This window comes from Pseudophryne corroboree, chromosome 11, assembly GCF_028390025.1.
Source record: "Pseudophryne corroboree isolate aPseCor3 chromosome 11, aPseCor3.hap2, whole genome shotgun sequence".
In the NCBI taxonomy this organism is placed as follows: domain Eukaryota; kingdom Metazoa; phylum Chordata; class Amphibia; order Anura; family Myobatrachidae; genus Pseudophryne; species Pseudophryne corroboree.
The window spans coordinates 312,560,993-312,633,081 of NC_086454.1; the positions used below are offsets into that span (position 1 = coordinate 312,560,993).

General features: G+C 47.3%; 1 protein-coding gene across 1 annotated transcript; it reads left to right on the forward strand.

Annotated features, from left to right (window-relative positions):
* Positions 1-13,637: 13,637 nt before the first annotated feature.
* On the forward strand, positions 13,638-18,822 carry RRAD (RRAD, Ras related glycolysis inhibitor and calcium channel regulator). Its single transcript, XM_063945632.1, has 5 exons — positions 13,638-13,753; positions 14,891-15,247; positions 15,952-16,025; positions 16,388-16,592; positions 18,018-18,822. The coding sequence occupies exons 2-5, from the start codon at positions 14,893-14,895 to the stop codon at positions 18,293-18,295; spliced, it is 912 nt and encodes a 303-aa protein (XP_063801702.1). The 5' UTR covers positions 13,638-13,753; positions 14,891-14,892; the 3' UTR covers positions 18,296-18,822.
* The last annotated feature ends 53,267 nt before the right edge of the window (positions 18,823-72,089 follow it).

Consider the following 72,089-nt stretch of genomic DNA (forward strand, 5'->3'; position numbering starts at 1 on the left):
AACGATGTGCTGCAGCTTATACCACAGCAGCACAGAGGAGCCAGGAGAGCACGGGTTACAGAGCATTTGCCCCTCACTTGCTGGTGTGTGGGTACTAGGGCTAATAGATACAATTACCCCATAGCACAGTCACATGTACATAGAACAATCACAAAGCTCTATCTCAGTCTCACTCAAACAGTTCAGTCAGAATTGAGAGAGCAGGAGTTAGGATTGCAGATGGGAGGAGTTGGGACTGTAGAAGGAGGAGTCCAGATTGAACAGTAAACCGCCCCCCCTAAAGAAAAGTCTAGATCCGTCCCTAATTGGTACTTTATCTCTCACAATTTTAATCTCTTGCAAAGCTTTGATAAATACCCCCATAGTCAAGGTTAGCTGAAGCCAAAGAACTCAATATAGGTCCCCCAGTAATTCATTTAAGAAGAGTAAAAACAAAACAATATCATGGATTTTCTAATAATAAAATTCCCAGTGCCCTTAAGCGCCATCCGCTGACTTCTTGCCTTAAATCCGCCTCTGACTAGAAAATAATTCTTGTTTAAATTTCCTATAGTAGACAGTATTGTATGGGCAATTTATCAGACAGTACTCCTGGAGTGCTGGCTAGGCTTAAACCTCATTTAAATGGAAATGTTACGATTCTGCCCTGGAAATTGCTGATCCTAATTACACCTCAGACGGCACTAGGCACACAGTTTGTCATCAGAGCTGTTCTCGACTCCGGTTATGGCTGACGTTGGGTTCTGTCAGGTTATTAAACTACAGGCTTTACCTTGACAGTGTCATTTTATGCTGCAAAGGGAAAAGTTGTCTTGAATAATGGCTGTCAAACGTGGAACATTTTCTGGAAATCACCTCAGCAGCTTCTATAACTCAGTGAAGCACATATAATGAAGGGCAGAAATGACCCCGATGTTCACGCTGCTGCGATATGTAGCGGATGTTTTCCTGTCAGGGTGGAATATATTATATATTGTATGTGCCAACAGAGGCTGTTATCAAGTCCAGTCGTCAATAAAGTGCCTAGAAGCAGCCATTTTGTTTGCTGAAACAATGTCCAGACCAGCAGTACCCTAAGAACTTTTGACATTGGGCGGGATGTACTAATGTACATCGCCGCCCATCGCGGCCCTGCGCCACGATGCTGATCACATATGTACTAACATATGCGATCAGCATTGCGGAGGACAGCTCTTCCGATAAGAGCTGTCCTCCGCGATGCACAGCGGCAGCCTGACTTCCGGGATTCGTCCCCAGAAGTCCGTCTGCGCATGCGCGGGGTGACGGGGGAGGCCGCAGGGCATGCTGGGAGGGACCCGATCGGATCCCTCACACAGCGCCGCGGAGAGAAGCCCATAGGATTCTATGGACTATCGCCAGCTAAAGCTGGCGTTCCCCGCCGCGGCGCTGTCCTGCCGGCCGGGGGTTAGTACATCAGGATAATGTGGTAATCAGGGAGTTTACCGCATTTTCCGCTTAGTACATCCCGCCCATTATGAGAGAAAATGCCTCATGCCACAGTGATGTAACCAGCTCCTTGTGACTCAAGTGACTGCATTAACCCAATTTTTGCCTACAATGGCACATATTGCTTGTATTGTCTGCCCTGCTGCTTATGTGGGTACAATGACTGCTGCTACGGAAATGTTTACAAACTTTGTGCATGTTCTCCAATGTTCTGTACTGTTAAGGTGCATACACACTTAGCAATATAGTAAACGATGTCGCTCATTTTCCCCCTACTAAGTGATATAGTTTACTATATGCATACAGCTGACGCCGAGCGATGCGTGGCCCCGCGGGTCATTACCGACCCTTGGTCTCGGCCGTGCATGCAGCGCAATTTGGACTCATTGTCCAAAGCTGCATTATTGGGGTCATTCCGAGCCGATCGCAGCGTGCTTTCACTCGCACAGCTATGACCGGGTCACTACTGCGCATGCGCGGGGGCCGTAATGCGCACGCGTGTCATTGCCGGGTAACGACGAAGGGAACGAAGAAAGAGATCGCCGGATAGACAGGCGGTGGGCGTTCCTGGGCAGCAACACAGCGTTCGGACCCGTTTTCTGAAAGTGGTAAGAAAAACGCAGGTACGTTTGAAGAAACGCAGGCGGGTTAAGGGCGGGTGTTTGACGTCAGAGCCAGGACCAAACAGGCTGAAAATATCGCAGCTGGTAAGTATGTCTAGACCTACAGAGCGCTTGTATAATATGTGAACGCACACCTGTAATAAAAGATTGTGTTATAAAGGGTATGTTTACAGCCCTTTTAGCTGATATTTTGAGTTCAGAAAGACCACATGAAAGCATGAAAAGGGTTCCAATTATAAGCCTTTGACGGATGAGCAGGTACTTATTGTTACTAACTTTCCCTAACTCATGTGCCTGTGTAGCGGTTGGCTGATGCTGGCCGCTTTGTGCTGTGAGCGGGTCCCCCACTGGCGGCTTCTCCCGAAGGTCAGCTGACGGCTGATGCTAGCCGTCTCCGGCTGGCGACTTCTCCTAGTCGATCGCGGCCGGTATTAGACTCCTGGATTTGCTGTGCTGTCTCCGGCTGGTTCCCCTGCTTCTCCCCGTGCAGTCAGATTCACTCCTCCGGCTCTGCGGTTGTTGTTTTTGGTAATTATACATATTATACAAGTGCTCTTATATTTTTATTGTTACCTGGCCACGGCATGATGTCACTGTGTGAAATATCGCAAGCAAAATTGCACAGTGTGTGTGCCCGCTGCCAGGACTCGGCCCGCTAGGGGAGACACTAGGCAATGTCACTCATCGAGCACATCGCCAGTGTGTACCCACCTTAAGGGGTACATTTACTAAGCAGTGATAAGAGCAGAGAAGTTAGGAAAGTGGAGAAGTTGCCCATGGCAACCAATCAGCACTGAAGTAACATCTATAATTTGCATACTATAAAATTATACAGAGCTGCTGATTGGTTGATGGGGAAATTTCTCCACTGGCTCACTTCTCCGTTCTTATCACTGCTTAGTAAATGTACCGATTAGTCACTTTTCATTGTTTTGACTGTTTGCTTCTGTTTATGTACTCAGTAAGGCGATGTGGAAGTTTGTGGTGACATATAAGGCGCCGATAACTTTATTGTGATTACATAAACATTTCTTAAGCTAGCTTATCACTAAAATAAAATGACACACACACTGAAATAAAGACACAGACACGGTAGCTGGAGTTAAAGGTCAGACGATATTTATTGATCGCTGACCAACTGTTTAAACTGTAATTGTAATTGAATTGGAACTAATTTAGATTGCAAAGTTAAATTTAGATTGGAGGATGGCAAAGGAAAAGTCGCTACCAGACACCAGCTCCAGTCCCTTGGATGAAATCCACCAACCAAGGAGGGGAGTACCCAAACCCCGCCTCCTTCCTGCATAACCCGCATTGTGCTGGCCTCACCACTCTTTTCTCTGGCAAACGTTCGGTTCCCGCAGGGGAACGTCTAAATGTCCAACCGCAAGAGAAGGACACACCTGCCGTCCTTCTAAAGAGGGTGCCCCACAATGACTACTTATGCCCGTTTGACCGCTGGTTGGTAGCGACTTCCCGCCAATCTGGCTGTCAATAGCCAACTAAAGAGACAAAACAAATCAAATTTAATCAGGGAGGGCGGGAGGGCATACAATAAATGGCAAGACGAAGTCCTGAGGCACATGACCCTGCCCTATGTACTATCCTGAGACCAACCCCTTAAAGCTTTACGGACAACTCTCTGATCCTATAGAAAAAAACCACCGGAAACATGATCTGCCTAGCAACTGCTTAGTCATAAACAACCAATCACCAAAAGTTGGGCTCTTATATGGCTTCAGGCTTATGCAGCCTTCAGCTAATCTAAAAAAAAGGATAATGATAATAATAAGAATAATTAAAAATAGCTTAATATCATTTATATAATTAAGTGCTCCATAGAATAATATGACTTTATTTATTTATTTATTTATTAACAGTTTCTTATATAGCGCAGCAAATTCCGTTGCGCTTTACAATTTGAAATAACAATAACAAACTGGGTGATAACAGTCATAGAGGTAGGAAGGCATTTTAGATAACTATCGAATATAACCACACCTGGGACATACATGTCTGTTAACCAGATGTTCTGTATATTCTGCATTTGGAGGATATACGCTATTTTTGCTTGCGTTTTACTGTATTTCTTATGAATAGTAATTTATGCCCATTTTGCATCCAAAGCTGCGTCCTCCTCCAAATTAGAGATGAGCACTTCGGGTTTGACTGGGTTATTTTTGGTAATTTTTCACTAGTTTGGATCAGAAAACGGTGCAAAACGTAATCTTTTGTGGACGTCTTGTATCTCCTGTAGAAAGATAACATTTTGTCTCGTTTCAAATCTGAACAAACAGAGTCAAATCCGAACCGCTCATTTCTTCTCCAAATATGTGTTGTATACAGAAACATTTACCCCAAATTCCCAAATAACTAGAGTTTTTAGTAAATCCTGCTGCATCTAGCTCTGTCTGTGCTGCAGGCTTCTGTCTTTTTAGATAACCAGCACCATAACATTACTAGTATATAGTATGTGACAGCATGCCGCTCTGACAAATGTGCCGTGACTATCGCTCAGTAGTCAACAGAGCTGACAGTTTTAATAAGGTTGGCTAAGAAATCCCGGCATTCAGTATACCAGCGGTCAGAATGCAGACAGCAACATCTAGACAGTGAAAACACGGTATCACCGTGAAATGTATCACTCCAAGGCTTGATAAACCTGGGCCAGTATATGGAAAAAGTGGACACTGTGGTAAAGTCCTAAGTAAAATCTTCCCTTAATGCCAAATTATGTCATCAATGCAATAACCAATCATAACACTTATGCAAATGACATTGTAAAAAAAAAGTCTTATCATTTAAATTAAAATATATTCTATGTGCACCTCTACATTTTGGCCTCTGAATGAGGGCCCTATCTTTCTTAGAATCACTGTAATCAATGACGTCTGCATTTTCTGACAATCCTAATTTGCACTTCTGCAACAGAGTGGCCTGAACCGTGCAGAATCTGACTAGATTGTCTGATAGGGTGTGTGTTCTGCACCCATCCTGGGGATTTATAATATTAATGTTTAACTAACTGTCATCCAGTATTTCCTTACAGATCAGTAATTTACTGCCGGTGTCCGCATCCTATAACGCGCTAGATGTGACTAAGTTATTGGCCTTAAATATTTACGTTTTATGTTTTTTTTCCAGTTGGGCCTTTTTCTTATGGTAACCTCAGACGCCACTGTCACCATAGTGTCAGACAAGCACCGGTGGGATTACGTTACCTCTATGTTGGAATCTATTAGTAATAATTGTTTGTAGAGACCTCAGGTTACATGAAACCAAAAACTGAGCTGTTCCTCTTGTGAGGGCCTTGTGAGACATATCGGGCGGCTTCCATGCACAGTACGAGCCTGGACCTCATAACAATGCCATCATAGCAACAAGGGGCCTATTTAACATATAGTATGTGGCACCAGTATGAAACCAATGAGTACAAGTTCCATATTTATATATTAGATATATATGTGAATAATTTGTATTAATAGCTATTAAATGATGACATCATACATTCCAATCAGCCCGGTTTTGTTGGGACAGTCCTGATTTTGGAAGACTATGCCGCAGTCCCCTGATTAGGACGTTCATGCCCAATCTGCAGAGCGTAGGGACCTGGTGCGCGGATGCAGGTGTCTCCATGGTTTGTGGCATACAAAATGTCATTCTTTCTGGAACACAAATGACCCCATTATGCTGCAGCTACTGCTCCGTACAGATCTGGACACTTACGATGTTGGGCGGAAATCCTAAGGCAAAACTATAGGTAAATCTGTGCTTAACTTTGCTGTAACAAGGAACAGCTAAAACGGAAGGCGCGGTTTGTGAAACGACCACTCCAACCACGTACCACTTGTAGACTGTCCCTTTCTGTAAATGAAACGCTTCGATTAGCCTAAGGTGCCATGGGCAACTTCTTCACTGGCTCACTTCTCCGCTCTTATCACTCCTTAGTAAATGTCCCCCTTAGACTAATCATGACAATGTTGTGGCACCTTTGTGTGTTCTAAGGTTATTGTTACGAAGTGCACCAGCACACCTCCTAACTTTCCCAAATTGTGGACCTGAAAAGGGGTGGGGCTTAACACAGATATGGGAAGGGCTTTACACAGATGTGGGCAGGGCTTTACACAGATGTGGGCAGGGCTTTAAGGCCAATACACAGTAGGAGAGATGTGTGCTGAGCGATCTATTAGTGACCGCTCAGCACACATCTCTCCCCCTGCTCAGCACAGCGCAATGTGTGCTGCGTGAAGAGGGGGGCTCACATTACACCCAGTGGGTGCAGGCCAATCTAGCACGGCGCTGTGGGTCATACACACAAGGTATCCGTGCTTCTAAACAATCTAGTCAGATTGCTTCGATTTTAAGAACGGTTCTCTCCGTGTGTACCCCCCTTTACACAGATATGGACAGGGCTTTACATAGATATGGGAAGGGCTTTATACAGATATGGGCAGGTTTTACACAGATGTGGGTGGGGCTTTACATAGGTGTGGGCGGGCTTTACACAGATATAGGCAGGGCTTTACACAGATATGAGCAGGGATTTACACAGATATGGGCAGGGCTTTACACAGATATGGGCAGGGCTTTACACAGATGTGGGCGGGCTTTACACAGATATGGGCAGGGCTTTACACAGATATAGGCAGGGCTTTACACAGATATGAGCAGGGCTTTACACAGATATGGGCAGGGCTTTACACTGATATGGGCAAGGCTTTACACAGATATGGGCATGCTTTACACAGACATGGGCGGGGCTTTACACAGATATGAGCCAGGCTTTACACAGATATGAGCCGGGCTTTACACAGATATGAGCAGGGCTTTACACAGATATGGGCAGGGCTTTACACAGATATGGGCAGGGTTTACACAGATATGGGCAGGGCTTTACACAGATATGAGCAAGGCTTTACACAGATATGGGCAGGTTTACACAGATATGAGCAGAGCTTTACACAGATATGGGCAGCGCTTTACACAGATATGGGCAGTGCGTTACACAGATATGGGCAGGCTTTGCACAGATATTAGCAGGGCTTTACACAGATATGGGCAGGTTTACACAGATATGGGCAGAGCTTTACACAGATATGGGCAGGTTTTACACAGATATGGGCAGGTTTACACAGATATGGGCAGAGCTTTACACAGATATGGGCAGGTTTTACACAGATATGGGCAGAGCTTTACACAGATATGGGCAGGTTTACACAGATATGGGCAGAGCTTTACACAGATATGGGCAGGTTTACACAGATATGAGCAGGGCTTTACACAGATATGAGCAGGGCTTTACACAGATATGGGCAGGTTTACACAGATATGGGCAGGCTTTACACAGATATGGGCAGAGCTTTACACAGATATGGGCAGGCTTTACACAGATATGAGCAGGGCTTTACACAGATATGGGCAGGCTTTACACAGATATGGGCAGAGCTTTACACAGATATTAGCAGGGCTTTACACAGATATGGGCAGGTTTACATAGATATGAGCAGGGCTTAACACAGATATGGGCAGGGCTTTACACAGATATGGGCAGGTTTACACAAATATGAGCAGGGCTTTACACAGATATGAGCAGAGCTTTACACAGATATGGGCAGGTTTACACAGATATGGGCAGAGCTTTACACAGATATGTGCAGGTTTACACAGATATGAGCAGGGCTTTACACAGATATGGGCAGGTTTACACTGATATGGGCAGGGCTTTACACAGATATGGGCAGGCTTTACACAGATATGGGCAGCGCTTTACACAGATATGGGCAGGCTTTACACAGATATTAGCAGGGCTTTACACAGATATGGGCAGGTTTACAACTTTACACAGATATGGGCAGAGCTTTACACAGATATGGGCAGGTTTTACACAGATATGGGCAGGTTTACACAGATATGGTCAGAACTGTACACAGATATGGGCAGGTTTTACACAGATATGGGCAGAGCTTTACACAGATATGGACAGGTTTACCAGATATGGGCAGAGCTTTACACAGATATGGGCAGGTTTACACAGATATGAGCAGGGCTTTACACAGATATGAGCAGGGCTTTACACAGATATGGGCAGGCTTTACACAGATATGGGCAGAGCTTTACACAGATATGGGCAAGCTTTACACAGATATGAGCAGGGCTTTACACAGATATGGGCAGGCTTTACACAGATATGGGCAGAGCTTTACACAGATATTAGCAGGGCTTTACACAGATATGGGCAGGTTTACATAGATATGAGCAGGGCTTAACACAGATATGGGCAGTGCTTTACACAGATATGGGCAGGTTTACACAGATATGAGCAGGGCTTTACACAGATATGAGCAGAGCTTTACACAGATATGGGCAGGTGTACACAGATATGGGCAGAGCTTTACACAGATATGTGCAGGTTTACACAGATATGAGCAGGGCTTTACACAGATATGAGCAGGGCTTTACACAGATATGAGCAGGGCTTTACACAGATATGGGCAGGGCTTTACACAGATATGAGCAGGGCTTTACACAGATATGGGCAGGTTTACACAGATATGGGCAGGGCTTTACACAGATATGGGCAGGCTTTACACAGATATGGGCAGCGCTTTACACAGATATGGGCAGGCTTTACACAGATATTAGCAGGGCTTTACACAGATATGGGCAGGTTTACACAGATATGGGCAGAGCTTTACACAGATATGGGCAGGTTTTACACAGATATGGGCAGGTTTACACAGATATGGGCAGAACTTTACACAGATATGGGCAGGTTTTACACAGATATGGGCAGAGCTTTACACAGATATGGGCAGGTTTACACAGATATGGGCAGAGCTTTACACAGATATGGGCAGGTTTACACAGATATGAGCAGAGCTTTACACAGATATGAGCAGGGCTTTACACAGATATGGGCAGGCTTTACACAGATATGGGCAGAGCTTTACACAGATATGGGCAGGCTTTACACAGATATGAGCAGGGCTTTACACAGATATGGGCAGGCTTTACACAGATATGGGCAGAGCTTTACACAGATATTAGCAGGGCTTTACACAGATATGGACAGGTTTACATAGATATGAGCAGGGCTTAACACAGATATGGGCAGGGCTTTACACAGATATGGGCAGGTTTACACAGATATGAGCAGAGCTTTACACAGATATGGGCAGAGCTTTACACAGATATGTGCAGGTTTACATAGATATGAGCAGGGCTTAACACAGATATGGGCAGGGCTTTACACAGATATGGGCAGGTTTACACAGATATGAGCAGGGCTTTACACAGATATGAGCAGAGCTTTACACAGATATGGGCAGGTTTACACAGATATGGGCAGAGCTTTACACAGATATGTGCAGGTTTACACAGATATGAGCAGGGCTTTACACAGATATGAGCAGGGCTTTACACAGATATGGGCAGGGCTTTACACAGATATGGGCAGGTTTACACAGATATGGGCAGGGCTTTACACAGATATGGGCAGGCTTTACACAGATATGGGCAGCGCTTTACACAGATATGGGCAGGCTTTACACAGATATTAGCAGGGCTTTACACAGATATGGGCAGGTTTACACAGATATGGGCAGAGCTTTACACAGATATGGGCAGGTTTTACACAGATATGGGCAGGTTTACACAGATATGGGCAGAACTTTACACAGATATGGGCAGGTTTTACACAGATATGGGCAGAGCTTTACACAGATATGGGCATGTTTACACAGATATGGGCAGAGCTTTACACAGATATGGGCAGAACTTTACACAGATATGGGCAGGTTTACACAGATATGAGCAGGGCTTTACACAGATATGAGCAGGGCTTTACACAGATATGGGCAGGCTTTACACAGATATGGGCAGGTTTACACAGATATGGGCAGAGCTTTACACAGATATGTGCAGGTTTACACAGATATGAGCAGGGCTTTACACAGATATGGGCAGGGCTTTACACAGATATGGGCAGGTTTACACAGATATGGGCAGAGCTTTACACAGATATGTGCAGGTTTACACAGATATGAGCAGGGCTTTACACAGATATGGGCAGGGCTTTACACAGATATGGGCAGGTTTTACACAGATATGGGCAGGGCTTTACACAGATATGGGCAGGCTTTACAGAAATATGGATGAAGCCTTGCCCAAATGTAGACCTTTGAAGAAAGTGGAACTTATTTGGCCTGATTTTGCATAATGGTAGCCATTTCATTTCCTCACACGTGCAGAAGGATAAACATTTCAGACATATTTGACTTCTTAAAGGACCGCACATTACCTTTACTCTCGGTACTAAGTTAAAACAACACAATTAATGAAAGAAACAGATAACATCTCAGCCGCCATTTTACTCAAGTAACACGCTATAACACACATATCGGCCAATAAAGCAGGACAGAGCTGGGGGCTACTGATGAATGCTCACAGGGCCGAATGCGGCACTACTGATGCCCATCTCCGGCCTATGGCAAGTGACAATTATGAGATAAAATACAATATTCATCTTGTATCACTTCCTACAGAACAGTGACACTCCATCATATACAACAGAATCTATATTGGGCTGATACAGTCTTCTGCTGCTGTGGAACTACAAGTCATGCTAAAGGGTCTGCTACTTATCGCTTGCATGAACACCTGTGTACTACGATCCCCATCATCCATCCTAATGTGTTATCATTTATATACATACCACCCTAATGTGTTATAATTGATATACATACCACCCTAATGTCTTATAATACATAAGGCCGGATGTACTAAAGGAAAAATGCGGTAAAAAACCCCAAAACAGGGGTTTTACCGCATTTTTAAATGTACTAAGACCCTACCGCCAGTTTTGCGACGTCCAGGGTATCCCCTATATAAGCCTATATAACCCTATAGAAGCCTATGGGCCTCCCCCCGGCATACCTTCCTCCAGGCAGCCCTGGTACAGGAAGGAGATCTCCTCCTCCCCCTAGCAACGAAGCCGGGGTCCTTCCGGCTGCAGAGGGGAGGAGGAGGCGATGGGGGCAGCCTGCTGCTACTTCCCGGCGTGTAGGCAGTGTGGAGACCCCTGGGAGGTGATGGAGACCCCCCTGCAGATCACCTCACAGGTATCGTGGGGGGCCTCTGTCACAGCATTGCGATATTGATCGCATATGTTACTGCTATAAGCGTCGAGGCTCGAGGGGCGGCAATGTATTTTAATAAAATAAAGTTTGCATGCTAATTACTTTTCACTTTGTAAAGCCCATAGAATTTGAATAGATAATATGAACTGAGTACAGTGTACAGAATAAAGTACACTTATCCAATACTAAAAAATAGGAACAGTCCCAGGACGGCCGTTTAAGACCTGAAGACTTTGCCCCGAGAATAGGGGACAGTTGGCAAAGGGTTTATGATGCCAGTTGATGTTAATGATGCCAGCAAAGGGAACTGGGATTGCCACCTGGACAGTAGTTTATTGGCTTGGACGGTAAAAATGGGACTTTAGTGCCAAAGTTATTAATAGGACGGACACATAACAGGAAGGCTGGTATCTCTTCCCAGAAAGGTGGCAGCCATGCGGGCAAAAGACGGGAATGACACCTCTAGTAAACAACTTACAGGAAGGGGATTAACCTGCAAATTTCAGGAAGGGTAAAAATAAACCCACTTTCGGGCGATTGTGAGATGCTCTGCAGGACACGTGCATATTTATCTTCCCGCTGTAATGAAGTGATAATGATGCAATGTCAAAGTCACGGAGCTCAGAAAACTAAATTATTAGCAAAAACTATAACATGCAGACCGTGCAAACCCACCCAGAAATGTTGCACTTATACACCTATTACCTGTATCTCTGGTGTATAGTGTTACAGAGCTGAGTGCCGATACCCTGTGGAGGTGGTACATTAATGCTGAGAGTCAGATGCTTTTATTAGACACTTATACACAGGCACCTGTCCTGCGTGGGACACGTCACAGGGATGGCTGCAGGGATGCCACATAAATCTATAGGAAGGGATTGCCCTGTCACCTTGCTATTTGTATGACTTCCAGCTTCTACATCAGATGTAACCCAATCAGGGCTCACGTCACTGTCTGTAATAGAGTCCAGTACCACACACACACACACACACACACACACATACACACACACACGCCACCTCCACCAACCAACCCCAGCCCAGCACAGAGATGCGCTGTGCAGGCAGCAGTGACTATAAGCTCTGCAGGCTGGGATCTCCCGGTGCTCTGTGTTAGTAACACATGAGATGAATCATGCTGCCCAGAGCACCATTACTCTAATGACAATTCATTACAGCGCCTCTGATCTATTAACCCTCAAATACCCATAATAGGACCCAGTCCTGTATGTCATGCCCGTGGAGGGTTAAGTCATATACAGTTTAGAACTGAATAAATGTATAAGCCACGAGCTGTACGCTGCATCCACCTTATAAAAATAGAACAGAAAATATTCTACATATATGCAGTATATATATATATATATATATATAAATAATGGAGGGATAAGGGTACCGGCGACTATTGTTGTGTAAATGTGCAAATAGTTACACAACAATAGTCGCCGGTACCCTTATCCCTCCATTATTTATCTTTCTCTGGCATCACTGTACTAGGGTTGCACTCTTAAGGGGTGGCTGACACCTCCAACAAGGTGGTTGTGTGTGTAATATCTTTTTATCACATCATATATCCTTTTATCCTTTTATCTTTTTATTACAACATATATACCATGATATCACTGAGACTATACCCCACAAGTGGCGCTGTATCACCCATTGTAATATATATATATATATATATACACACAATGCACGGAGAGCACTCCAAATAAAACGATTACCGGTCCCGGTGCCAGCGCTAGGTATTTCTTGCTGTGCCTGAAGACGATATAATAAAATATCGAAACGTTGCAGTTATTCTGCCATCTCTCGTTTGCATTTATTACCGTGTGCTGCGGATTACCCTGTCGTATATATATATACACACACACACACACATTTTATTACTATTTAAGTACGCCGGTTCCCTTCCACAATGCAACAACATACTGGGTACTGTGGGTTAATTGAATACTGCCAAAACAATGAACTGTGTGTGTGTGTGTGTGTGTGTGTGTGTGTGTGTGTGTGTGTGTGTGTGTGTGTGTGTGTGTGTGTGTGTGTGTGTGTGTGTGTGTGTGTGTGTGTGTGTGCACATGTGGTAGGGAGATTAGATTGTAAACTCCACTGGGTGCAGGGACTGATGGGAATGACTAAATGCATGGATCCTGTTCACGCCAGCTCACAAAGGGTGGCAGATGTTCAGGGTCCCTGGAATACCAATCCTCTAGTGCCAGCAGGCTGGATGGGGAAGCGCTGCAGCAGATGCAGGAGAGACTGACTAAGCATGGGAGCCTGTGACGTCAGACTCTGGACTGATATGGCAGTGGGGAGGATCCTGTGCTCCTATAGGCTGGGCTGGATGTGATGTCACGTAGAGTGCTAGCCCCCCAGGCATACATAAGGACACCAGTTTACAGCATGAGCCACACAGAGGGAACTCCACTGAGAGCTGATCACAACCTCTAGGACAAGTGCATCCTTACTGCAAGGATTTGGATATTTTCACAGGGATCCTAGAGGTCAGCTGAGAACTTCAAGGAAGTAAGTTGAGTTTTTGTTCCATATCTCATTTATATTTAATGTTACCAAAATAGGTTTTTCTTATACATGTGTATTACTACATAGCCTGGCTGCATAAAATTGTAAAAAAATTCTAGCAAATGCAGAGGTGCCCAGTTACAGTATATAGATAACAGACTGGACCTGAAAGAAGAGTAATATTTGTAGAAATAAATAAATATCATCCCTGCATATACTGCAAGGCTGTACATAATGATGGGTTTATCCACATACCGTATACAGAGTACCGCAACAAAAAGTTGCAACCCAAAAGCTGTTAGAATTTATTTCTGTTTATACCTTATAGTCTTCCATTACCAGTATTCGGCAACCTTTATATGCATTTGGTTTATGTTTACAAGAAAATCAACCAGAATGTTCTGCAAATATCAAACCAAGCTGGGGAATCTTAATCAATATAATGAAACAGTCAACATATTTATTTTTGCTTTTAAACCATTAAGAATGACTGCAAATAAGTGCCAAATAGTTGATTTTGTATAGCTTTGTCACCAGCGGACTCCCGTGCAACTTCTGGCAATCAATGGGTTAAACATCTTCACCGTATATACACCCATCAACCCTCCGAAGATCACCGTGTCCGGGTTATGCCGGCCAGTCAATGTCTTTACTGGGGTATAATTTAATGGACAGGTTGAGTGAGGTCTCGGAGTGTGATTATTCATTCATGAGGTTGAATTTGATCCATGAGGGGTAATGGTGCTCCTGAAAGAGCTTAACTGTTTAAATTAGTGACAGAGATAATAACGGTGGAATGACGCTGATGCATTCATAATGAGAGATACCTGACATGCAGATTGACTCTAATTCATTCTATCAAGTTATCTCCAGGAAAGCAAAACATAATTGCCTGTATAATGTTCCAAAATGGAAATATATTTGAACTATTTGTGTTTACAACTCCAAAAACTGGCTAAAAAATGTGTAAACCTGGAAATTGGTACACACGAGTAAATAAAGGTCAATCAGGTTTGACCTTTTGCTCAGTGATGTTTTACGCCACTAAGGCAGTCGTAGGCTTAGAATAATGCCATAATATTCCTAGCTTCTTTCCGAGCTCCAGTAAATTAACGGTTGCTGCGTTTTTCCTTCTTTCAGATATGACTCTGAACCGCAGTGACCGGATCAAGAGCCTGGAGAAGAGGAGGGGGAGCATGCCGTTCGCTGTTCACCAACAGCTCCACCGGAGGAGCATGCCGGTGGATGATAAGGAATTGCATGGAAAATCTCCAGCTGGGGATCTCTCTAAGCTTCTCCGCTGTCCCTCGTACAACCCAACCGATGAGCACCGGGAGAGCTGGGCGTCCGACTCCTCTGACTCTGTCATCTCCTCAGGAAGCGATTCTGAAGATCACCTGTTTAAAGTTATTCTCCTTGGAGAGCATGGTGTGGGCAAGTCCAGTTTGGCCAGGATCTTCGGGGGCGTGGAGGACCTCCAGGATGTAGAAGAAGCAGGTAAGACCCAATGCTGCAGGCTTGCAACAGAAGCACTGACTGGAGTGTCATTACAAGGGTCACTATATTTAGAATACAAGTTGATTAAATAAGCAAGAGCTACTAACCACAGTCAAGAATTATGCAGAGTAGGTTTTCATCAGAGATTCCTCAAAGCTGATTGGCAGGAAGTGTGGAGTGCAAAGCAAAAATGCTCCCCCCGTTTATAGATATATGAGTATACAGTATACACACATATATTAAATGTTACTCAGTACTCTCATACATAAGGAAACTTACATTATAGGGTCTGTGGTCCTTTAATTCATTTGGCTTTCGGTTGATAGTCAACTGGTGATGGCTGATCACAAGCCAATGCCTGCTGTACAGTATCTCCAATATGTTGTAGCATTACTGGAAGACACATAGATGTAGCTGGTTACACGACGACTGTCAGCATCCAGTACATTGCTGTACCTGCAGGCTTTACCCAGTGTAACATTTATTCAGTACAATCAGATAACACAATCATTCCTGATTCAGGTTATATTTAGATACATTTGCTGAAGTGAATAGAGAGCTGTTACTCATTGTCTGACAGTTTAACTCTCCGACTCCGGCACATTACAGGGAAAACATTTAGCTTTCACGTCTAGATTCATTTTAGAACCTAAAAAGTGCCACAAATCATAACTGTATTCCTTTTTGAATTATTTTTTTTATAGGAAATACTTATGACAGATCCATTGTGGTGGATGGAGAGGAAGCTAGCCTTCTCGTCTTTGACATCTGGGAGCAGGTACGCCACTAAGCCCTATTTCTACCCAGATAAGATACTATTAGTATTATTTTATAATGTACAAGTGTTGGTAATGTTTATTAGAACTATAATGAACCACCGTTGGAAATCAACGCAGATATAAAACTCATTACATACTCCCATAACCTGCGTAAAGCTCCAATGTTTTCATACAGTCACTGAATAACCCCAGCATCATCTAACACCCTTATCATTTCTGTAAGGCATTGTCTCATAAAGAAAGCTTAATGCGCTTTCAATATAGCTATTATTAGTATTACCATAAACAGTAAGTGATTTTTGTACCTGTCATTGTTGCGGTTGAACCTGAAATGACCATTCTCACCTGCTTGCGCTTCTAGGATGACACCCACTGGCTCCACAATCAGTGCATGAAGATGGGAGATGCCTACGTCATTGCCTACTCGGTGACAGACAAGGCCAGCTTTGAGAAGGCGTCTGAACTCAGAATTCAACTGAGGAGGGCACGCCAAACCGAAGACATCCCTATTATCCTAGTGGGAAATAAGAGTGACCTGGTCCGATCGCGGGAAGTCTCTGTGGAAGGTGAGAAGAGATTGTTGCTCATTTTGAATCATGACAATAGGCCTTTGCACAAAGCGACCTCATTCCATTCCATTATGTATAAAGGCTATTACATTAACTTATACTGGAAATATATCTGCTCTTGTCTTCAGTGTGTAGAGAGAGAGGATTAGTCTGTAATCCTTATTCAGTTAAAGGAAACCTGTCATCCAAATATTATACAAATCTAAAAAAACAAAAACAAGACAAAAGCACCCTAAGCATTATACAGAGGGGACAACCATGACAATTGTGAAGACTTCGGGTGATGTCACATAAGCGCGTTTCACTCCAATTTTATTGTGCAGCATCTAACTGCACCAAATTTAAATATCCACTATTGATTGCTCTTTGATTATTCTGATATCTTTTGAAATGCTGACATTTAAGAGGCTCTCCCATTGAAATAAATAAGGCTTCAGCAGACCTTGTTGCCAAGAATTGGTTATAAGCTAAGAGATTTAAAATGCACCAAAAAGCTATAAAAATTGGGCATGACACTAGAAAGGCGCCAAGGGTATAAATGCCCGTGTGACACCACCCTTTGATCTTAAATATGAAACAAACAACCAAAGAACTCAAACTTAAAAGGTCAAACTAGATGGACCTGACTGTTGTCTACTGCTGTCTGTAACTACACAAGAAGACATGATGTTATTTTTATTGAAAATTAATCTCTGATTTTCTTTTATTTACAAGCTTAATGCTAATATTAATAAACTGTATCTGCATATTTTGGCAAGAAACTGGTGGGGGGGGGAGAGGTGGTGGTCAAGGATTGTGAATGTGCTTTTAACCACCTACAATGAGCAGGTGGAATCTATTTCTTTTGTACATCTGACAAATATATTTAGATCTCATTGCCACAACCAAAAAGGTGGTGCTTGCCCATTGGAACCTCCCAGTTGTGGAGTCTGCCCATTGGAACCTCCCAGTTGTGGAGCTTGCCAATTAGAACCACCAAGTTGTGGGGCTTGTCCATTGGAACCACCCAGTTGTGGAGCTTGCCCATTGGAACCTTTGGAACCACCCAGTTGTGGAGCTTGCCAATTAGAACCACCAAGTTGTGGGGCTTGTCCATTGGAACGACTCAGGGAGCTAAGCATAGCCCCCATGATTAGAGTAATTTACAGTCTTCCAGCTAGTTGGATCTTATGGGCAATGTGCCTTATTGGTCAGAATTAGAACAGAGACATGGATGGGAGCGGGAGTTCAGCTCTTCCATTCCATGGAATTTTTAGTGATAGCAATGGGATCTCTCCTACCAACAACAAAAATAACGTATCCCCTTTATAACATTGTGGAGACATTCATATTCTAAGATGGATGCATCTTTAATGTACTAAAGATACTAATATGTACATCCACATCTATAGATAAATAATCCATGCCATGTTTTCCTTTCAGAGGGTCGGGCCTGTGCTGTAGTGTTTGACTGTAAATTCATCGAGACCTCAGCTGCTCTCCACCACAACGTCAAGGACCTCTTTGAAGGCATTGTCCGACAGATCAGACTCCGCAAAGACAGCAAAGAGGACAATGCCAGAAGAATGGCCAGCAGCAAAAGGCGAGAGAGCATCGGGAAAAAAGCCAAGAGGTTCCTGGGGAAGATTGTAGCCAAAAACAATAAGAAAATGGCATTCAAGCAGAAATCCAAATCGTGTCATGACCTGTCAGTGCTGTGAAACGCCGCTGAGATGCTATTTGTTACCTGGAGGAACTACTTGACTTTTTTTTTTTTTAGGAAATGGAGATGTACAAATCTAGAACTCAGATCCTCATTTCTATATCTTTGCCTTAATCAGCAGGACTGGAGGGTTGCATTAAGATTCCGGAATCTGCGGAATTGGCGATTTACTTTTTTTGCTCATGGACTCATTTGCGGCGAGTGACTTTGTGCCTCTTGACCTACTCTGTGCCCCATGGAAACTGGTTTTGCTTGGACTTTATCAAAAGAGGGGGAAAAAAACATCTATTATTTTTTGCTTTGTTTGGAAACTTGAAATTTTCTGTACGCAGGCTCGTACAAGCGTCCCTATTTTTCTTTCTTACAGGTTCCATGTTCATGAAATCACCTTGGCACAGAGACCTCTGTACTGACATGTAGGAAACTCGAATTTTTGAACTGTATTGCACTTCAATTAATTATTATCAAATGGATTTAATATTTGTTTACATGCAGATTTTATAATAAACTATTTACTGTTATAAACCTCTGTTTCCTATCTTTCTGTGGTGAAGAAAATGCTCTTGCATTATATATGAGTATTGCATCGTTATAACTATGTAAGATTGAGACTTACCAATGTATTAAACTGACTCTTCGGGGACATTTACTAAGCAGTGATAAGAGCGGAGAAGTGAGTCAGTGGAGAAGTTGCCCATGGCAACCAATCAGCACTGAAGTAACATCTATCATTTGCATACTATAAAATTATACAGAGCTGCTGATTTGTTTGGGGAAACTTTTCCACTGGCTCACTTCTCCGCTCTTATCACTGCTTAGCAAATGTCCCCCTTTGTTGGATGTCTATCACACGAAGTTTAGAGCTTCCATGTAAGAGATGGAGAGCACGTATATTATGCTTTATAGTAGCCTGTGTTTCATCTGTGTGTGGGCAGAACACGCAGCGTACAATCGGTGGCGGATGTTGCCACGGGCAAGCAGGACTTTTGCCCGGGGTGCCGCCTTCCGGAGGGCGCCGCACCATGGCAAGATCCGCCACTGTGCCCCCCGCAGTGCCCCGCTGTGCCCCCCCCCCCCCCCCGCTTTGAAGGGAACCAGATGCATAGCGTCTAGTTTCCCTTCATGGAGAGGACCTTTGCTGTGCGGTGCGCGATGACGTCATCGCGCACCGCACCGCATAGTGGCACAGACACTAGGGGTCATAATTGACCTCTAGTGTCTATGCTGTTCTATGGGAGAGACGTAATAACGTCTCTCCCATAGATCGATGGAGAGGAGAAGAGCGGCGCCGACGGAGGAGGTCTGGATCAGGAACGGGGATAGTAAGTATACTTTTTTTTTTTTCTTTTTCTTTCAGCGGCGCTACAGGGGGCATAAATGGGGGCGTAACTGACCATGCCCCCATTTGAAGCCACGCCCCCTATACTTTCCCGGGGCGCCACAAGGCCAAGAACCGGCCCTGCGTACAATTAGGACCCTATTGGCTGTTACAGGTTTGTCATTTCTACAGTCAATACGTTTCTGCTGCATTACTAAAGATTTATGTAAGGTAATATAGATACATATATAAGGTAATATAGATATATGCAATTGGTTAGGAATCCACAATTACCCATAGAGCACTGTGCTACTATAATTTCTAAGATATTTCCCATCTTCCGCTGTTACCAGGAGACATATTTATTAAGGAGTGGAGAGAGATAAAGCTCCAACCAATCAGATCCTGTCATTTTTCAAACACAGCCTGTAACATGGCGGTTAGGAGCTGATTGGCTGGCACTTTATCTCTCTCCAAGCTGTGATTCATACCCTTTGCCCCAAGTCTTTTACTTTCCTACTGGGTGTGGTATGTCGACATAAGAATGCCAACATGGTCTGAGTGTCAGAGTCCCAATGTCTGTATTTGACTGTTGACATTTACAATGTCAATACTGACCTAACATCGACATGTTCAGTATGATGACATCACGCACTATGATGGTGGGGATGTCGACAATACTATCTAACCCTAACTGTAGACTAAACCTAACGCTGAAACTTATGTTTGTAATGTCGACGTGCACAATGCTGTCATTTTGCAAATGTCGGCGTGTTGAAAGTTGACGCTGTGCATGTCCGCATTCTGAACAAGGGGGGTCACTCCAACCTGATCGCATGCTGCCGTTTTTCGCAGCAGTTAGGTCACTACTGCGTATGCACCGCACTGCACATGCGCGTCATATGGGTACAAAGCGGATCGTTGCTGGGCGATGGATTTAACGAAGAATCCATTCGCACAGCCAATCGCAAGGAGATTGACAGGAAGAAGGCGTTTATGGGTGTCAACTGACAGGGAGTGGTTGGAAAAACGCAGACGTGTCCAGGTGTTTGCAGGGCGGGTGTCTGATGTCAATTCCGGGACCAGACAGGCTGAAGTGATTGCAGCGGCTGAGTAAGTTCAGACCTGCACAAACTGTTTTTGTACTGCTCGGCTGCAAACGCGTTCGCACACTCGCAAATCTAAAATACACCCCCCAGTGGGCTTTTGCACGGCTGCAAAAAGTAGCTAGCGAGTGATCAACTCGGAATGACCCCCAAAGTCGTGGACATTCTGAATGTTGACAATATGACTGAAGACTCTTACTGATCTGTTTCTTCTGTCAGGAATACATCGTACCTATTAGTGCAGAGAAGATAAAGCCGGCAATTAAATGTTATATTGCGTCATATTACAGTATTTCATTTAATATTATAATTTTTTTCTAACAGAAAGATAAATAGCGTAAAGATATAACGCTTCTACTTTATGTACTGGGGGCTCTTCAGGCCATGAGCAGTGTGATGGGGGGAAAGGGCTGTTTCTCCACCATTGTATTAGCCATACTAAGGTGTAGAGAAGCCACTCTTCCTCTCTATGTACTGGGGGTTCCTCAGGTCATGAGCAGTGTGATGGGGGGAACGGGCTGTTTCTCCACCATTGTATTAGCCACACTAAGGTGTAAAGAAGCCACTCTTCCTCTCTATGTACTGGGGGCTCTTCAGGCTATGAGCAGTGTGAAAGGGGGAACGGGCTGTTTCTCCACCATTGTATTAGCCATACTAAGGTGTAAAGAAGCCACTCTTCCTCTCTATGTACTGGGGGCTCTTCAGGCCATGAGCAGTGTGATAAGGGGAATGGGCTGTTTCTCCACCATTGTATTAGCCATACTAAGGTGTAAAGAAGCCACTCTTCCTCTCTATGTACTGGAGGCTCTTCAGGCTATGAGCAGTGTGATAGGGGGAACGGGCTGTTTCTCCACCATTGTATTAGCCATACTAAGGTGTAAAGAAGCCACTCTTCCTCTCTATGTACTGGGGGCTCTTCAGGCTATGAGCAGTGTGATAGGGGGAACGGGCTGTTTCTCCACCATTGTATTAGCCATACTAAGGTGTAGAGAAGCCACTCTTCCTCTCTATGTACTGGGGGCTCTTCAGGCTATGAGCGGTGTGATGGGGGAATGGGCTGTTTCTCCACCATTGTATTAGCCATACTAAGGTGTAAAGAAGCCACTCTTCCTCTCTATGTACTGGAGGCTCTTCAGGCCATGAGCAGTGTGATGGGGGGAACGGGCTGTTTCTCCACCATTGTATTAGCCATACTAAGGTGTAAAGAAGCCACTCTTCCTCTCTATGTACTGGGGGCTCTTCAGGCTATGAGCGGTGTAATGGGGGAATGGGCTGTTTCTCCACCATTGTATTAGCCATACTAAGGTGTAAAGAAGCCACTCTTCCTCTCTATGTACTGGAGGCTCTTCAGGCCATGAGCAGTGTGATGGGGGGAACGGGCTGTTTCTCCACCATTGTATTAGCCACCCTAAGGTGTAGAGAAGCCACTCTTCCACTTTATGTACTGGAGGCTCTTCAGGCCATGAGCAGTGTGATGGGGGAATGGGCTGTTTCTCCACCATTGTATTAGCCATACTAAGGTGTAAAGAAGCCACTCTTCCTCTCTATGTACTGGGGCCTCTTCAGGCCATGAATAGTGTGATGGGGGGAACGGGCTGTTTCTCCACCATTGTATTAGCCACACTAAGGTGTAGAGAAGCCACTCTTCCACTTTATGTACCGGAGGCTCTTCAGGCCATGAACAGTGTGATGGGGGAATGGGCTGTTTCTCCACCATTGTATTAGCCATACTAAGGTGTAAAGAAGCCACTCTTCCTCTCTATGTACTGGGGGCTCTTCAGGCCATGAGCAGTGTGATGGGGGAATGGGCTGTTTCTCCACCATTGTATTAGCCATACTAAGGTGTAAAGAAGCCACTCTTCCACTCTATGTACTGGGGGCTCTTCAGGCCATGAACAGTGTGATGGGGGAATGGGCTGTTTCTCCACCATTGTATTAGCCATACTAAGGTGTAAATAAGCCACTCTTCCTCTCTATGTACTGGGGGCTCTTCAGGCCATGAGCAGTGTGATGGGGGAATGGGCTGTTTCTCCACCATTGTATTAGCCATACTAAGGTGTAAAGAAGCCACTCTTCCACTCTATGTACTGGGGGCTCTTCAGGCCGTGAGCAGTGTGATAGGGGGAATGGGCTGTTTCTCCACCATTGTATTAGCCACCCTAAGGTGTAGAGAAGCCACTCTTCCACTTTATGTACTGGAGGCTCTTCAGGCCATGAGCAGTGTGATGGGGGAATGGGCTGTTTCTCCACCATTGTATTAGCCACACTAAGGTGTAGAGAAGCCACTCTTCCACTTTATGTACCGGAGGCTCTTCAGGCCATGAACAGTGTGATGGGGGGAACGGGCTGTTTCTCCACCATTGTATTAGCCACACTAAGGTGTAGAGAAGCCACTCTTCCACTTTATGTACCGGAGGCTCTTCAGGCCATGAACAGTGTGATGGGGGAATGGGCTGTTTCTCCACCATTGTATTAACCATACTAAGATGGAAAGAAGCCACTCTTCCTCTCTATCTACTAGGGGCTCTTCAGGCCATGAGCAGTGTGATGGGGGGAACGCACTGTTTCTCCACCATTGTATTAGCCACACTAAAGTGTAGAGAAGCCACTCTTCCTCTCTATGTACTGGGGGCTCTTCAGGCTATGAGCAGTGTGATAAGGGGAAAGGGCTGTTTCTCCACCATTGTATTAGCCACACTAAGGTGTGAAGAAGCCACTCTTCCTCTCTATGTACTGGGGGCTCCTCAGGCCATGAGCAGTGTGATGGGGGGGAACGGGCTATTTCCCCACCATTGTATTAGCCATACTAAGGTGTAGAGAAGCCACTCTTCCACTTTATGTACTGGGGGCTCTTCAGGCCGTAAGCAGTGCGATGGGGGGAACAGGCTGTTTCTCCACCATTGTATTAGCCACACTAAGGTGTAAAGAAGCCACTCTTCCACTTTATGTACTGGGGGCTCTTCAGGCCATGAGCAGTGTGATGGGGGGAACGGGCTGTTTCTCCACCATTGTATTAGCCACACTAAGGTGTAAAGAAGCCACTCTTCCACTTTATGTACTGGGGGCTCTACAGGCCATGAACAGTGTGATGGGGGGAACGGGCTGTTTCTCCACCATTGTATTAGCCACACTAAGATGTAAAGAAGCCACTCGTCCACTTTAAGTACTGGGGGCTCTTCAAGCCATTGTTAGGCGCCGGGGTCCGCTCGTCGGTGCGGCCCGGCGCCTAGCAACCAGGGACGCCGTGCGCGTACAGCCGCCGGCTCCCTGGCAACGCTAGACGCCGGGCGCACGGAGCCGCACGGACCCTAGCAACGGGGACGCCACTGGCGGACCGCGTTCCCCGTTGCTGGGTCCATTTAAATTAGTAAGGGCACCTGTTTCCTGGCCGTGCAGCAAGGCAGCTGCACGGCATTCATGCAATCAGCAATGGCAGCAGTTGATTGGAGGGCTTCGGTTTATATGCTCTTGCAGTGCCTCACACAGACGCCGGTAATAGCTTCCTGCATGCTGTATCTGTTTGCTGAGAGTGTTTCCAGTCCTGCTGTATCCGGTCGTTCCTGTCCTCAGTTGTCCTGCACTCGGAAGTCGTCATCTGTTCCTAGAGTCCTGACTGAGCACCGTTAAACATCCAGTGGTGTTCGTGAGTCGCGGCGTAGCCGTGTGTTGCGGCTTGGCCGCTTTATTACTTATTATTTATTATTTGTGTTTCGGAGCTTTTGCGGAGGATTCCGCTCCCACAGATCCACTCTGGTATCCAGCGGTGCTGGGTAGGAGTAATGGACTAGTGGATTTTGGTTGTCCTTTTATCTGGCGGTTTTTCCGCGCATACTTCAAGTTTGGTTAGTTAGCTTGTTGCCCTTGGCCTGTTGTAGTCAGAGGTCCTCTTGTCATCATCCTGCCTCGGATTTCCCTTTGTCTCTCACTAAGACCGGGGGGCACCGGAGTTGGGCAGACATAATCCGCCTTTCAAACGTGGCTGCCAGGGGCTCAAGAAACCATAGTCTCGCAAGGGATTTCCGATAGCACGGGTGAGACAATAGAGTTAGGGCGCATGGGGCAACTAGTCTTTCCTGCTCCCGTAACCAGCATTCCCTTCCAGTACTCTGGCCATTGTCATAAGATCTCCTCCGGTCAGGAGTACTGGAATCATAACATTATTACCGGCCAAACCAAAACTTAAAATTAAACAGGGTTTGATTTTTTCCTTATTCAGTTTTTTAAGAGTTATCGGCCTCATGAATCCCACAGGTTTAGGGCCAAATCCTGGTCAGCTCCTAGTCAGCCAGATTCAAGAACTTACTCAGATGGTTCAGGATCTTTCCCTGCGGGTGAAGTCGCAGGAAGATCTTTTACAAACTTCCCCGAGGGTAGTCCCTGAACCAAAAATGCACTTGCCTGACCGTTTTTCTGGTGATAGGAAGGAGTTTTTTAATTTTAAAGAATCCTGTAAACTTTATTTTCGTTTAAGACCGATCTCCTCAGGTACTGAATCTCAGCGGGTAGGAATCATTATTTCTTTGCTCCAGGGGGATCCTCAGACCTGGGCATTTGGTTTAAAAGCAGAGGATCCGGCATTGTTGTCAGTCGACGCTTTTTTGGGGTCTTTAGGGCTTTTGTATGATGACCCTGATAGAGAAGCATCCGCTGAGAGTCAGTTACGCGCTCTCAGACAGGGTAGAAATCCTGCAGAGGTTTATTGTACAGAGTTTCGCCATTGGTCGAACGACTGTGGCTGGAATGACCCAGCCCTGCGCAGTCAGTTTCGCCTCGGCTTATCTGAGTCTATAAAGGACAGTCTCCTTCAGTATCCCGCTCCTGAGACACTCGATAAACTCATGGAGCTTTCTATTAAGATTGATCGACGTCTCAGAGAGCGGAGGGCTGAAAAAGGAGCACCAGTCAGGACTACTCCATGTGTATTTTCCATTCCTGAGAACGTAGAGGAGCCCATGCAGATGGGTTTCTCCCGACTGTCTCCAGAAGAAAGAGCCAGAAGGCAAAACTCTGGTCTTTGTTTGTACTGTGGGGGTAAGGGACATTTTGCCAGTAATTGTCCGAACAAGTCGGGAAACGCCTCGACCAAGTGAATTGTGAGGGGGTTCACTTTGGTCTGCAGCTTATCTCCTCGAATAACTCCCTTTTAGTCCCAGCTAAAGTTTCCTTTGGCAGCCTCAGTTCTTCGGTGTCGGCTTTTGTCGACAGTGGAGCTGCAGGGAACTTTATGGACTTAACTTGGGCCAAGGCCTTAGGTATTCCTCAGTTAGCCTTGGGTAGGTGTATCACCATGCATGGTTTAGATGGGAGTCCCTTGTCCAATGGGGTTATTTCCCTCTGTACACCTCCTGTACTACTTACGGTAGGAGCTCTTCATTCCGAAAAGATCGAGTTCTTCCTTACCCATTGCCCAGCAGTTCCAGTGGTTCTGGGTCACCCTTTGCTGGCCTTTCATAATCCCACCATTGATTGGCAGTCGGGGGAGATTTCACAATGGGGTACCATCTGTAATAAGGAATGTATTACGTTTCCCGTTAGAATAGCTGCTGCCATTCCCGAACTCATTCTCGTGGAATACCAGGACTTTGTTGATGTGTTTTCCAAGGGCAATGCGGACATTCTGCCTCCCCATCGGCCTTATGATTGTGCTATTGAGCTAATTCCCGGTGCCACATTGCCAAAGGGAAGGTTATATGCTTTATCCGGGCCAGAAACTGCGGCCATGAATGAGTATGTTAAGGAGAGTCTAGGGAAAGGATTTATCAGGCCATCTAAATCCCCTTTAAGTGCAGGCTTCTTCTTTGTGGAGAAAAAAGATGGATCACTCAGACCTTGCATTGACTTTAGAGCCCTGAATAAGATTTCAGTTAAAAATACTTATCCTCTGCCGCTGATTTCTGTCCTCTTTGATCAGCTGCGTTCGGCTGTGATTTTTTCTAAAATTGACCTGAGGGGAGCATATAACCTCATCCGAATCAAGTCTGGAGATGAGTGGAAGACGGCTTTCAGTACTCAGTCGGGTCACTACGAGTATCTGGTGATGCCGTTCGGCTTGTCTAACGCTCCGGCAGTTTTCCAGGATCTCATTAACGATGTGCTCCGTGACTTTCTAGGAAGATTCGTGGTCGTTTACTTAGACGACATCCTGATCTATTCTGACTCAATTGAACAACATGTTACCCAGGTGCGTCAGGTTCTTCAAAAATTACGTGAAAATCATCTATATGCCAAGCTGGAGAAGTGTGAGTTTCATGTCACGGAGGTATCCTTTTTAGGGTACATTATTTCCCCTCGGGGATTCTACATGGAACCTAAGAAGCTCCAAGCCATCCTTAGTTGGGCGCAACCCACCAACTTAAAAGCAATTCAGCGCTTTTTAGGGTTTGCAAATTATTATAGAAGATTTATTCATTCTTTTTCCGACCTGGTTGCTCCCATGGTGGCACTGACTAAGAAGGGAGCGGATCCTACCAACTGGTCACGTGAAGCTGAGTTATCCTTTCAGGCCTTGAAACAAGCTTTTGTCTCAGCTCCAGTCCTCAGACATCCCAACCCAGAATTGCCCTTCATTGTTGAGGTTGATGCCTCGGAGGTTGGAGTGGGGGCTATCCTATCTCAAAAGGATCCGGAGTCTCTGGAACTACATCCTTGTGCCTTCATGTCCAGGAAATTCTCATCCGCTGAATCCAACTACGATGTTGGTAACCGGGAGTTACTGGCTATTAAATGGGCTTTCGAGGAGTGGAGACATTGGCTTGAGGGAGCAACACATACCATTTCAGTATTGACTGACCACAAAAATCTTCAGTACATCGAATCAGCTAAGCGGCTGAATGCCCGGCAGGTTCGTTGGGCTTTATTTTTTACTCGTTTCAAGTTTATTATCACCTTTAGGCCAGGTTCCAAGAATACCAAGGCGGATGCCCTGTCACGCAGTTTTCTTCCAGTTCATAATAACAGTCCTGTTACTCCCATACTTCCGTCTTCAGTCATTTGGGCAGGCCTCACACAAGATTTATTTACCCAGTTAAAGCAGCTTCAACATCAAGCTCCTGGAAATACTCCTGCTGGTCGTCTTTACGTCCCTGAGTTTTTGAGAGCTACTGTTTTGACTGAATTTCATGATAGCAAAGTTGCCGGGCATCCGGGGATTTCTAAGACTTTGGAATTAGTCTCCCGCTCAGTATGGTGGCCTGGTCTTTCTAAAGACATTAAGGAGTTTGTTTTTTCTTGTCAGGTCTGTGCACAGCATAAGGTTCCCCGTTCCTTGCCTATCGGGCAACTTATGCCCTTAAATGTTCCTCTCAGGCCATGGTCTCACATTTCCATGGATTTTGTGGTAGACCTCCCTCTGTCAGCCGGATTCCGAGTCATATGGGTGGTAGTGGACCGTTTTAGCAAGATGGCTCATTTCATTGCTCTTCCCCGACTGCCTTCTGCCCAGGGATTGGTTGTTTTGTTTCTCCGCCATGTTTTCAGACTTCATGGGTTGCCCACTGATATTGTTTCTGATCGGGGTCCACAATTCATTGCACAATTCTGGAAGTCCTTTTGTGCCTCATTAAAGATGAAATTGTCTTTAACATCCGGTTACCATCCCCAATCCAACGGGCAGACCGAGCGAGTTAATCAATCATTAAAACAGTATTTGCGTTTGTACTCAGCCAAACTCCAGAATGATTGGTCCGAGTTTCTTCCTTTGGCGGAGTTTGCTTACAATAATTCTTGTCATTCCTCCACTAATGTGTCTCCATTATTTTCAGTTTTTGGTTTTCACCCCAGAGCTAATTCTTTTTTTCAACATTCTTCTGTTTCCTCGCTAACCTTAACCTCTCATCTCAGAGTCATTTGGAAAAAAGTGCATCTTGCCCTCAGAAAAGCGGCATTTCGAGAGAAATTTTTTTCGGACAGGCTCCGACGTCCTTGCACTTTTAAGGTGGGAGACAGGGTATGGTTGTCGACTCGTAACATTAGACTTCGACAAACCTCAGCTAGATTGGGCCCCAAATTTATTGGACCATTTCATATTATTAAAAAAATCAACCCAGTTGCTTTCCGGTTACGTTTACCAAGAGCTCTCCGGATCGGAAATACGTTCCATTGCTCCCTGTTGAAACCATACGTTTCTTCCAGTAGATTTCCTTGGAATATCTCTCAGGGGAAATCACCAGTAGATGTACAGGGACAACAGGAGTTCTTGGTGGAGAAGGTTCTCGATTCCAAATTGTCCCGGGGTCGGCTTTATTTTCTGGTGCACTGGAGAGGCTATGGTCCAGAGGAAAGGTCTTGGGTCCTGGATAAGGATCTCCATGCCCCAAGGCTCAAGAGGGCATTCTTTCGGGAATTTCCTCGGAAACCTGGCTTTAGGGGTTCCTTGACCCCTCCTCAAGGGGGGGGTACTGTTAGGCGCTGGGGTCCGCTCGTCGGTGCGGCCCGGCGCCTAGCAACCAGGGACGCCGTGCGCGTACAGCCGCCGGCTCCCTGGCAACGCTAGACGCCGGGCGCACGGAGCCGCACGGACCCTAGCAATGGGGACGCCACTGGCGGACCGCGTTCCCCGTTGCTGGGTCCATTTAAATTAGTAAGGGCACCTGTTTCCTGGCCGTGCAGCAAGGCAGCTGCATGGCATTCATGCAATCAGCAATGGCAGCAGTTGATTGGAGGGCTTCGGTTTATATGCTCTTGCAGTGCCTCACACAGACGCCGGTAATAGCTTCCTGCATGCTGTATCTGTTTGCTGAGAGTGTTTCCAGTCCTGCTGTATCCGGTCGTTCCTGTCCTCAGTTGTCCTGCACTCGGAAGTCGTCATCTGTTCCTAGAGTCCTGACTGAGCACCGTTAAACATCCAGTGGTGTTCGTGAGTCGCGGCGTAGCCGTGTGTTGCGGCTTGGCCGCTTTATTACTTATTATTTATTATTTGTGTTTCGGAGCTTTTGCGGAGGATTCCGCTCCCACAGATCCACTCTGGTATCCAGCGGTGCTGGGTAGGAGTAATGGACTAGTGGATTTTGGTTGTCCTTTTATCTGGCGGTTTTTCCGCGCATACTTCAAGTTTGGTTAGTTAGCTTGTTGCCCTTGGCCTGTTGTAGTCAGAGGTCCTCTTGTCATCATCCTGCCTCGGATTTCCCTTTGTCTCTCACTAAGACCGGGGGGCACCGGAGTTGGGCAGACATAATCCGCCTTTCAAACGTGGCTGCCAGGGGCTCAAGAAACCATAGTCTCGCAAGGGATTTCCGATAGCACGGGTGAGACAATAGAGTTAGGGCGCCAGGGGCAACTAGTCTTTCCTGCTCCCGTAACCAGCATTCCCTTCCAGTACTCTGGCCATTGTCATAAGATCTTCTCCGGTCAGGAGTACTGGAATCATAACAGCCATGAGCAGTGTGATGGGGGGAACGGGCTGTTTCTCCACTATTGTATTAGCCACACGAAGGTGTAAAGAAGCCACTCTTCCACTTTATGTACTGGGGGCTCTTCAGGCCATGAACAGTGTGATGGGGGAATGGGCTGTTTCTCCACCATTGTATTAGCCACACTAAGGTATAAAGAAGCCACTCTTCCACTTTAAGTACTGGGAGCTCTACAGGCCATGAGCAGTGTGATGGGGGGAATGGGCTGTTTCTCCATCATTGTATTAGCCACACTAAGGTGTAGAGAAGCCACTCTTCCACTTTATGTACTGGGGGCTCTTCAGGCCATGAACAGTGTGATGGTGGAATGGGCTGTTTCTCCACCATTGTATTAGCCACACTAAGGTGTGAAGAAGCCACTCTTCCTCTCTATGTACTGGGGGCTCTTCAGGCCATGAGCAGTGTGATGGGGGGAACGGGCTGTTTCTCCACCATTGTATTAGCCACACTAAGGTGTAGAGAAGCCACTCTTCCTCTCTATGTACTGGGGGCTCTTCAGGCCATGAGCAGTGTGAAGGGGGGAACGGGCTGTTTCTCCACCATTGTATTAGCCACACTAAGGTGTGAAGAAGCCACTCTTCCTCTCTATGTACTTGGGGCTCCTCAGGCCATGAGCAGTGTGATGGGGGGGGGAGGGGGGGCTGTTTCCCCACCATTGTATTAGCCATACTAAGGTGTAGAGAAGCCACTCTTCCACTTTATGTACTGGGGGCTCTTCAGGCCGTGAGCAGTGTGATGGGGGGAACGGGCTGTTTCTCCACCAGTGTATTAGCCACACTATGGTGTAAAGAAGCCACTCTTCCACTTTATGTACTGGGGGCTCTTCAGGCCATGAGCAGTGTGATGGGGGGAACGGGCTGTTTCTCCACCATTGCATTAGCCTTACTAAGGTGTGAAGAAGCCACTCTTCCTCTCTATGTACTGGGGGCTCTTCAGGCCATGAGCAGTGTGATGGGGGGAACGGGCTGTTTCTCCACCATTGTATTAGCCACACTAAGGTGTAGAGAAGCCACTCTTCCTCTCTATGTACTTGGGGCTCCTCAGGCCATGAGCAGTGTGATGGGGGGGGGGGGCTGTTTCCCCACCATTGTATTAGCCATACTAAGGTGTAGAGAAGCCACTCTTCCACTTTATGTACTGGGGGCTCTTCAGGCCGTGAGCAGTGTGATGGGGGGAACGGGCTGTTTCTCCACCATTGTATTAGCCACACTAAGGTGTAAAGAAGCCACTCTTCCACTTTATGTACTGGGGGCTCTTCAGGCCATGAGCAGTGTGATGGGGGGACGGGGCTGTTTCTCCACCATTGTATTAGCCTTACTAAGGTGTGAAGAAGCCACTCTTCCTCTCTATGTACTGGGGGCTCTTCAGGCCATGAGCAGTGTGATGGGGGAACGGGATGTTTCTCCACCATTGTATTAGCTACACTAAGGTGTGAAGAAGCCACTCTTCCTCTCTATGTACTGGGGGCTCCTCAGGCCATGAGCAGTGTGATTAAGGGGGGGGGGGGACGGGCTGTTTCCCCACCATTGTAATAGCCATACTAAGGTGTAGAGAAGCCACTCTTCCACTTTATGTACTGGGGGCTCTTCAGGCCGTGAGCAGTGTGATGGGGGGAACGGGCTGTTTCTCCACCATTGTATTAGCCACACTAAGGTGTAAAGAAGCCACTCTTCCACTTTATGTACTGGGGGCTCTTCAGGCCATGAGCAGTGTGATGGGGGAACGGGCTGTTTCTCCACCATTGTATTAGCCTTACTAAGGTGTGAAGAAGCCACTCTTCCTCTCTATGTACTGGGGGCTCTTCAGGCCATGAGCAGTGTGATGGGGGGAACGGGCTGTTTCTCCACCATTGTATTAGCCACACTAAGGTGTAGAGAAGCCACTCTTCCTCTCTATGTACTGGGGGCTCTTCAGGCCATGAGCAGTGTGATGGGGGGAACGGGCTGTTTCTCCACCATTGTATTAGCCACACTAAGGTGTGAAGAAGCCACTCTTCCTCTCTATGTACTGGGGGCTCCTCAGGCCATGAGCAGTGTGATGGGGGACGGGGGGACGGGCTGTTTCCCCACCATTGTATTAGCCATACTAAGGTGTAGAGAAGCCACTCTTCCCCTTTATGTACTGGGGGCTCTTCAGGCCGTGAGCAGTGTGATGGGGGGAATGGGCTGTTTCTCCACCATTGTATTAGCCACACTAAGGTGTAGAGAAGCCACTCTTCCTCTCTATGTACTTGGGGCTCCTCAGGCCATGAGCAGTGTGATGGGGGGGGGGGGCTGTTTCCCCACCATTGTATTAGCCATACTAAGGTGTAGAGAAGCCACTCTTCCACTTTATGTACTGGGGGCTCTTCAGGCCATGAGCAGTGTGATGGGGGAACGGGCTGTTTCTCCACCATTGTATTAGCCTTACTAAGGTGTGAAGAAGCCACTCTTCCTCTCTATGTACTGGGGGCTCTTCAGGCCATGAGCAGTGTGATGGGGGGAACGGGCTGTTTCTCCACCATTGTATTAGCCACACTAAGGTGTAGAGAAGCCACTCTTCCTCTCTATGTACTGGGGGCTCTTCAGGCCATGAGCAGTGTGATGGGGGGAACGGGCTGTTTCTCCACCATTGTATTAGCCACACTAAGGTGTGAAGAAGCCACTCTTCCTCTCTATGTACTGGGGGCTCCTCAGGCCATGAGCAGTGTGATGGGGGACGGGGGGACGGGCTGTTTCCCCACCATTGTATTAGCCATACTAAGGTGTAGAGAAGCCACTCTTCCCCTTTATGTACTGGGGGCTCTTCAGGCCGTGAGCAGTGTGATGGGGGGAATGGGCTGTTTCTCCACCATTGTATTAGCCACACTAAGGTGTAAAGAAGCCACTCTTCCACTTTATGTACTGGGAGCTCTTCAGGCCATGAGCAGTGTGATGGGGGGAACGGGCTGTTTCTCCACCATTGTATTAGCCACACTAAGGTGTAAATAAGCCACTCTTCCACTTTATGTACTGGGGGATCTACAGGCCATGAACAGTGTGATGGGGGGAACGGGCTGTTTCTCCACCATTGTATTAGCCACACGAAGGTGTAAAGAAGCCACTCTTCCACTTTATATACTGGGGGCTCTTCAGGCCATGAGCAGTGTGATGGGGGGGAATGGGCTGTTTCTCCATCATTGTATTAGCCACACTAAGGTGTGAAGAAGCCACTCTTCCACTTTATGTACTGGGGGCTCTTCAGGCCATGAGCAGTGTGATGAGGGGAACGGGCTGTTTCTCCACCATTGTATTAGCCACACTAAGGTGTGAAGAAGCCACTCTTCCTATCTATGTACTGGGGGCTCTACAGGCCATGAACAGTGTGATGGGGGGAATGGGCTGTTTCTCCACCATTGTATTAGCCACACTAAGGTGTGAAGAAGCCACTCTTCCACTTTATGTACTGGGGGCTCTTCAGGCCATGAGCAGTGTGATGGGGGAATGGGCTGTTTCTCCACCATTGTATTAGCCACACTGAGGTGTGAAGAAGCCACTCTTCCTCTCTATGTACTGGGGGCTCTTCAGGCCATGAGCAGTGTGATGATAGCGGCACTCTCCCTACCAGCTGTATTGCATGTTCTCACCGAGTTGTAAAGATGTAGTCTGTATACATTACACAGTAGGGGATCATTCAGACACTGAGCAATATGACTGAAGGGGCTGTTTCCCCACCGCCAACTCTCAGTTCTCTGTCCTCACAATAAATGGAATTTTTGAACATCGTTAGCTCCCAATCAGACATGTCCTTTCACGTTGAACACTGTGCTAGAAGATTGACAGAATCTGATTGGCTTTCGGAACTTCTCTTGCCAGTTACACGTGCACCAGTTTTCACTTTTCACAGAAGTCCTTTGTTATTTTTGTCATGTCATTCTTGAGATGCCGTCAACAGAGATGCCATTACATACTGCAGCGAAAAGACCACTCTCCAGACCTTTTCCCGCTGAATGGCGTTCTACCCCATAGAAAGGCTCCCTGTATGATTTATACAATGGACTTATAAAGGTGTTCTTTCTGTTACCAGAGACAGCTAGTAGCGGCCATACAATTCCAACAGCTGGTTCTCCTCGTCTACAAACCATAGTAGACTTCTGACTGTCCCCATGTATTTCCCATCAAGGCTGCAATAATCCTGCTAATTTGCATGAAAACTATACATGGTGCTCATCGTTCTGGTCTGTTTGGACAGCCCTGAGTATAGGTCTCTGTTTGCTGAGCTTTTCACTAGCCACACCTGCCCACATGTGAAATCATTTTGCTTATGAATTGAATGCATTAAACTTTAGGAAAATAATTGCAATGGAAGTGTGGAATCTTTATGATACAGGCCGATCCTGTTACTTGGTTCAAACACCGTTTTACAACTGGATCTGTTTTACAAATGGCCACATATCTGACGGGCCATATTGGACAAAAGTTTTGCACCTCATGCCGACATCTCATAGAAGTCAGCAAATGAATAAGGAAAACCTAATATCAATCTATTAGACTGAGTTTGGTCACCAACCTGTAACCCACAGTATTATAATCACTGCTCCCGATATGAGGGGTGGCCTCATATGAGCGATTGCTGCAGCTGATTGTCCGGGAACCGGGATGATTGGAACCCGCAACACAAGGTTGTTTGTTTATGCTATAAATATCTGATGAAAGAAATGTGCTTATTAATATTAGAACAGAACAGACCAGACCGATAACAATGCAAGTCTGAGCTTTCATCAACATATGTTTTTTGCTAGTTAATTACATTTGTTTTACTCTGTACCTGTTACTACAAATAGAGGTGCCCGGAAATAGACTACTCATAAAATTGCAACGTTCTGGAATATCTAGGTTGGGCTCACATGCGTCACAGGTTTCCCAGAAGACTCTTAGTTTAGACAGTACATACAGTTATGGGATATATTACCCAGAATCCTTGATGTTTTCCGAATAAGGTTTTCCCCTGTAATTCTGGGCAACTGGCCTGACAGTTATAAATGACAGTTACAAATGAAACACAATACCCTTATCCTGCGCTTATATATACTACAACATAACATAAACAGAAGCTGCTCCTCTTGGACTGTTCCCTGCCACTCCGGACCTGAGGAAAATATGCAGACCAAACAAACACCAGGAGGGTGCTTATAGGGGCATATTCTACTGCGACCTCTTTAGCGGCTAATGATAACAGAGTAATAGCAGATAACAAAGTAAGTCTGGCTATATTTAATTTTCATACACTGGGTCATTATGTGTATATATATATATATATATATATATATATATATATATATATATATGGAAAAAAAGGGGGGATAGGGGTGTCAGCGACTTACAGTGTCTAATATATTGATATAAATATGAAGAATATTACAGGATACGGTTTAGAAAAAAAGTAACAAAGTATTTATTTATACAATTTAAAACATAATGATGGGATAAAAAATGGAATATAAAAGCTTGATAATACCAAAAGATATGTATAAAAATATATAATTTAGCTAGAACCCTGAATCACATAAAATCAGTAAAAACAATATTGTACTGATAAAAGATATTTTAGGATAAGAGAATGATGCTTATCTTTAAAAACGGAGAGTCAGTAGAGGTACACCCAACGCGTTTCGTCCATCAGACTTCATCAAGGGGTCACCTGTGATCTGTTTGCTTGTAATCAGTGTGTGTGTATAAAAGGTCAGTGAGTTTCTGGACTCCTGAAAGACCCTTGCATCTTTCACCCAGTGCTGCACTGACATGTCTGGATTCTGAGTCATGGGGAAAGCGGGCTCCTCCCTCCAGCCGCAGCGTCTCCTGGGGGCTAACCAGTCACTCCCAGTCTCCCATTACCACAGTGCCCGGCAGCCGCGAGGTCCGCGCCGCATGCATGCTATGACCCCCTCCTCCCTCCAGCCGAAGCGTCTCCTGGGGGCTAACCAGTCACTTCCAGTCTCCCCCCGTCACCCCTGTCCTGGCCCCGTCACCCCTGTCATTGCCCTGTCACCCCTGTCCTGGCCCCGTCACTCCAGTCCTAGACCCATCACCCCTGTTCTGACCCTGTCACCCCTGTCCTGGCCCTGTTACTGCATACCCTCCAACTACCTTTATGGCAGGTACAGTACCCGCAGCGCCTCCAGACCCCTCCCCAATGCACCACACTTCCGCACCTTCCCCTCCACCACATGCAGCAGTGAGTCGGAACGGGGCGGAACTGCGTAATGTCAGTTCCGCCTCCTCCGGCTCACCTAACCCGCTGATGTGTCCCAGTCGCTGCAGGGAGATGACGGGCGCCCGCTGAGATTGTGTTACCAGCGGGCGCCCGTCTCCCTCTCTACAGCGGCAGCCGGAGGCAGGAGCTCAGTAGTGAGCTCCGGCTTCCAAGCCCGGAGCTCAGTAGTGAGCTCCGGGATTGGGCAGTCACTGGCACTCCTCCCTTCATTTTTAATATGGTGCCGGCCGTCAGCCAATCAGAGCTCGTGGACGGCAGTGGCGGCACCTAATTGGCTGCCGGACCACAAGTTTTGATTGGCTCACTTACCGGCACCATATTTTAAATGCCCGTCACTGCTGGAGACTCTGTCAGCCTCACCGAAGCCGCTCTCAGGACTTCACAGGAGAAGCGCACGCAACGTTCTCCTCCCCTTCCGTCCCTCATACAAGAGGAGCAGCACCAAGGGCAGTAGAAGAAGCCAACAAGGGTTAGCACTGTGTGGGGCACTGTATCGGACACTGCGGGGAGGGGGGGGGGGCATTTTATCTGGCGCTGCGGGGGGCATTTTAAATGGCACTGCGGGGGTAATTGCAACTGGCACTGGCGGGGGGCATTATTTGTGTATCTGGCACTGCTGGGGGCATTATTTGTGTATCTGGCACTGCTGGGGGGCATTATTTGTGTATCTGGCACTGCTGGGAGGCATTATTTGTGTATCTGGCACTGCTGAGGGGCATTATTTGTGTATCTGGCACTGCTGGGGGCATTATTTGTGTATCTGGAACTGCTGAGGGGCATTATTTGTGTATCTGGCACTGCCGTGGGGCATTATTTGTGCATCTGGCAATGCTGTGGGCATTATTTGTGTATCTGGCACTGCTGGGGGGCATTATTTGTGTATCTGGCACTGCTGAGGGGTATTATTTGTATATCTGGCACTGCTGAGGGGCATTATTTGTATATCTGGCACTGCTGGGGGCATTATTTGTATATCTGGCACTGCTGGGGGCATTATTTGTGTATCTGGCACTGCTGGGGGCATTATTGGTGTATCTGGCACTGCTGAAGGGCATTATTTGTGTATCTGGCACTGCTGAGGGGCATTATTTGTATATCTGGCACTGCTGAGGGGCATTATTTGTGTATCTGGCACTGCTGGGGGCATTATTTGTGTATCTGGCACTGCTGAGGGGCATTATTTGTATATCTGGCACTGCTGGGGGGCATTATTTGTGTATCTGGCACTGATGGGGGCATTATTGGTGTATCTGGCACTGCGGGGAGGCATTATTTGTATATCTGGCACTGCTGAGGGGCATTATTTGTGTATCTGTTACTACGCAGGGGGGCATTACTTGTAGTTGTGCGGCCACTCCCACTTTTGTGAGGACACACCCACTTTTGCAGGAACGCACGCGCATTGGGGGTGGGGGTAGCTCTTTCAGAGGTTTTATTTTCCGATAGTAGCTCACTCCCCAATTAAGGTTGGAGACCACTGGTATATATATATATATATATATATATATATATATAAAATCTACATGTATAGATAATCCTAAACCCCCATAAGCCCTTCCGCTCAGCAGTATAAACCTAACCCTCCCTCCCCCACAGCCTATCCCTTCCTGATGGTGCCTATCCCTAACCCACCCCTCCCGGCAGCCTAACCCTAAAAAAAAAAACGAAAGACCATGGGGGTCATTCCGAGTTGATCGCTCGCTAGCTAGTTTTAGCAGCCGTGCAAACGCTATGCCGCCGCCCACTGGGAGTGTATTTTAGCTTAGCAGAAGTGGGAACGGTTGTATCGCAGAGCGGCTACAAAAAAAATTTGTGTCGTTTCAGAGTAGCTCAAAACCTACTCAGCGCTTGCGGTCACTTCAGACTATTCAGTTCCGGATTTGACGTCACACACCCGCCCAGCGGTCGCCCAGCCACGACTGCGTTTTTCCTGGCACGCCTGCGTTTTTCCGCACACTCCCTTAAAACGGTCAGTTGCCATCCAGAAACGCCCACATCATGTCAATCACTCGGCGGCAAGCAGTGCGACTGAAATGCATTGCTAGACCCTGTGCAAAACTACATTGTTCGTTGTGCCCATACGTCGCGAGTGCGCATTGTGACGCATGCGCAGAACTGACAATTTTTTGCCTAATTGCTGCGCTGCGAACAAATTCAGCTAGCGATCAACTCGGGATGAGCCCCCCATGAACGGATAATAGAGAGGTTTATATTTTCACCTCAGGGCTTTTTTGTTCCTCCTCTTTTGTCTTTTGCACAAAATATTTTCTTTAATCTTTCACCCACTCCACCAAGGTCAGGGGACCAGTACTGATAAGAGCGGTAGGGCCCACCTGTTTTAAGTGCACCGCTCCCCCGAAGGATTAATCCGGCCCTGCCCATATTATGCATCTTTGGAGGCTGTATGCTTCAAAACCTGCACACACCCTATGGTAGGTGCAGATCTTCTGTCTGAGTATGGCCTCCAAAGTGAGCGATTAAGCATCGGTGGACGCAGCCACTTCAGTGACTCAATACTCTATAAATGTATTTTGTGCACTAAAGGGGTCATTCTACAAATGCGATGCAAGAGGTTTTTTTTTGCGATTGACCCCTGCGGGCGTATGCACAGGTCCCATCCTACACATGCACCCGCATGTAATGCAGGTGACCAGCAATAATTGCGAACGCCTCCTGTCAATCAGGCAGAGGCGTTCACGGGGCAGCAACGCTCCATTTCCTAGGTGGAAATAGAGTGTTGCAGGGGGTGGTGCTTAACCAATGGGGCGTGGCATCGCAAACTGGGGGCGTGTCATCTGCATTTTCGGGGCGTTGTCACGTGCAGCCACTACTAACTAAAAAATGGCAGCGAGGCTGCGCTGGCAGGAGGCATCCACAATTTCAGCGATCACGATGTAATTGCGGCACGATTGCAATTTCAGCGTGATTGCAGTGGGTGGGCTGCATGCTGTGATTGCCATGCGAGGGGCGCCACCCCAGCATGCGATTCAAAGGACTGCAAATTCTGCAAAAAAGCAGGATTTGCAATCCTTACTGAATAACGTCATAATTTCGCTATTGTACAAACATTTAGCTGCAGACACCTTGCTCTTTAAATTGTGATGAGCAATCTTTGCTGCAAACTGTGAGTTGTTTGCTGGATTTACCATTAAAACTTGTTTTATGGGAGTGTGTGAAAAAACGCTACCGTTTCTGGGAAAAACGCGGGAGTGGCTGAAGAAACGGGGGAGTGTCTGAGCGAACGCTGGGTGTGTTTGTGATGTCAAACCAGGAACGACAAGCACTGAACTGATCGCACTGGAAGAGTAAGTCTCGAGCTACTCAGAAACTGCACAGAAAATTATTTTCGCAATATTGCGAATACTTCGTTCGCAATTCTGCTAAGCTAAGATTCACTCCCAGAGGGCGGCGGCTTAGCGTGTGTACTGCTGCGAAAAGCGGCTAGCGAGCGAACAACTCGGAATGAGGGCCCATGTGCACTGCAGGGGGGGCAGATATAACATGTGCAGAGAGAGTAGATTTGGGTGGGGTGTATTCAAACTGAAATCTAAATTGCAGTGTAAAAATAAAGCAGCCAGTATTACCCTGCACAGAAACAAAATAACGTACCCAAATCGAACTCTCTCTGCACATGTTACACATGCGCCCCCTGCAGTGCACATGGGGGGTCATTCCGAGTTGTTCGCTCGTTGACGATTTTCGCTACGGAGCGATTAAGGCAAAAATGCGCATGTGCATGGTACGCAGTGCGCATGCGCTAAGTATTTTAGCACAAAACTTAGTAGATTTACTCGCGGCCGAACGAAGATTTTTCATCTTTGAAGTCATCGTAGTGTGATTGACAGGAAGTGGGTGTTTCTGGGCGGAAACTGGCCGTTTTCTGGGAGTGTGCGGAAAAACGCAGGCATGTCAGGGAAAAACGCGGGAGTTTCTGGAGAAACGGGGGAGTGGCTGGCCGAACGCTGGGCGTGTTTGTGACGTCAAACCAGGAACGAAATGGACTGAGCTGATCGCTATTTGTGAGTAGGTCTGGAGCTACTCAGAAACTGCTAAGAAATTTCTTTTCGCTATTCTGCAAACCTTTCGTTCGCTATTCTGCTAAGTTACGATACACTCCCAGAGGGCGGCGGCTTAGCGTGTGCAATGCTGCTAAAAGCAGCTAACGAGCGAACAACTCGGAATGAGGGCCATGGTTTTGCCCAACTGCTAACAAATTTGCTGATGCGATCAACTCAGAATTACCCCCATTTGTCCATCTCACTGACTCACTGCTCATTTCATCAAACTATTGAGTCTCCCACTTTTTGCATCACCATACCGTGTCATGTTGAAGCCAAGGATCTCAGTTACATTGGGCAGGGTTTCACATTTTAAATTGGAAAGAGGAAATAAGTCAAACTTGGACTTTCATGCAAATCCATTTGGCAGACAGTCTGACCTTGTCTGGTAGTTACAGGGTTAATACGTGGCACATTATTCAGCACGAATCAGCTGCTGCAGCCAGCTATACTCACTGTATGGGAAGCTACTGGCACTAGAGCTGACGTATCGCACAATTATTCCAGCTGGGAATCCCCTCTGTTCCCTTAGAAATATCTGCTACTGTAAATATTGGCTCTCTCCAGATATATTTAAATAAAGCAGCGTTGGCCTATATTCCCACCCAGTTATACCAGCAGAAGAGAGGTAACACATGGGACTGAGAGACTGCTGTTCTTCTCATATGTTTTTCATAAATAAATGATCTCTAGAGTTACACTGACTAAATGAAGATCTGATTCTACATTCCTCTGCTTCACCATTAACATACAGTATGTTCAGCTGCAGAACTAATGCCTTTGGTAAACTCGAAGTTCAACTATTGTAAGATCTTTATCAGATAAATTACAGGGAGTGTTATTGGTCATTGTTGGAAACAAAATGGGATTGTGATCACACCACACTTAGGAGTAACGTCACTTTAATGCATGCCAGGTCCCTACAAATGCAGACTAGATGGGCCAAGTGGTTCTTATCTGCCGTCAAATTCTATGTTTCTATGTTACTGCCTGAAAGCTCCCCTTCAATGCCACGTACACCCGACACTGGTACATGTGTCCTTGGGGATAAACACCTACCAACTGTCCTAAAATCAGGACTAAAGTCCTGTTCTACATTATACTGGGAAAGTTCCCTCAAATCAGGTCCTGCCTGAGATTGGTTGGGAAGTACTAGTGTATGCTAATGACTTATAAAGAAACTGAAGATACTGATATAGGCAAAAGAGATATAAAATACAACTGTCTCCTCTACACAGTGGTAGTAGTAATTATGTTAGCTGAACTAATAATTATCAGAAAGTTGCTTATCACTTCATTAGGAACCAGGGACATCACCGAAAATGCAGCCTATCCCTTCACTAGGCACCAGTGACATCACAGAAAATGCAGCCTAACACCTTCACTGGGCACCAGTGCACCAGTGACATCCCCGAGAATGCAGCCTATCCGTTCACTAGGAGCCAGTGACATCACTGAGAATGCAGCCTATCCCTTCACTAGGCACCAGTGACATCACAGAAAATGCAGCCTAACACCTTCACTGGGCACCAGTGCACCAGTGACATCCCCGAGAATGCAGCCTATCCGTTCACTAGGAGCCAGTGACATCACTGAGAATGCAGCCTATCCGTTCACTAGGAGCCAGTGACATCACTGAGAATGCAGCCTATCCCTTCACTAGGCACCAGTGACATCCCTGAGAATGCAGCCTATACATTCACTGAGAACCAGTAACATCACTGAGAACACAGCCTATCCCTTCACTAGACACCAGTGACATCCCTGAGAATGCAGCCTATCCCTTGACTAGGCACCAGTGACATCCCTGAGAATAGAGATGAGCGGGTTCGGTTTCTCTGAAACCGAACCCGCACGAACTTCATGTTTTTTTTACGGGTCCGAGCAGACTCGGATCCTCCCGCCTTGCTCGGTTAACCCGAGCGCGCCCGAACGTCATCATGACGCTGTCGGATTCTCGCGAGACTCGGATTCTATATAAGGAGCCGCGCGTCGCCGCCATTTTCACACGTGCATTGAGATTGATAGGGAGAGGACGTGGCTGGCGTCCTCTCCATTAGAAATTAGATTAGAAGAGAGAGAGAGATTGTGCAGAGTCAGACAGAGTTTACCACAGTGACCAGTGCAGTTGTTGTTAGTTAACTTTTATTTATTTTAATATAATATATCCGTTCTCTGCTATATCCGTTCTCTGCCTGAAAAAAAACGATACACAGCAGCAGCCAGTCACACAGTGTGACTCAGTCTGTGTGCACTCAGCTCAGCCCAGTGTGCTGCACATCAATGTATAAAAGGCAAAGCTTATAATAATTGTGGGGGAGACTGGGGAGCACTGCAGGTTGTTATAGCAGGAGCCCCCAGGAGTACATAATATTATATTAATTTAAAATTAAACAGTGCACACTTTTGCTGCAGGAGTGCCACTGCCAGTGTGACTAGTGGTGACCAGTGCCTGACCACCAGTATAGTAGTATATTGTTGTATGTATTGTATACTATCTCTTTATCAACCAGTCTATATTAGCAGCAGACACAGTACAGTGCGGTAGTTCACGGCTGTGGCTACCTCTGTGTCGGCAGTCGGAACTCGGCAGGCAGTCCGTCCATCCATAATTGTATTACAATATATACCACCTAACCGTGGTATTTTTTTTTCTTTCTTTATACCGTCGTCATAGTGTCATACTAGTTGTTACGAGTATACTACTATCTCTTTATCAACCAGTGTACAGTGCGGTAGTTCACGGCTGTGGCTACCTCTGTGTCGGCAGTCGGCAGGCAGTCCGTCCATCCATAATTGTATTATTATTATAATATATACCACCTAACCGTGGTTTTTTTTTCATTCTTTATACCGTCATAGTGTCATACTAGTTGTTACGAGTATACTACTATCTCTTTATCAACCAGTGTACAGTGCGGTAGTTCACGGCTGTGGCTACCTCTGTGTCGGCAGTCGGCAGGCAGTCCGTCCATCCATAATTGTATTATTATTATAATATATACCACCTAACCGTGGTTTTTTTTTCATTCTTTATACCGTCGTCATAGTGTCATACTAGTTGTTACGAGTATACTACTATCTCTTTATCAACCAGTGTACAGTGCGGTAGTTCACGGCTGTGGCTACCTCTGTGTCGGCAGTCGGCAGGCAGTCCGTCCATCCATAATTGTATTATTATTATAATATATACCACCTAACTGTGGTATTTTTTTTTCTTTCTTTATACCGTCGTCATAGTGTCATACTAGTTGTTACGAGTATACTACTATCTCTTTATCAACCAGTGTACAGTGCGGTAGTTCACGGCTGTGGCTACCTCTGTGTCGGCAGTCGGCAGGCAGTCCGTCCATCCATAATTGTATTATTATTATAATATATACCACCTAACCGTGGTATTTTTTTTTCTTTCTTTATACCGTCGTCATAGTGTCATACTAGTTGTTACGAGTATACTACTATCTCTTTATCAACCAGTGTACAGTGCGGTAGTTCACGGCTGTGGCTACCTCTGTGTCGGCACTCGGCAGGCAGTCCGTCCATCCATAATTGTATTATTATTATAATATATACCACCTAACTGTGGTTTTTTTTTCATTCTTTATACCGTCGTCATAGTGTCATACTAGTTGTTACGAGTATACTACTATCTCTTTATCAACCAGTGTACAGTGCGGTAGTTCACGGCTGTGGCTACCTCTGTGTCGGCAGTCGGCAGGCAGTCCGTCCATCCATAATTGTATTATTATTATAATATATACCACCTAACTGTGGTATTTTTTTTTCTTTCTTTATACCGTCGTCATAGTGTCATACTAGTTGTTACGAGTATACTACTATCTCTTTATCAACCAGTGTACAGTGCGGTAGTTCACGGCTGTGGCTACCTCTGTGTCGGCAGTCGGCAGGCAGTCCGTCCATCCATAATTGTATTATTATTATAATATATACCACCTAACCGTGGTTTTTTTATACCACCTAACCGTGGCAGTCCGTCCATAATTGTATACTAGTATCCAATCCATCCATCTCCATTGTTTACCTGAGGTGCCTTTTAGTTCTGCCTATAAAATATGGAGAACAAAAAAGTTGAGGTTCCAAAATTAGGGAAAGATCAAGATCCACTTCCACCTCGTGCTGAAGCTGCTGCCACTAGTCATGGCCGAGACGATGAAATGCCAGCAACGTCGTCTGCCAAGGCCGATGCCCAATGTCATAGTACAGAGCATGTCAAATCCAAAACACCAAATATCAGAAAAAAAAGGACTCCAAAACCTAAAATAAAATTGTCGGAGGAGAAGCGTAAACTTGCCAATATGCCATTTACCACACGGAGTGGCAAGGAACGGCTGAGGCCCTGGCCTATGTTCATGGCTAGTGGTTCAGCTTCACATGAGGATGGAAGCACTCAGCCTCTCGCTAGAAAACTGAAAAGACTCAAGCTGGCAAAAGCACCGCAAAGAACTGTGCGTTCTTTGAAATCCCAAATCCACAAGGAGAGTCCAATTGTGTCGTTTGCGATGCCTGACCTTCCCAACACTGGACGTGAAGAGCATGCGCCTTCCACTATTTGCATGCCCCCTGCAAGTGCTGGAAGGAGCACCCGCAGTCCAGTTCCTGATAGTCAGATTGAAGATGTCAGTGTTGAAGTACACCAGGATGAGGAGGATATGGGTGTTGCTGGCGCTGGGGAGGAAATTGACCAGGAGGATTCTGATGGTGAGGTGGTTTGTTTAAGTCAGGCACCCGGGGAGACACCTGTTGTCCGTGGGAGGAATATGGCCGTTGACATGCCAGGTGAAAATACCAAAAAAATCAGCTCTTCGGTGTGGAGGTATTTCACCAGAAATGCGGACAACAGGTGTCAAGCCGTGTGTTCCCTTTGTCAAGCTGTAATAAGTAGGGGTAAGGACGTTAACCACCTCGGAACATCCTCCCTTATACGTCACCTGCAGCGCATTCATAATAAGTCAGTGACAAGTTCAAAAACTTTGGGTGACAGCGGAAGCAGTCCACTGACCAGTAAATCCCTTCCTCTTGTAACCAAGCTCACGCAAACCACCCCACCAACTCCCTCAGTGTCAATTTCCTCCTTCCCCAGGAATGCCAATAGTCCTGCAGGCCATGTCACTGGCAAGTCTGACGAGTCCTCTCCTGCCTGTGATTCCTCCGATGCATCCTTGCGTGTAACGCCTACTGCTGCTGGCGCTGCTGTTGTTGCCGCTGGGAGTCGATGGTCATCCCAGAGGGGAAGTCGTAAGCCCACTTGTACTACTTCCAGTAAGCAATTGACTGTTCAACAGTCCTTTGCGAGGAAGATGAAATATCACAGCAGTCATCCTACTGCAAAGCGGATAACTGAGTCCTTGACAACTATGTTGGTGTTAGACGTGCGTCCGGTATCCGCCGTTAGTTCACAGGGAACTAGACAATTTATTGAGGCAGTGTGCCCCCGTTACCAAATACCATCTAGGTTCCACTTCTCTAGGCAGGCGATACCGAGAATGTACACGGACGTCAGAAAAAGACTCACCAGTGTCCTAAAAAATGCAGTTGTACCCAATGTCCACTTAACCACGGACATGTGGACAAGTGGAGCAGGGCAGGGTCAGGACTATATGACTGTGACAGCCCACTGGGTAGATGTATGGACTCCCGCCGCAAGAACAGCAGCGGCGGCACCAGTAGCAGCATCTCGCAAACGCCAACTCTTTCCTAGGCAGGCTACGCTTTGTATCACCGCTTTCCAGAATACGCACACAGCTGAAAACCTCTTACGGCAACTGAGGAAGATCATCGCGGAATGGCTTACCCCAATTGGACTCTCCTGTGGATTTGTGGCATCGGACAAAGCCAGCAATATTGTGTGTGCATTAAATATGGGCAAATTCCAGCACGTCCCATGTTTTGCACATACCTTGAATTTGGTGGTGCAGAATTTTTAAAAAAACGACAGGGGCGTGCAAGAGATGCTGTCGGTGGCCAGAAAAATTGCGGGACACTTTCGGCGTACAGGCACCACGTACAGAAGACTGGAGCACCACCAAAAACTACTGAACCTGCCCTGCCATCATCTGAAGCAAGAAGTGGTAACGAGGTGGAATTCAACCCTCTATATGCTTCAGAGGTTGGAGGAGCAGCAAAAGGCCATTCAAGCCTATACAATTGAGCACGATATAGGAGATGGAATGCACCTGTCTCAAGTGCAGTGGAGAATGATTTCAACGTTGTGCAAGGTTCTGATGCCCTTTGAACTTGCCACACGTGAAGTCAGTTCAGACACTGCCAGCCTGAGTCAGGTCATTCCCCTCATCAGGCTTTTGCAGAAGAAGCTGGAGGCATTGAAGAAGGAGCTAACACGGAGCGATTCCGCTAGGCATGTGGGACTTGTGGATGCAGCCCTTAATTCGCTTAACAAGGATTCACGGGTGGTCAATCTGTTGAAATCAGAGCACTACATTTTGGCCACCGTGCTCGATCCTAGATTTAAAGCCTACCTTGGATCTCTCTTTCCGGCAGACACAGGTCTGCTGGGGTTGAAAGACCTGCTGGTGACAAAATTGTCAAGTCAAGCGGAACGCGACCTGTCAACATCTCCTCCTTCACATTCTCCCGCAACTGGGGGTGCGAGGAAAAGGCTCAGAATTCCGAGCCCACCCGCTGGCGGTGATGCAGGGCAGTCTGGAGCGACTGCTGATGCTGACATCTGGTCCGGACTGAAGGACCTGACAACGATTACGGACATGTCGTCTACTGTCACTGCATATGATTCTCTCAACATTGATAGAATGGTGGAGGATTATATGAGTGACCGCATCCAAGTAGGCACGTCACACAGTCCGTACTTATACTGGCAGGAAAAAGAGGCAATTTGGAGGCCCTTGCACAAACTGGCTTTATTCTACCTAAGTTGCCCTCCCACAAGTGTGTACTCCGAAAGAGTGTTTAGTGCCGCCGCTCACCTTGTCAGCAATCGGCGTACGAGGTTACATCCAGAAAATGTGGAGAAGATGATGTTCATTAAAATGAATTATAATCAATTCCTCCGCGGAGACATTGACCAGCAGCAATTGCCTCCACAAAGTACACAGGGAGCTGAGATGGTGGATTCCAGTGGGGACGAATTGATAATCTGTGAGGAGGGGGATGTACACGGTGATATATCGGAGGGTGAAGATGAGGTGGACATCTTGCCTCTGTAGAGCCAGTTTGTGCAAGGAGAGATTAATTGCTTCTTTTTTGGGGGGGGTCCAAACCAACCCGTCATATCAGTCACAGTCGTGTGGCAGACCCTGTCACTGAAATGATGGGTTGGTTAAAGTGTGCATGTCCTGTTTTGTTTATACAACATAAGGGTGGGTGGGAGGGCCCAAGGATAATTCCATCTTGCACCTCTTTTTTCTTTTCTTTTTCTTTGCATCATGTGCTGATTGGGGAGGGTTTTTTGGAAGGGACATCCTGCGTGACACTGCAGTGCCACTCCTAGATGGGCCCGGTGTTTGTGTCGGCCACTAGGGTCGCTTATCTTTCTCACACAGTCAGCTACCTCATTGCGCCTCTTTTTTTCTTTGCGTCATGTGCTGTTTGGGGAGGGTTTTTTGGAAGGGACATCCTGCGTGACACTGCAGTGCCACTCCTAGATGGGCCCGGTGTTTGTGTCGGCCACTAGGGTCGCTTATCTTACTCACACAGCGACCTCGGTGCAAATTTTAGGACTAAAAATAATATTGTGAGGTGTGATGTGTTCAGAATAGGCTGAAAATGAGTGTAAATTATGTTTTTTGAGGTTAATAATACTTTGGGATCAAAATTACCCCCAAATTCTATGATTTAAGCTGTTTTTTAGGGTTTTTTGAAAAAAACACCCGAATCCAAAACACACCCGAATCCGACAAAAAAAATTCGGTGAGGTTTTGCCAAAACGCGGTCGAACCCAAAACACGGCCGCGGAACCGAACCCAAAACCAAAACACAAAACCCGAAAAATTTCAGGCGCTCATCTCTACCTGAGAATGCAGCCTATCCCTTGACTAGGCACCAGTGACATCACAGAGAATGCAGCCTATCCCTTCACTAGACACCAGTGACATTCCTGAGAATGCAGCCTATCCATTCACTAAGAACCAGTGACATCGCTGAGAACGCAGCCTATCCCTTCACTAGGCACCGGTGACATCCCTGAGAAATTAATGCAGCCTATCCCTTGACTAGGCACCAGTGACAGCACTGAGAATGCAGCCTATCCCTTGACTAGGCACCAGTGACATCACTGAGAATGCAGCCTATCCCTTCACTGGGCACCAGTGACATCCCTGAGAATGCAACCTATCCCTTGACTAGGCACCAGTGACATTTCTGACAATGCAGCCTATGCATTCCCCCTGCCAAATAGGGAAGGGAGTTGGGAATCTAATTGTGCATGTGACTGGGTTTATCCAATCACTATGCACAATAAGGCAAATCGTGTCCAACCAATGAAATAACAGGTTACATTTATACCGGTCATGTGACCAGAATAAATTAAATTTAAAATATAAAAAATATTTTTCTAGGACTGTAATGCTCGTTTTCTAATTATTTATGGATCCCCATTTATAGTTTTGCCTCCTTATTTATACTAAATGGAATAAATTCAATTTTGTATTTACAAAAAGTATATGCATGTTAATTAAGCCACACAGGTGCTGCTAGTGATGTAATTACCTAGCCTTTATAAGGACTTTTAGTGCTATGCAGTGTCACCTTTGAAAAAGCTGCCTATAGACAGCGAAACGCGTCAGGTGGTTACCCCTTATTGGTCAATGGATTGCAAGACGTACTTACCAACTCTCCAAACTCCAAACAGGACCCACGTGGAGTTTTTCAATCACAAACGGTCAAGCACAGATGGTTAGAGGGACATAAAAATTGCGCTGATTCTCCATTGCCCCATCTCAAACCAACGCTAATTGGAAATTACCCTGAAAAATGCCACAGGACCGGTAAATATATCTACGTATTTGGACACCTGCTGTTATTCACTGAACTGAGTCTCTTACCCGATTTCGGGCAATATTTTCGTCTAATACCACCTATTGGGTCCACTTAAACTAGACCATAAGGAACCACAAAAAAAGGGGGAACAAAGACCTATGTTGCACTTATTTGAAATGCATGTTTTTTTAACTGTACAATACCTATATCTTAATTTCATTTAAATGTAGTGTCATTTTATTTTTAGCACACTGTGTGGCTTATATCTATATTTAATTTAGTTATAATACTTGAGCGCTGTTTTTCTACATAATTCTTCTTATATCTGGGGAGTGTTGACTACCTCATTTTACAGCAGCTTAGAAAACCAGCTCAGGTAGCGCTTGCTTCTCGATAATTCTATTTAGAGTTACCAATTCACATTTATACATTCACTAAGAACCAGTGACATCACTGAGAATCGGGTGGTCTTCAGTTTGCCGGCTGTCGGAATCCCGGCGCACAGTATACCGGCGCCGGAATCCCGACAGCCGGCATACCAACACTTTTTCTCCCTCTTGGGGGTCAATGACCCCCTTGGAGGGAGAATAAATAGCGTGGCACTCATAGCATGGCGTGCCACCGTGCCCGCAGCGAGCCCACAAAGGGCTCATTTGCGCTCGCCCAGCTGTCGGTATGCTGGCGGTCGGGATTCCGGTGCCGGTATGCTGGTCGCTGGGAGCCCGGCCGCCGGCATACCCTACTACACCCCTGAGAATCGATCTATCCATTCACTAGGAGGCAGTGGCATCACTGATAATGCAACTTATATACTAGAAACCAATGACATCACTATTAATGCAGCCTATCCATACACTAGGCACCAGTGACAACACTTCGGCACACAAAGATCCATTGATAAAAGTGCAATGGTACCAGTTCTGGAGTCAAAATATTCTTCTGTCATATGATGTTGTTTTGCACCATATTTAGCTTTTTCCAAAATGTTCAGTGGAAATGTTCAAAAACTGAAGAAAATAGCGACACAAATTACCTAGTACCTTGTTTATGTAGCGTTATTTGCAGTGCAGATCAATACATCCTACGGCCTACTTGAAGAGGCGGAGAATACTTGCAAACATCACATCAAGATTGGAAGCTCTGATGATCATGGCCCTCTCTACCTTGTGTCATGGCTCCACCTTCAGTAAAATAGATTTCTTTTTCACTTGTGTCTTTTTTTTTCTTTTTACAAGTTTTCGCTCATTCTGCAATTGTCATTTCATAGTAGAATATTTCCAGCTTAAAATAAAACATGTATATAGGATCTTGTTACAATGGCTGGAAACAGCATGGGGAAATTGCTACTGTAGCCTGCGGGACATGCAAACCTGTCAGCGATTGGTGCACTTTTAATAGTAGAGTCAATTATTAACCGCTCAGCTGTTTTAATATATGAGTCCATTAATTTGGGTTTCTGTCCTTCACGCGTCAGGCCAGGTAAGAAACTTTTCAGTTTGTTCATGTTAAACAATATATTTAGTTGCTAATGTTCCAAAAAGTGTTCAATAATACTTGACAACGCTATGAACTAATGTGATGAGCCACTGTTGAGCTTTTCATTAAGAGAATCAGCATTACAAGGAGAGATAAAGAGTCTTTGGCAGAATGGTTTCACATTATTAGTAAAGGACTTTGTTACACCACGGTCAGTGACTATCACTGTAACATAATTACACAGATTTCCTGGGCGACTGGTCCTGACGTACAAACTGGCTAATATTAAAGCTACTATCTGGCTGATATTAAAGCTACTAATGTATACAGAAAAAAAAATCAGAAAGCTTATCAGAAAGGAAGATATTTAAGGTTCTTATTGTGTGGGGAAGATGTTTTTATGCACACAGCAGGCTTCCTGTCAGTAGTCCCATTGAAGGTCACCCAGGACAACATGGCTGATAAGAGAGAACAATAGTGTGAATTCAGCACCTTATCAAATAAAAATGTTAAATATCTCAATGGGAACTTTTACTTTAATACTATATTTGTGTATGTTATGTGTTGCTCTTTTACAGAATAAAAGCACTATTTCATGTCTAGTGGAGTTTTAAATGGGTTTTCTACCTTCAGATCATTTCAATGTAGTGCGTTGTTCAATTTAGTGCCAGCTAGCCCGCTTCAGTCACCATGTTTGTGATTACTCTATACTTTCCCCCTTTCACACTGTAAGCTTCCAAGTTCATCCTCCAACTGTTCACCTCTTCCCCTTAGTACGAGCAGGGCCCTCCTCCATCTTGCTCTTCCCTAGCAGTCCGTGCCACTAGTCCTCTGCTTCCACGTCTCCTTCTACCCTTCAGTGACTTTCTATGTTTACCCTCCATAGTGCTGCATACACTGTATGGTGCCTTGTAAATAAAAGATGATAATAGTAATAATAACCTTCAGCCATGTCTTTATATCATCAGGTAGAGGTGTGTTTTTTTTTCCATGGCCCAGAAATATGATACTGCTGTGTTCTCTACATTGAATACAATTTGCAGGTCACAAATGGTTGTCTATGAGAGTAGGTATAGTGTAGGTACTATAGCACATGATTGCATAGAAGTCATGGCATTCCAATCAGATGGCCGCTTTACTCCAATGACTGATAAAAAAAAAGAGTTGAGAATTTTTTTTTGTGGGGTGAACTTTACATCTGTGTGTGCCTACTGCACTGGCTACAAAGTGTGCTTACAATCGTACACAACCTACTGTGTTCAGATAATGTGAAGGGTCTGTCAGAGACAGTGAGAAAGTCCCAAAGAAAGGACAAATCCCCCCCCCCCCCCCCCCCAGACTTGGCTGAAGGACTTTCTTTTAAATAATCTCCTTAAAATAACATTAAGTATGTACAGTAACGTAGGGCAAGCATGAGTGGGTGATTCCTCCCAACTTTCTCACTGTCAGACACAAATGCCCAAGAGTGGGATGGTGGGACAGAGACTTCTATTCAGGACTGCATAAATTGGGACAATTGAGGAATATGTCAACTATAGGTGGTTGTTGATTCCCACCATGGCATTTACAGTGTGGAGTTTGCATGTTCTCTCCGTCCTTGCGTGGGTTTCCTCCGGGTACTCCGATTTCCTCCCACACTCCGAAAATATATTGGTAGGTTAATTGGCTCCCAACAAAATATAACCCTAGTGTGTAAGTGTGTACATGTGGTAGGGAATATAGATTGTAAGCTCCACTGGGGGAGGGACTGATGTGAATGAGCAAATATTCTCTGTAAAGTGCTGCGGAATATGTGTACGCTATATAAATGACTGGTAAAAAATACAAATAAATATCAAACATTAAAATCTTAATATTTCCATTAGACCAGTGGTTCCCGGACTTTCTTGAATCACGACTCCCAAGAGTAGCAGCATTTATTTCACGGCATCCCTGGGCCAAAACTTTCTTATTGAGAAATTCTGCAACAATTATTAAATGAAGCAAACTGTGCTTACCTCTCATACTTAGGTTCAGTTATGAGGTGGTGGACAGGGCTGTGCTTCTGTTTGTCACATATATTATGATTGGCAGAAACAGCACTGGGTTTGCTTGTCATATTGAACATAAATACATACTTGCCTACCCCTCCCAGAATGGCCGGGAGGCTCCCGAAAATCGGGTGCAAGCCTCCCGCTTTCCGTGCTGCCCCTCCACGACCCTCCTCGGCCGCCCGCAGCAGAGAACAAGTGGGCGGTCCGAAGGGGTCCGATGATGCAATTCGCCCTGAATCGCGTCATCGTAGCTCCACCCCCCGCTATACAGTGCCTCTTTTCTCGGCACTGCATAGCAGAGGGTGGAGCCACGATGACGCGATCCCCAGACTGTCCACTACCCTGTTGGCCATGCCCCGGAACGCCCATCCTGCTGCCAGCCACGCCCCCATGCACCTACAACGCTGCTTCCTCCCGGAGGAAGGGGCAGCAAAGTAGATAAGTATGCATAAATAATTTGGGGGGTAATTCCAAGTTGATCGCAGCAGGAATTTTGTTAGCAGTTGGGCAAGGTTCCGGTATGAATGGTCGACCATGTTATGGTCGACAGTCATTATGTCGACCACTATTGGTCGACATTGACATGGTCGACATGGACACATGGTCGACACATGAAAATGGTCGACATGATTTTTTTAAACTTTTTTTGGTGTCGTTTTTGCGTAAAGTGACTGGGAACCCCAATTAGTGCACTGCGTCCCCTCGCATGGCTCTCTTCGCTCGCCATGCTTCGGGCATGGTGCCTTCGCTCCGCTACCGCTTCGCTCAGCACACTTTACCGTTTCAATCGTAGTCCATGTGGATCGTAAAGTATGGAAAAGTTCCCCAAAAGAAAAAAAGTTAAAAAACTCATGTCGACCTTTTCATGTGTCGACCTTTCATGTGTCGACCATTTTCATGTGTCGACCATGTGTCCATGTCGATCATGTCAATGTCGACCAATAGTGGTCGACCTAATGACTGTCGACCATAACATTGTCGACCATGTGAACGGATACCGTTGGGCAAAACCATGTGCACTGTAGGGGAGGCAGATATAACATGTGCAGAGAGAGTTAGATTTGGGTGTGGTGTGTTCAATCTGCAATCTAATTTGCAGAGTAAAAATAAAGCAGCCAGTATTTACCCTGCACAGAAATAAAATAACCCACCCAAATCTAACTCTCTCTGCACATGTTATATCTGTCCCCCTGCAGTGCACATGGTTTTGCCCAACTGCTAACACAATTCCTGCTGCAATCAACTTGGAATTACCCCCTTGATTTGGTTCTGGACTCCCAACCCCTGGCACCCCTGCAAGTGTCCCGCGGCACCCAGTTTAGGAACTACTGCATTAGACAGATCCAAAGTGAATGTAAAACAGTATTAGCGCACCTTTAAGTTTTGCAGAAGGCTTTCCAGAGCTGCATGCAGCACATCTCCTGAGCCAGCCCACACAGAAGATTAAAGGCCGCCATTCACTAGGGAGTTTTATCTCAGCAATGAGTTGGATCCATTTTTCCTGCAATCTGGCCGGGAGCTTCACAGAAGTCCTGCGATTGCGAAATGCTACTTGAGTTTATTTTTCACATGTGATTTATCTCATGCGATCTAATGTTATTAAACCTATTTCTGTGCAATTGAGATAAATATTATGGTCAGCCCCAGTGTGATCTGCGACTGCAATGCGCGGCACACGGGAACGCATCTCGCATCGCAATCGCACGAAAAGGACATGCAATGTGACACTTCATGCAATCCGTCTCAGCAATTCATCTCGATCGCATAAAAAGAGCCCATATCGCACTAGCAGATGGGGGCCAGAGCTGCAGAAGCACTAGTGACCCTGTCCTTCCAGAGGACGATGTCAGCTAGCAGAATCCAGTCCGCTCCTGAAACACGCCAGGTGAAATAATGAGTAACTTGTGCTGATTTCACTCATCTGCATTAAGGGGAAGAGACCATTCACGTAGAATAGTACTTTATGTGCTTTCACATGCCATTTTGCATAGTTTAGCAAATACATTGCATTATCTTTCTTTCACCCTTCTGTGCTTTACGGGTGTAGTAGGGTATGCCGGCGGCCAGCACACCGGCGCCGGAATCCCGACCGCCGCCATACCGACAGCTGGGCAAGCGTTCTCCCTCCAGGGGGGTCGTGGACCCCCAAGAGGGAGAAAAGGTGTCGTATGCTGGCAGTCGGGATTTCGGCGCCAGTATACTGTGCGCCGGGATCCCGACAGCTGGCAAACTGAAGACCACCCGTGCTTTACAGCCACCTGGGATATAAATAAAACTCTCTGCAAACAGTTGTATCCAATGCTGAGAGCCACATGCCCAGGTCGGTCTCCATAGCCTGCCATTCCGCTGCCACACCCTGACCATTGTGAGAATGCCCTGCTGCAGCCAAGCTACAAGCAGAGATGCGTTTGGTTTGCGCAGAACTTCGCATTTACGTAGTTGTAGTTGCCTAAGCTTGTTCCGATGCTTCTGCAAACCGAAAAAATATGCTCTACAACTGTACTTGCCTTCATCTCACCTTAGTTATGTGTTTTAAGATCACACTTGTCTACTCTTCCAGAACGTCCGGGAGACTCCCATGTCTCGGATAGCTTTGCCGAACTCCAGCAGATAAGTCTCCCGGATTACACCACTGCTGCCCGCTGACCGCCCACGTCCCGAATGAAGTGTATGGTCTCGTCGGCTTGGAGCTTTACCAAGCCGGGAATTGTAGTTTTGCATAGCAAAAGGGGTGAGTGGGGTGATTGTAGCGCCAAAGCACTCGTATCACCCATCTAACTGCTCTCTCCCAGAGGGGATCCGGTCTGAAGATCGACAGTATCTAGGTCGACAATGTTTAGGTCGACCACTATAGGTCGACAGTCACTAGGTCGACATGGATGGAAGGTCGACAGGGTTTCTAGGTCGACATGTGATAGGTCGACAGGTCTAAAGGTCGACATGAGTTTTTTTAAAAAAAAAATCTTTTTTGAATTTTTTCATACTTAACGATCTATGTGGACTATTGGAACGGTAAAGTGTGCCGAGCGAAGCGGTAGCGGAGCGAAGGCACCATGCCCGAAGCATGGCGAGCGAAGCGAGCCATGCGAGGGGATGCGGTGCACTAATTTGGGATCCCGGTCACTCTACGAAGAAAACGACACAAAAAAAAAAAAAAAAAACTCATGTCGACCTTTAGACCTGTCGACCTAGCACATGTCGACCTAGAAACCCTGTCGTCCTTCCATCCATGTCGACCTAGTGACTGTCGACCTATAGTGGTCGACCTAAACATTGTCGACCTAGATACTGAGATTTGATGAACCACACCCCTCCCAGAGACCCCTGGCAAGGTTGAGTTGCTTTAACAAGGATGTAGAGCAGTGATTTTCAACCTTTTTCAATTTGCGGCACACCAAATATAATTTAAAAATTGCCAAGGCACACCATTAGTACCGCACGAAAAAAAACCCACACACACGGGGAAATAAAACAGACATATATTGGCACCCAAGGGGAAAAACACACACATTGGCCCCCACAGTAATTAAACAAATGCACTGGCCCCTATAGTAATTCCACACATTGACCCCCAGTAGTAATGCCACCACACATTGCCCCCATAGTAATGCCACCACACATTGCCCCCATAGTAATGCCACCACACATTTCCCCCCATAGTAATGCAACCACACAGTCCCCCATAGTAATGCCACCACACAGTCCCCCATAGTAATGCCACCACTCAGTCCCCCATACTAATGCCACCACACAGTCCCCCATAGGAATGCCACCACACAGTTCCCTATAGTAATGCCACCACACAGTCCCCCATAGTAATGCCACCACACAGTCCCCCATAGTAATGCCACCACACAGTTCCCCATAGGAATGCCACCACACAGTCCCCCATAGTAATGCCACCACACAGTCCCCCATAGTAATGCCACCACACAGTTCCCCATAGGAATGCCACCACACAGTCCCCCATAGTAATGCCACCACACAGTCCCCCATAGTAATGCCACCACACAGTCCCCCATAGGAATGCCACCACACAGTCCCCCATAGTAATGCCACCACACAGTTCCCACAGTTCCCCATAGTAATGCCACCACACAGCCCCCCATAAGAATGCCACACTAACCTGTGACTGTAAAAATCTTTCACAATGGGAGCAGTGAGGAGCGCTGAGAATCAATATAAGCAGCACCAATCAGCAGTGGGTGGGCGTGCACTCCGGCCGGGCAAGGCGACGTGGTGTTTGCGTGACCTATGAGTCACACTACATCTGCATAGGTCACGGGCTGGGCCGCAGAAGTGCCCAGCGCTGACCGATCTTGTTAGTGAGGGCTGGGCAGCAGGCATCTCTGGCGGCTGAGCGGCACACTTGAGAACCGCTGGCGGCACACTAGTGTGCCGCGGCACAACGGTTGGGAATCATTGATGTAGAGTCTGCTATTGTCTGTGACAAAGCAGTAAGTACAGATGTTAAGCAATCCAAATGCATTTGTCAGCGATTCTTAACCCCATGACATTGCATTTCTAATGAATGTATGTTTGTAACTGTTTGACACGCATCAAGCGCACTGAAATGGAGGAAGAAATGATCCAAATAATGTAAAGACACTGCTCAAAGAAGGTTAAACGCTATTATGTACTGTACAGTCCCATTTTGTACAAAAGGGGTCATTCCGAGTTGAACGCGCGTAGCAACTTTTTGCTGCCCGTGCGATCAACTAGACGCCGCCTATGGGGGAGTGTATTTCTGCACAGCAGGGCTGCGAACGCTTGTGCAGCCCTGCTATGCAAAAAAAGTTTTGTGTAAAAGACGAGGGGCGGAGTTCCTTACCCTGTGCGACGGATCCAGCGACGAAGGTCCCAGAATTGACGTCAGACATCCGCCCTCCAAACGCCTGGACATGCCTGCGTTGGACTCACCACTCCCCGAAAACGTTGAGTTGCCGCCCGGTTCCGCCTTCCTCCTGTCAATCTTCTTGCGGTCGCCGCTGCATCTGCTCTCTTCTTTTGCGGCCTGCGCAATGCGGCCGCCGCGCATGCGCAGATCCGACCCGATCGCACGGCTGCGAGGAAGTGCAGCATGCGATCGGGTCGAATGACCCCCAAAGTCCTCACCGAAACGCCATTAGGAGAAGCACTGACAGGGACAATCTCCATTCTGGGCAACAGAAAATCAGGTGTAGTGGATAAGGATTGAAAGCTCTACTGGTGCAGGAAGCCAGGCAGGAACAGAGATAAATGACTGAAATAGTCTCTGTAAAGCGCTCTGGAATATGTGTGCGCTATAACTGTTAATAAATAAGTAGGGCAATCAAATCTGTAATATTTTTCCATAGTTTCCAACTTTTTACAATAACTTGGAAGACTACAAGTCCCATCATGTCATGTTTTCTTTACTTTGACTGTAACATACTTCAACTGTGTTTGGGCCATGGAAGAAGTAGGCGCCGGATGCGGGCACCCCTTACTTATCGCTCATGTCGTGCTCAAATACACCAGGGTTAGACGCGTAAAGCAGCTAAACTTGTGCAAAATACCAACTTCGCTGCGTTTGAGCGCCCAAAAGACAGACTTTGGTAGGATTTCTGCTCTGCTTGCAAGCAGAAATAAAGGCAGCCTGTGGCCTCACGACCATCGGCAACACAACTGAATATTGCCTACTGGGTGTCCAAAAACAATTAAATTCCTCCCTTAGGTGCAGGGGCGTAGCCAGAACTATGTGGGCCCCATAGCAACATTTTGAAGGGGCCCCCGTCCCAATGCTTCTAGAGAGACACTTCTCTGCAGCAGTTGTTAATGTTATGCCCTATAATAGTGCCCTAGTTAATTTTCTGAACCATAGTGGAGCCTTATTTAGTGTTATGCCCCATAGTAGTGCCCTAGTTTCTTTTATGAATCGCAGTAGTGCTTAAGTTCACCCTGTGTCACATTTCAGAGCTGCCACTGCCAGTACACATTATACCGCACAGTATCCCCAATTCCCTGTTCATATTCTGCCACATTACAGTGCCCCGGATCATATTATATAACATTATAATCCCTTCCAGTTCATTTTATACCACACTACAATGAGCAGGTCCAGGGGCATCCCTGGATATAGTGCAGACCCCCAAGGAAAAAGTTTGAAAGGACCCCTACGTACCACCCAATGGCGAAACATTTATATATCACATGTAACTGTGACAGGGAAGGTGGCCCCTCTCAGCTCTGGGGCCCATAGCAGATGCACTGCCTGCACCTATGATAGCTACACCCTGTATAGAACACATGTAACTGTGACAGGGAAGGTGTCCCCTCTCAGCTCTGGGGCCCATAGCAGCTGCACTGCCTGCACCTATGGTAGCTACGCCCTTGTATATAACACATGTAACTGTGACAGGGAAGGCGGCCCCTCTCAGCTCTGGGGCCCATAGCAGACGCACTGCCTGCACCTATGGTAGCTACGCCTCTGTATATAACACATGTAACTGTGACAGGGAAGGTGGCCCCTCTCAGCTCTGGGCCCCATAGCAGACGCACTCCCTGCACCTATGGTAGCTACACCCCTGTATATAACACATGTAACTGTGACAGGGAAGGTGGGCCTCTCTCAGCTCTGGGGCCCATAGCAGATGCACTGCCTGCACCTATGGTAGCTACGCCCTTCTTAGGGGAATATTTATTAACATTATTTTTACTAAAAAGAATGTGAAAAAGGCCGTTTTCACACCCTTTTCTCATTATTTTAGTATCTCTTAAATGTATTAAAGGGCTTTTGGAGCAGTTTTCATGAAAAAAATAGGAAATGCATAAACATCTTAGTGATATTTGGTGGACCCCTTTCTTTGAAAGTAAAGCATTCATAACCTAGAACCAGAAATAACGACACTGAGACTTGAATTTTGGCAGAAAATTGCTAGCTATTTATTTGTCCCTATCCATTAGGAAACCTGTAATAAAGAAATTAATTTAATATGCCGCTCCAGCTGGCATATGGTGGCGGCCCAAAAGAACGGCTCAATTAATCTGAATTAACTTTAAATAACTAACCCTATAAATTTACTAAAACTTACTATAAACCGGTAATAGGTGACAACTCAACCCCCACAGTGACTACCCACCGCTCCTGGGTGCCCTGCCGCTGCCTACCCGGACGGGTGGTCAAGCGGCCATAAGTCGATGGAGGTGAGTGCACCTAAACCACAACAAACTGTAAAAAACACTACAGTTTTCCCTACAATACAAAACTGCCGTTCTTTTCCGCCAATAAATAGCCAACGAAAACAGCCAACAACTTAAAGCCAAAACCCACGTGCCACAAATTCTTAATACCAGGGCGGGAGGGTGGGAAAGCAAATCACCAAGAGACTTAAGATGGCCTCTCCTTCCCTATATATAGCAAACCCTCCCCCTAAAGAAGGCTGTACTTTCCTCACAGCTAGGTCCACCCCTCCCCAGATGTTTAACTCTTTCCTCTCCTATGCAGTCAATACTCTCTCCTAAACATCTTAGTGATATTTGGTGGACCCCTTTCTTTGAAAGTAAAGCATTCATAACCTAGAACCAGAAATAACGACACTGAGACTTGAATTTTGGCAGAAAATTGCTAGCTATTTATTTGTCCCTATCCATTAGGAAACCTGTAATAAAGAAATTAATTTAATATGCCGCTCCAGCTGGCATATGGTGGCGGCCCAAAAGAACGGCTCAATTAATCTGAATTAACTTTAAATAACTAACCCTATAAATTTACTAAAACTTACTATAAACCGGTAATAGGTGACAACTCAACCCCCACAGTGACTACCCACCGCTCCTGGGTGCCCTGCCGCTGCCTTCCCGGACGGGTGGTCAAGCGGCCATAAGTCGATGGAGGTGAGTGCACCTAAACCACAACAAACTGTAAAAAACACTACAGTTTTCCCTACAATACAAAACTGCCGTTCTTTTCCGCCAACAGCAAAAGACTCATCCCCAAAGTCTTTCGCACCGCCACCATAAACCTACCCTAACTCCTGCAAAGCGAAACCTAGATCCTCCAGAAAAAACATCATCCCCTTATTGGATAGATGTACTCCATCGCGCCGGAAAAGGTGGCTGTCTCTGAACCGTATCCTCGGGTGGCGAACCACCCTCCCACCGTGGGACAGCACCCACTTTGCCACCGCTCCGTTCACCTTTTTCCGGGCCTCATCAATCTGGCGACCATCCGCCACACCCCTCCAACACAATCTTGGCACCATCATGGAAAAAACCAACACACAATTGGTCCATGCCGCGGTCACACTTGCCAGATCCTGTATCATGGCCCACCGCAGATCCAAGGATGTCCTCTTCCCCAGGTCGTTGCCACCTAGATGGACAACCAAAACCCTAGGGACTCCATGCTTGCTGGCCTGACTCACTAACCTACTCCTCAGCTCACCCCACATCATTCCTCGCCAGCCAAGCCATCTGACACCCTGTGTTCCTAGCAATGCCTGAGACCCTTCCGAGGCCACAAACCTGGCCGCCCAGTAAATGTAAGAGTGGCCAACCACCCAAATGGGCAAATAGTCTCCGAACCATCCTGAAGGGAAAAAGAGGGGTAGAATTGATTACTAAGAGGCTTATTAATTGTTTATACTGAAGGATCTGCCAAAAAAGAAAACTTTAGATCTCGCCATTGCAGCAGTCACGGCCTAGCCGACTGCACCATGTTCCGTTGCCAATTTAAAGCGCAATTAAAGACACAAAGGGGAAGGATCAAATAAAACAAACGAAATAAAAAAGGGGGGGGGGGGGATATAAAATGGGAAACACATGTAATAACTCAGCTGGAGGTGAAACGTAAAGACCTGCTGAGGGACTCTGATTAGACCAAATTAGCCGAATTATAGATTAGAATTCAGTCCGTCAAATCAGGCAAAAAATCGCAAATAACTCCAGACCCCCGCTGCCGACTCATGCCAGCAACGGCGAGTAGCTAATCCCTGAGTAGGATAAAAAAGGGGGAACACCAACAGACGCACAACACCATAAAATCACAGAACTGGAACAACGTAATACATTGCCATTTAAACAAAGCCCAAGCGCAAACCGACCTCTCATGTGACGGGGCGAATATATCGTCTGTAACTTGACGACTTCCATCGCCCCACCGCTTGGATTTCAGTTCTGGAGCAACCCGCCGCAGCAGCCGACGTCGCTGCGCCTATGCGAAAGGAATGGGTACCGAAAGCAGTGGGTGGGAGGCCCAAGCCCGCCAAACAACGACTCAGCATCCAACGAAACTGGTATTTCGTGACTGGCAGCCCATCATAATGCAACAGCCAAGACCCCTCCTTAACGGGTCGCACCACCACATATTGCCTTGCCAGCCAACTGGGCAAACGCTCTCCTCTAGCGCTGGAACCATTGTAACCCAGCGCCCTCTCCCCACTTGATCCGTCTTGGAGCGTCGCAACCTGCACAGCAAGGACCTCTCACCCACTACCACGTCCCCGACCAGCATGCGCGAATCTGCTCTCTTGGAAGGCGCTACCAACTCAGAAACTCGAAAGGCCCCGTGGTAAGCCATTGAGAACGCCAAACTAAACAAAAGCGTCTCAAACCTGGACGACGCGACTCGCCCTACCGCCTCGATGACGGCTGGCAACAAAGCCGCATCGATGGGCCGCCTCCTATCCGGTGGCGACGGCGCAACTCGCGCCCACCCTTTCATTGCCTTCCGCAGAACCTCGCTTTTTGTTACGTCAGGGACGCCTCGCAGCTTGCAGAAAAATGAGATGCCTGCCAAATACCGCGATACCACTGCTCGTGACCTACCGGAGACGTAAAGCTGCCACATAAAAGAAAGCATCAGCCGATGCCTACTCTTACCTTGATGCTGACGCCCTTGGACAAACGCCTCCCATTCACTCCAAGCTTGTTCGTAAGCCTTGAGCGTGGCTGGCGCTACTGACCGCAACGCTAGACCCTCCAGTCCGGCCCGATCACCTGCCAAACATAACCGGGACAATGAAAACCTTGCTCGTTGGCCTCAGGTGCCAACAACCAACACCTCTCCCACTGTCCTCGCGACAAAGCGTCGACAATCCCATTCTCCAAACCGGGCACATGTTGCGCGCGGAACCACAGGTTCCTATGCAAGCATGTCAAAAGCAATTGCCCTAGCACCCGCATAACCACCAACGACTTTGCCCTCTGGTTATTAATCGCATGCACCACGCCCAGATAATCGCATCTAAACAAAATGCTGCGATTAGCCAGCCGATCGCCCCAGACCTCCAACGCCACCATAATGGGAAAAAACTCCAGAAGCAAAAGGTCCTTCGTGAAACCCCCGCGATGCCATTCTGCCGGCCACGAGGCCGCGCACCAAGATCCCTCCAGATGGCAACCGAATCCAGAGGCGCCCGCTGCGTCGGTGAACAGCTGCAACCTAGCGCTGTCCGCCATTGGGGCCTGCCATATACACACCCCGTTGAAGTCCTCGAGGAACGAGGCCCATATTGCCAAATCCCTCTTAATCTCTGAGGACAAACGCACGAAATGGTGCGTTCTGGCACACCCCGCAGTCGCCCTTCACAGCTTCCGGCAGTACACACCTAAAAGCGAACTCAAATGAGCCGGAAGGCGCCTGGAGCCTTCTTAGGAACCACCCCCACTGGAGAGATGACCAAGTCATCCCCCGAAGGAACACGCCGCGTTGTTAAACGTGAAACATTTTCCTTTTGTGGTGGCACGCCCCCCTGCGCGGACTGCCGACCTACCTGACTTGGCCAATCCGCCGTCCGCGCCGAACCACTGGGAGGACGACCCTGCGTGGTGCCCGTCCGCCCCGGCTTCCGGGGCTCCTCCGCCTGTAGCGAAGCCCGGGTGACCTTGAGCCCAACCTCAACGTCCTTGAACCCGAAGTCCATGGCCTGCAAACCTTCCTGTTGTTCCCTGAATTCCTGATCGTACCTGCGCCACTCCGATCCCGAAGACGTGCGCTGCATGTCATGTACGAGATGCAGGTACCTAATTATATTCGTGTGCTCTGCCGGCCTGTCCTCCAGGTAAGATGCCGCGAAGACCCAGAACCCGGCCAGGCAATTATCGAAGGTACGGAATGCCTCAGCCCCGATGCCCTTCTTTGCGCCGCCACCTTATACTCTTTCTTCGCGACCTTCGTCAATACGAACACGCCCACGAAGTCGCCCCTCCAAATCTTCTTGCGGCAGCTATCTCGCAGCCCCCGCAGTACAGCAGTATAGACGAATCGCACGACACCGGGCAAATTGCGAGCTTCTTGGCCCTACGCGCTTCCTCGCTAAGCCGCTTGCGCCTGTTCCGCTGCCCTCTTGGCGAATTTAGTTGCCCGCTTCTTTGCCCTAGTTGTGCTACTGACTTCGGACGCCTGTGACGACATTGAAGATGAGGAAGAGGAAGAACTACGCGAACTAGAGCTCGTGGAGGAACCCGAATACCGACTGCACCACCTTACCTGATGCCGCCGACTGCCCCGACATGGAATCTTCCGGCGCGTCCAAATCGTTGCCTTCCTCCTCGAAATCTGCTATCGCCTCATCCCCGAGCTCCCTTGAAAAAGAGGAAGAAGCGGAGGACCCCTCCAGCACTCGCGGCACATGCCGCGGCCTCAGTGCTGGGGGCGTTGCGGCCGTGAGCTCCCCCGCGTCCTGCCCTGGACCCTGTTGTAATTCTGCGGCGACCGTCCCGAGCTCACGGCAGGCGCGTGACACCCGCTGCGCCGCCATAGCCCGCAGCCCGCCGGAACGAACAGCCGTTCTAGGGGAGGCAGCTGCGGCTAGCGGCCCGAACACCTTCACCGCTGTGGCCAGGGCCGAGCCAGCGCTCCAGAGGGGTCGTGACTGCCCCAAAACGCGGTCCTGGGTCCTTCGCCGGGGCCCGCGTGCGACCACGCACTCGCCGCCGGGCATCCGACGCACGCTGCCCTTGCGGGAAAGCGGAGGCACCGCTGTCGACGCCCGCACTGCCCTCGCCTCCGAATTTGTCCCCTCTTCCCGTGTATCGGAACTATCCGATGCCGCAGAGGGGGGGGGGGTGGGACCGCCGCGAGCTCCTGCGGCGCGTGCAGCAGCCCCGCGGCCACTAACCCATTCCCTGTCCCCCCTCCTCCCCCGCAGGCCGCTAGATTCCTGCCCTGGGGGAGTGATCTGAAAAGACCGGGAACCCCGCGGCGCAGCAGAGCGCGCGCGCACTGCTCCGCTTTCAGTGGACACGGGCTCGCGCACCCGGTGACCTCTTGCTGCCGCACCCCTTCTCCTTGGTATCGCACTGCCCTGCCAGTGATCATAATTGCCCTGTCTCCCCTCTCCCCCCGGCTCCCGCCGGACTCCGGCTGCCTGGGAGATAGCAGGGGAGACAGCAGGGCCGGCGGCGCTGCTGCGCACACACGTGCGCGGCTAGCGGCGCCAGAGGCGAGCGTGGGCGCGCGCGCACCTCGGGCGCGCGCCCCACTGCTCTCTGTCACCACAAGGCCTCTTGTCTGGGCTCCTGCATTAAGAGCTCCATTAGCTTAACCTGGTTGATCACTGCCTCTCCCCCTCCCTCCCCGCTCCACACCGTGTTCCGGCTGCGGGGGAGAGGGCTGAGGAGACAAGGAGGAAAGCGGCGCCGCTGCGCGCACACGTGCGCGAGTGCGCGTCCCACCGCTTCCGGTCCGTGCTCTCTCAGCCGAAGCGTTTGGGGATGACGCCGTGCGAGGCCCTGCGACAGGCCTCGCTCGGCTGGCCACCGTCCCCCGCCCAGTGCCCTCCCCCCGCCTGGAACCACTAGCCGGCCCCGGCAAGGGGGAAGAGCTGGGCATCGAACTCAGTCTCCGGTCCCTGGATGAGCGCCTGGCGCGGCGCGCTCCCGTCCCGCGGGCACCCGGCACTGGGGCTTCCCCGGCCATGCCCGGAGGCAAGGGCTACTGCCCGCCCACCTCCGGGCGGCCTGACTCCCTCTCTGATCCTCCTCGTCGGCCGCTCCCGCCAGTCACATCCGGCCCGGCTTCCGCCAGATCCCTCGAGGAGACCCTAGGAGACGGGACGCCGTCCCCAGGGCCAACCTGCTCGCCCCCGGAACCAGCCCCCACCGCCCGATGAGCGGTAACAGGCTGGGGTCCCGGCGGACCGTCGTGGGCGAGTGGCAGCCAGAGCACTGATGTGTGACCTAAATGCAGGGAGCGCCTGACAAAACACTGAAATGTATAAATCCGAAAAAGAAAATGGGGGGATTCTGCAAAGCAGCACTCACCCCAAAGCAAATCACCAAGAGACTTAAGATGGCCTCTCCTTCCCTATATATAGCAAACCCTCCCCCTAAAGAAGGCTGTACTTTCCTCACAGCTAGGTCCACCCCTCCCCAGATGTTTAACTCTTTCCTCTCCTATGCAGTCAATACTCTCTCCATCTGAGCAAATTTACTAAAAGTTTTTTTGTTAAAAAACACTGCAATGAGCCCTGTAATCTGTGATAATTACCCCAGCTTCAGCTTGCGTTGTCACAGAGCAGCACTGCAATATGCAGCCTTCAGCATAGCTTTTTCTACCCCCCAGCAGAGAAAGCTGTGTGGGGACTGGGGCTGGCTCCTGTGATTAGCTCTGTGTGTCCAATGGCCACACACAGTTGCAAACGCAGGATTTGCATGGGGGGGGGGTTTCCAGAACTGTGTGGAGCCAAGCACGGGGGTGGGGACTGAGGTGACCCAGTATATGCTGGGTCCGTAAAACTAGTGTGTCTGTGTGTGTGTGTGTATATATATATATATATATATATATATATATCTCCTATATAATAGCCCAGATCTGTGACTTTGTGATTCATTTGCTAATGCTGGGCGGAGTCACAACACTGGGCGGAGTTAGTCTAATGAGTCACAGATCTGGCCAAATCTATAGGAGACTAGGAGCAGAAGCAGATAGTATGGGCATGGCACAGGCAGGGGTGCATACTAGAGATGAGCGGGTTCGGTTCCTCGGAATCCGAACCCGCCCGAACTTCAGTTTTTATTACACGGGGCCGAGCGACTCGGATCTTCCCGCCTTGCTCGGTTAACCCGAGCGTGCCCGAACGTCATCATCCCGCTGTCGGATTCTCGCGAGGCTCGGATTCTATCGCGAGACTCGGATTCTATATAAGGAGCCGCGCGTCGCCGCCATTTTCACACGTGCATTGAGATTCATAGGGAGAGGACGTGGCTGGCGTCCTCTCCGTTTATAGAGAAGAGAGTGAGACAGTAGAGAGAGACACAGTAGTAATTTTGGGGAGCATTAGGAGGAGTACTAGTAGTTACTTGCTGAAGTTCAAGATAGTGTGACTGTATTATCTGACTTGTGGGGGAGACACTGACAGTGGGGAGCAGTTAGAGTCTGAGAGCAGGACTCAGGAGTACATATAACGTACAGTGCACACTTTTGCTGCCAGAGTGCCACACTGCCATTGTGACCACACTGACCACCAGTATAATATATATTGTGATTGTCTGCTTAGGAGTACTACTTGCAAGTTGCTGATAGTGTGACCAGTGACCTGACCACCAGTTTAATAATCACCACCAGTGAGTTTAATATATATATATATATATATATATATATAATTGTATATAATATATATATAATATTGTATACCACCTACCCGTGGTTTTTTTTTTCTTTCTTCTTTATACATACTACTATAGTAGCTTACTGTAGCAGTCTGCGGTGCTGCTGAGCTGACAGTGTCCAGCAGGTCCGTCATCAGTCATTACATAATAAATATATCTACCTGTCCGGCTGCAGTACTAGTGTGATATAATATATATTGATTTCATCTCATTATCATCCAGTCTATATTAGCAGCAGACACAGTACGGTAGTCCACGGCTGTAGCTACCTCTGTGTCGGCAGTCGCTCGTCCATCCATAATTGTATACCACCTACCCGTGGTTTTTTTTTTTTCTTTCTTCTTTATACATACTACTATAGTAGCTTACTGTAGCAGTCTGCGGTGCTGCTGAGCTGACAGTGTCCAGCAGGTCCGTCATCAGTCATTACATAATAAATATATCTACCTGTCCGGCTGCAGTACTAGTGATATTATATATATATATATATTGATTTCATCTCATTATCATCCAGTCTATATTAGCAGCAGACACAGTACGGTAGTCCACGGCTGTAGCTACCTCTGTGTCGGCAGTCGCTCGTCCATCCATAATTGTATACCACCTACCCGTGTTTTTTTTTTTCTTTCTTCTTTATACATACTACTATAGTAGCTTACTGTAGCAGTCTGCGGTGCTGCTGAGCTGACAGTGTCCAGCAGGTCCGTCATCAGTCATTACATAATAAATATATCTACCTGTCCGGCTGCAGTACTAGTGATATTATATATATATATATATATATATTGATTTCATCTCATTATCATCCAGTCTATATTAGCAGCAGACACAGTACGGTAGTCCACGGCTGTAGCTACCTCTGTGTCGGCAGTCGCTCGTCCATCCATAATTGTATACCACCTACCCGTGGTTTTTTTTTTCTTTCTTCTTTATACATACTACTATAGTAGCTTACTGTAGCAGTCTGCGGTGCTGCTGAGCTGGCAGTGTTTAGCAGGTCCGTCATCAGTCATTACATAATAAATATATCTACCTGTCCGGCTGCAGTACTAGTGATATTATATATATATATTGATTTCATCTCATTATCATCCAGTCTATATTAGCAGCAGACACAGTACGGTAGTCCACGGCTGTAGCTACCTCTGTGTCGGCAGTCGCTCGTCCATCCATAATTGTATACCACCTACCCGTGGTTTTTTTTTTTCTTTCTTCTTTATACATACTACTATAGTAGCTTACTGTAGCAGTCTGCGGTGCTGCTGAGCTGACAGTGTCCAGCAGGTCCGTCATCAGTCATTACATAATAAATATATATACCTGTCCGGCTGCAGTACTAGTGTGATATAATATATATTGATTTCATCTCATTATCATCCAGTCTATATTAGCAGCAGACACAGTACGGTAGTCCACGGCTGTAGCTACCTCTGTGTCTTTTAGTTGTGCCTATTAAAATATGGAGAACAAAAATGTTGAGGTTCCAAAATTAGGGAAAGATCAAGATCCACTTCCACCTCGTGCTGAAGCTGCTGCCACTAGTCATGGCCGAGACGATGAAATGCCAGCAACGTCGTCTGCCAAGGCCGATGCCCAATGTCATAGTACAGAGCATGTAAAATCCAAAACACCAAATATCAGTAAAAAAAGGACTCCAAAATCTAAAATAAAATTGTCGGAGGAGAAGCGTAAACTTGCCAATATGCCATTTACCACACGGAGTGGCAAGGAACGGCTGAGGCCCTGGCCTATGTTCATGGCTAGTGGTTCAGCTTCACATGAGGATGGAAGCACTCAGCCTCTCGCTAGAAAACTGAAAAGACTCAAGCTGGCAAAAGCACCGCAAAGAACTGTGCGTTCTTCGAAATCCCAAATCCACAAGGAGAGTCCAATTGTGTCGGTTGCGATGCCTGACCTTCCCAACACTGGACGTGAAGAGCATGCGCCTTCCACCATTTGCACGCCCCCTGCAAGTGTTGGAAGGAGCACCCGCAGTCCAGTTCCTGATAGTCAGATTGAAGATGTCAGTGTTGAAGTACACCAGGATGAGGAGGATATGGGTGTTGCTGGGGAGGAAATTGACAAGGAGGATTCTGATGGTGAGGTGGTTTGTTTAAGTCAGGCACCCGGGGAGACACCTGTTGTCCGTGGGAGGAATAGGGCCGTTGACATGCCTGGTGAAAATACCAAAAAAATCAGCTCTTCGGTGTGGAAGTATTTCACCAGAAATGCGGACAACATTTGTCAAGCCGTGTGTTGCCTTTGTCAAGCTGTAATAAGTAGGGGTAAGGACGTTAACCACCTCGGAACATCCTCCCTTATACGTCACCTGCAGCGCATTCATAATAAGTCAGTGACAAGTTCAAAAACTTTGGGCGACAGCGGAAGCAGTCCACTGACCAGTAAATCCCTTCCTCTTGTAACCAAGCTCACGCAAACCACCCCACCAACTCCCTCAGTGTCAATTTCCTCCTTGCCCCCCAGGAATGCCAATAGTCCTGCAGGCCATGTCACTGGCAATTCTGCCGAGTCCTCTCCTGCCTGGGATTCCTCCGATGCATCCTTGCGTGTAACGCCTACTGCTGCTGGCGCTGCTGTTGTTGCTGCTGGGAGTCGATGGTCATCCCAGAGGGGAAGTCGTAAGCCCACTTTTACTACTTCCACCAAGCAATTGACTGTCCAACAGTCCTTTGCGAGGAAGATGAAATATCACAGCAGTCATCCTGTTGCAAAGCGGATAACTGAGGCCTTGACAACTATGTTGGTGTTAGACGTGCGTCCGGTATCCGCCGTTAGTTCACAGGGAACTAGACAATTTCTTGAGGTAGTGTGCCCCCGTTACCAAATACCATCTAGGTTCCACTTCTCTAGGCAGGCGATACCGAGAATGTACACGGACGTCAGAAAAAGACTCACCAGTGTCCTAAAAAATGCAGTTGTACCCAATGTCCACTTAACCACGGACATGTGGACAAGTGGAGCAGGGCAGGGTCAGGACTATATGACTGTGACAGCCCACTGGGTAGATGTATGGACTCCCGCCGCAAGAACAGCAGCGGCGGCACCAGTAGCAGCATCTCGCAAACGCCAACTCTTTCCTAGGCAGGCTACGCTTTGTATCACCGGTTTCCAGAATACGCACACAGCTGAAAACCTCTTACGGCAACTGAGGAAGATCATCGCGGAATGGCTTACCCCAATCGGACTCTCCTGTGGATTTGTGGCATCGGACAACGCCAGCAATATTGTGTGTGCATTAAATATGGGCAAATTCCAGCACGTCCCATGTTTTGCACATACCTTGAATTTGGTGGTGCAGAATTTTTAAAAAAACGACAGGGGCGTGCAAGAGATGCTGTCGGTGGCCAGAAGAATTGCGGGACACTTTCGGCGTACAGGCACCACGTACAGAAGACTGGAGCACCACCAAAAACGCCTGAACCTGCCCTGCCATCATCTGAAGCAAGAAGTGGTAACGAGGTGGAATTCAACCCTATATATGCTTCAGAGGTTGGAGGAGCAGCAAAAGGCCATTCAAGCCTATACAATTGAGCACGATATAGGAGGTGGAATGTACCTGTCTCAAGCGCAGTGGAGAATGATTTCAACGTTGTGCAAGGTTCTGCAACCTTTTGAACTTGCCACACGTGAAGTCAGTTCAGACACTGCCAGCCTGAGTCAGGTCATTCCCCTCATCAGGCTTTTGCAGAAGAAGCTGGAGGCATTGAAGGAGGAGCTAAAAGGGAGCGATTCCGCTAGGCATGTGGGACTTGTGGATGGAGCCCTTAATTCGCTTAACAAGGATTCACGGGTGGTCAATCTGTTGAAATCAGAGCACTACATTGTGGCCACCGTGCTCGATCCTAGATTTAAAACCTACCTTGGATCTCTCTTTCCGGCAGACACAAGTCTGCTGGGGTTCAAAGACCTGCTGGTGAGAAAATTGTCAAGTCAAGCGGAACGCGACCTGTCAACATCTCCTCCTTCACATTCTCCCGCAACTGGGGGTGCGAGGAAAAGGCTCAGAATTCCGAGCCCACCCGCTGGCGGTGATGCAGGGCAGTCTGGAGCGACTGCTGATGCTGACATCTGGTCCGGACTGAAGGACCTGACAACGATTACGGACATGTCGTCTACTGTCACTGCATATGATTCTCTCACCATTGAAAGAATGGTGGAGGATTATATGAGTGACCGCATCCAAGTAGGCACGTCAGACAGTCCGTACTTATACTGGCAGGAAAAAGAGGCAATTTGGAGGCCCTTGCACAAACTGGCTTTATTCTACCTAAGTTGCCCTCCCACAAGTGTGTACTCCGAAAGAGTGTTTAGTGCCGCCGCTCACCTTGTCAGCAATCGGCGTACGAGGTTACTTCCAGAAAATGTGGAGAAGATGATGTTCATTAAAATGAATTATAATCAATTCCTCCGTGGAGACATTGACCAGCAGCAATTGCCTCCACAAAGTACACAGGGAGCTGAGATGGTGGATTCCAGTGGGGACGAATTGATAATCTGTGAGGAGCGGGATGTACACGGTGATATATCGGAGGATGATGATGAGGTGGACATCTTGCCTCTGTAGAGCCAGTTTGTGCAAGGAGAGATTAATTGCTTCT

What these genes read in the sequence shown, in the direction of transcription:
- RRAD (XM_063945632.1), top strand. Translation starts at nt 14,893, where the DNA reads ATGACTCTGAACCGCAGTGACCGGATCAAGAGCCTGGAGAAGAGGAGG. An exon ending in CCAGGATGTAGAAGAAGCAG is followed by an intron (nt 15,248 to 15,951) that starts GTAAGACCCAAT and finishes TTTTTTTTATAG; the next exon opens with GAAATACTTATGACAGATCC. An exon ending in TCTTTGACATCTGGGAGCAG is followed by an intron (nt 16,026 to 16,387) that starts GTACGCCACTAA and finishes TTGCGCTTCTAG; the next exon opens with GATGACACCCACTGGCTCCA.